Source organism: Triticum urartu, chromosome 1 (assembly GCF_003073215.2).
Source record: "Triticum urartu cultivar G1812 chromosome 1, Tu2.1, whole genome shotgun sequence".
Classification (NCBI taxonomy): domain Eukaryota; kingdom Viridiplantae; phylum Streptophyta; class Magnoliopsida; order Poales; family Poaceae; genus Triticum; species Triticum urartu.
Window position 1 is genome coordinate 146,762,191 of NC_053022.1, and position 72,089 is coordinate 146,834,279.

Genomic DNA, 72,089 nt, shown 5'->3' on the forward strand with positions numbered 1-72,089 from the left:
TAAATGCAGAAACCAATTTTTTTATATTATTCGTGACGCACACATTAGCACACACTGTGCATAGAGGCTGTAAGTGCATCTAGTGCCACCCCTAGTTGGTTTTGGAGTATTGACGACAAACCTGGTTGAGGGACTAATGTGTTTGTGAGAATTGCAGGATAATACAGGTAGAAGTCCCTCATTGATTCGGTTTTTCCTACCGGAGATGACCCCTAAAAATGTATGAAGACATTGAAGTCAAAGGTGGTATGTGAAGACATTCACATTGAAGACTATGACAAGACATCACATGAAGACTATGGAGCGCGAAGACTTAGTTGTTTCATCGTTCTTTTTCTTCTTTGTTGAGTCATAGGAACCACCGTACTATTAAGAGGGGTTCAAGTGAACCAGTCAGAATGACTGAAGTGATGCTTAACCAAAATCCTATGTCTTCGAGTGAAGACAATGAGAGCAAATCTTATCCAGAGCTGGATAAGTCAGCTTTGTTTGTAGCTCAAGTAAAGTTGTCATGTGTGTTTGAAATCTGACCGTTGGAACACGTGTCAGTTCCTTAGTGACCCAGGGTCATTTCGGACAAATCAGGTCGGGTTGCCTAGTGGCTATAAATAGCCCACCACCTACACCATAAATTGGTTGGCTGTTCAGAGTTACTGCATGGCTTTTGTCGTTTGAGAGCAACCCACCTCGAAGCCTATGAGAGAGAAATCCTTGCGAGGACAAAGCCCTAAACACCTAGAGCCAAAGAGTGTTAGGCATCACTTAAGTCTTCTTGTCCGTGTGATCTGAAGACTTATTACACTTGAGGACTGGGAATCCTCCAGCCGGTTAGGTATCACGTTCTGAGCATCCAAGAGTCATTGTGGATCGCCGGTGAACGAAGTCTGTGAAGGTTTGGAAGTCTACCTTGAAGACTTACCAGAGTAATTGGGCGAGGACTGGGTGTCCTTAGCTCAAGGGGAATAAGGCGAAGATGCGGTATTCTGAGTTGAATCTCAGCCTCCCTAACCAGACGTACGGTTGTCACAGCAACTGGAACTGGTCCAACAAATCATTTTCTTCAACGAGCCACTGGTTCTATCCTTTCCATCTCTTTATTTACTGTTAGTCCTTGTGAAGTCATTGCCTGTTTGCATTATCTTTTGTCTCCACTGAGTGACTGCTTGTTCTGATTGGCTTCATACTATCTTCCATCCTGATCTATACTGCCTAGCTGCTATTAGTCTTTGTGCCTTCATTTCATTGAATACTTGACTATGGCTTGCTTAGTGTAGTCTACCTTCCGCTGCATGGTAATAGGTTTATTTATACCGTTTGTCTTCGAAACTTCCATGTTTTGAAGACTTTCATAAAAATCGCCTATTCACCCCCCTCTAGTCGATCACTAGCACTTTCAATTGGTATCAGAGCAAGGTACTCCCTTGTTCTGTGTGATTCAGTTTATCCACCTGGAGTTTTAGCTATGTCGACTGCGGGGATAATCAAAGTCTCCGCTGCGTGTCCCGTCTTCGATGGAACTGAATATCCCTACTGGAAGAATAAGATGTGCATGCATCTTGAAGCCATTGACATCGACCTCTGGTATGTTGTCAAGAATGGCGTCCCCAAGGCTGGTGAAGGTGTCACCGCTGCTGATGTCAAGAAGTTCGTTCAACTAGACTCCACTGCCAAGAACATCATCTGTGGTCATCTGACCAAAGGGCAGTATGGCCGTGTGAGTGCTCTGGAAACATCTAAGCTAGTCTGGGACTGGCTCTCCAAGGTCAACGAAGGCGTCTCAACCCAGAGAGATCATAGATTCAGTGTCCTTCGCAACCTCTTCAACCGCTTCAAGAGAAACGATAATGAGAATGTTCAGCTCACGTTTGATCGACTCACTGAATCACAAATGAGCTTCAAGCTCGGTGCTACTGAGATCACCAAGCATGAAATCGTCAAGACACTCCTGAGATCACTTGACAGCTCGTTTGACACCCTAGCCCTGATGATTCAAGAACGCCCTGACTTCAAGACACTCGATCCGTCTGACATACTTGAAAGGCCCAACACACATGAGTTTCAGCTTTCTGAGAAAAGACACATCTACGGTCCCAACTATTGGCGAACTCGTGCTTTGAAGGCAAAAGCAGGTTCTTCATCTGAAGAAGAATCTGACTGCAGCTCTGATGATCCTGAAGACATTGGAAAGGAGCTTGCTATGCTTGTGAAGAAGTTCCAGAAATTCACCAAGAAGAAAGGCTTCAGAAAGTCCTCACGATCCAGCTCAAGGAATGATAAAGCTTCTGCTCATGACTACAAGAAGAGAACATGCCACAAGTGCAAGAAACCTGGTCACTACATCTCTGAGTGTCCGCAGTGGGACAATGAGAACAACAACAAGAAGAAGAGCAAGGAATATGATTCTAACGACAAGAAGAAGAAGAAATACTCAAAGTCTTCTTCCAAGTCTTCCTCAAAGTCTTCATCACACAAGAAGAGCTCATCTGGTAAGGCTCGTGTATTTGTTGGCAAGGAAATGGATTCAGAGGAGGAGTCTGCTTCTGAGGAGGCGGAGGTGGAGTCTGAGGAGGAGTCTGATTCTGGCGTTGTAAGTCTGGGTACAGCCTACGTTGCCAAGTCCATCTTCAACACTGAAGACAATGACTTCATCACCGATGTCGATGCTAATGACAAGGACAACTCCGCTCCCACCTACTGCTTCATGGCACGCGGTGCCAAGGTAAACTCACGCACTACTCACTATTAAACATCCAGTGAATATGACTCTGATTGTGGTTCCAAACCCAGCTACAAAACACTTGCTAAAATTGCAACTGAACAACAGAAAGCTATGGAACATATTCAAAAGCTGTTAGACAAAAGCAATGACCTGTTAGACGCTGAAATGACTCGATCTCAGTCCTTAATTGAAGACATAAAAAATCTTCATGTTAAGTATGAGGAACTTGAAAGTCGTCATGAAACGCTCTCAACAACTCATGACAAGCTTTCCTATGATTATCTTCAAAGGAAGCAAGATCTTGAGAAATTGAGGGCGGCTCATGAAGATCTTCAAAAGGAAAACGAGTCACTTTGCGCCAAACAGATCAGTTCCACCCAGGAAGGATTTGAACCACCATTTCTTAAATGCATTGAGCATGACAACGCTACTTCTGTTGCTGGATGTTCTACTGCTGCTACTATTGCAATATCTTCAACTGTTGATGTGGTAACTAACCCCTCTGCTGAGGATACCACTGCTATTGCTGATGAAAATGCTAGGTTGAAGACATTGCTTGAAACAGGGATGTACAAAAGTATCAAAGGGCATCAGACACTATGTGATGTCCTCAAAAGGCAGATCCCGAACCGAAACCCCAGGAAAGAGGGTGTTGGGTTCGAAAGGAAAATGAATGCTGATGGCTCTTACTGGAAACCTGAGCAGTACCCCAGAACCACATGGGTTGTTGCAAAGGAACCGTCAGTGGATCCATCCACCCTATCTGGCTTCACTTGTACTAATCCCATTTTCATTGATGAATCCTTTGATGCAAACTATAAACATTTTAAGAATCAGAATGGTGAAGTGTTTGCCAGGTATATTGGTCCTAACTGCGGGAATGGGCCACCTATGAAGAAAGTGTGGGTACCAAAAATGTGTCTGGAGAATCTTCCTGTGAATGTCGTCATGACACCACAAGTGAAGAAGACAAACCCCAGACCACATGCTTCATATGGTCCAAAGGCTTCATACAGACAGAGGACTCACCTGAGTTGCACTAACGCAAATGTTTTGCAGGGAAACATACTCAGGCCTATGAATATGAGCGTGCTTCATCAAACCGCCATGTTCATAAGGCCAAGAACTACTCTACTTATTCTTATGAGTAGTATTGTCCACCTGCAAGACTATTTGCTAGGGCTCCAAAGGCAAAGTTCTTAGATGCTGCACTTAGCCTCATTGCTTCGAATCCATCCTTGAAGATGTGGGTGGCTAAGAAAGCTTAACTCTTTTTGCAGGGAAGGGTCTCCAGCCGGAATCAAATGCGTCTGAAGCTATTGCTAGGGACCTTAAATATCTTGTAGGGCGCAAGATCAAATGCCCAAATGGTCTTATTATGTATTTTGTTCCTGAGTCGCTTGCTACTTGCCCTATCAGTCCTAACCTCGATCTAAGCTTTCATAATCCACTTGCTCGTCAAATGTTTATGCTTCACAATTCTCTTCATGAAGCCTATCCCCCTAACTGCACTGTATGGTATGACACCAGCTGCTTCAGAATGGATTATTGACAGTGGATGTACTAATCACATGACTGGCAAGCGAAGTCTTCTCATGGACTCAACCTTACGTCCATCTGACAAGAGTCACATCACATTTGCTGATACTGGTAAAAGCAAGGTATTGGGTCTAGGTAGAGTTGTAATCTCAAGGGATCAGCACATGGATAAAGTGATGCTTGTTGAATCCCTTGGTTTCAACTTAATGTCTGTCTCAATGCTTTGCCATTTGAATATGATTGTGATGTTTGGAAAATATCGTTGCCTTGTTCGAATGGAATCTGACAAGTCTCTAGTCTTTGAAGGGTATCGGAAAGATGATTTGTACATGGTAGATTTCTCAGCAGGACCACAGCTCGCCGTATGTCTTCTTGCAAAAGCTTCAGAATGCTGGCTCTGGCATCGGAGGCTAGGGCACGCTGGCATGAGGAACTTGCATACTCTTGCAAAGAAGAAGCACGTCATAGGCGTCGAGGGTGTCAAGTTCAAGAAGGATCACTTATGTGGTGCCTACGAAGCAGGAAAGATGACGAGGGTCAAGCATCCCTCGAAGACAATCATGACAACGACTCAACCCTTCGAACTGCTACACATGGACCTCTTCGGTCCCACTCACTACTCAACTCTTACTACTACTGCTTGTCTCTATGGCTTCGTCATTGTTGATGATTATTCAAGATATACATGGGTGCATATAATCCTCTACAAGACTGAAGTGCAGGATGTCTTCAGACGCTTCGCCAATCGAGCCATGAACAACTATGGCGTCAAGATCAAGCACATCAGAAGTGACAATGGCACTGAATACAAGAACACCGGCCTCTACACTTATCTTGATACTTTGGGCATCACTCATGAGTTCTCAGCTCCGTACACGCCACAGCAGAATGACATCGTGGAATGCAAGAACAAAACACTCATTGAGATGGCCCGGACGATGCTCGATGAATACAAGACTCCAAGAAAGTTCTGGCCTGAAGCCATTGATATTGCATGCCATGTTATCAACCGTGTTTATCTTCACAAGCTTCTGAACAAAACATCCTATGAGCTCCTCACTGGTAAGAAGCCAAATGTCAGTTACTTCAGAGTATTTGGTGCTAGGTGCTGGATCAAGGATCCACATCACACTTCAAAATTTGCACCGAAAGCACATGAAGGTTTTATGCTTGGTTACGGAAAGGATTCGCACTCCTACAGAGTCTTCAACCTCTTTCACTATAAAGTGGTTGAAACTGTGGATGTGCGGTTCGATGAGACTAACGGCTCGCAAAGAGAGCACCTGTCAAATGTGCTAGATGAAGTTCCATCCAGTGAATCCATCAAGCTTATGGGAACTGGAGAAATCATACCATCTAAAGCACAGCCTGAAGAGGAACTTATCATCTTTGCACTTGATCAACCTGAAGACAATGCTCAGCCTGAAGACAATCCTTCAAATGATGACAATGATCAGCAGGAGCAAAATCTTCGTCCTGTTCATCCTCGTGTTGCAAATGAAGTACAGATTGAGAAAATAATTGATAGCATCAATGCACCTGGTCCACTCACTCGTTCAAGGGCAACACAACTAGCAAATTTCTGTGGGCACTTTGCATTCGTCTCAATATCTGAACCCAAGAAAGTTGATGAAGCCTTCATGGAACCTGAATGGATTCAAGCTATGCAAGAAGAGATTCAACAGTTTGAGCTGAATAATGCATGGGAATTGGTCAAGCGTCCTAATCCTCGTAAACACAATATCATAGGCACTAAATGGATATATCGCAACAAGCAAGATGAGAATGGTCAAGTTGTCAGAAACAAGGCTCGTCTCGTTACTCAAGGATACACTCAAGTTGAAGGAATTGACTTCGATGAAACATTTGCTCCTGTGGCTAGGCTTGAAGCCATACGCATACTGCTAGCCTATGCAAATCATCATAACATCCTATTGTATCAAATGGATGTGAAGAGTGCTTTTCTCAATGGCAAGATTGAAGAAGAAGTGTATGTTGCACAACCGCCTGGCTTTGAAGATCCAAAACATCCTAACATGGTTTACAAGCTCAACAAGGCACTGTATGGCCTCAAACAAGCCCCTCGTGCTTGGTATGACACATTCAAGGACTTCTTGAAGACCAAAGGCTTCAAACTTGGTTCCCTGGATCCCACGCTCTTCACGAAGACATATGATGGTGAACTATTTGTGTGCCAAATATATGTGGATGACATTATCTTCGGCTGCACTAATCAGAAATACAGTGATGAGTTTGGATACATGATGAAAGAGCAATATCAGATGTCCATGATGGATGAGCTGAAGTTCTTCCTTGGTCTTCAAATACGACAGCAACACAACGACATCTTCATATCTCAAGAGAAATACCTCAAGGATTGCCTGAAGAAGTTTGGAATGCAAGACTGCAAAGGTTATACGACGCCAATGCCTACCAAGAGTCATCTAGATTCTGACGCCAATGGTAAAGAGTTTGATCAAAAGGTATACCGCTCAATGATTGGTTCCTTGATTTACTTATGTGCATCTACGCCAGATATCATGCTTAGTGTTTGCATGTGTGACCGATTCCAAGCAGCACCAAAAGAATCGCATCACTTAGCTGTGAAGCGAATTCTTTGATATTTGGCTCACACCCCAACACTAGGATTATGGTATCCAAAGGGCTCAGAGTTTGATCTAGTTGGATTCTCGGATGCTGATTATGCTGGACAAGGTGGATCGCAAGTCTACATCAGGCACGTGTCACTTTCTGGGATGATCACTTGTGTGTTGGTCTTCAAAGAAGCAGAACTGTGGAATACACTGCTGAATCTGAATACATTGCTGCTGGATCTTGCTGTGCTCAGCTTCTATGGATAAAGCAAACACTCAAAGACTATGGCATTTATCTCAAGCTAGTGCCACTTTACTGCGACAATGAAAGCGCCATCAAGATCGCCAACAACCCAGTTCAGCACTCGAAGACAAAGCACATTCAGATCCGTCATCACTTTCTCAGAGATCATGTCATGAAGGAAGATATTGATATCATTCACGTCAGCACTGAAGAGCAACTGGCAGATATCTTCACAAAGCCATTGGATGAGAAAAGGTTTTGCAAGTTGCGGTGTGAGCTAAATATCTTGGAATCCTAACATGTCCTGTGATCATGCACACATCCTAACACTTATGCATGTTGATGACTTAGATGTGCAAACACACGAAGTAACATATATCTTTAACAAATCAAGACTTACACTCTAAGTGTGAATACATTAACGTGGAATTTGACTTCGGAGCGCCACGATAATTGTGTGCCGTGTCTGGGTCTAATACTTCCTATACGGCGGGTAACGCCATGATGAGGACATCAATACCATTGTTACATCCACATCCCCTACTGTTACATATACTAGACCAATTACTAGAGCTCGCGCACGCCAATAAAATTACCAGGTACTTTCGTTTCTTGGTAAAGATTCTAATGTTCATGAGAATATGATGCTGCCTAAATTGGATACATTTGTTTTGCTTACAAATGAAGGGCCTAGCTTGGAGAAGGATGAACATTGGAGCAAGAACACACATGGAGTTGATGGCATGCGCAAGGGGATCAAGAATGGAGTTACAAGTGATGATTTCAGGACTTTGAAGCCACCATAATGAGTGCATGAAGCCTTGGACGAAATATACAAGATGCCACTTCATAATATTCGTCCATAGGCTATTCTAGGTGCTGCGTCACCTTATTATTGGGCCAGGCCCATGTAATTTCGAAATACTTAAGTATAGGCTATTTTTAGAGTCTGTATGTGTGGGGAAACAAGAGTTAGGGTTGGTTTCGGACCCCACCCTCAAGGGCCACGAAATTCCCCCCTCTTCCTCCATATATACAGCCCTTAGGGCGTCTTTTAGACTTTGGGTTTTGTTTAGATTAAAAGTTCGCCATAGCTGCAACTTTTCGTACTTCGTTTGTGTCCAACGACCAGACCAAGACGTCACAGAACCCCACCTTGATCAATAAAGCTTTCATCCTATATTCGCAATATCCAGATTGCAATCTCAGTTTCTTGCTTGTTATTCATTTGCTTGCAGGAAACAGACCCTCGTGGTCAGGTTGATCGTGCTCCGGCGTGGTCAATAACCCCTCGGAAGTTGGTTTAGCGATTGCTAAGGCGCGACGTCTCGCACGTTCGTAGTCGGATTGTCAAGGTCGACTCCCATAGAAAACGATAGCCACCATCTCATCGAAACATCGGGACACCTTAGCCTCTATCAAGTGGTATCAGATTTCCAGGTTGCTCGGTGAGATTTTACAGTTTTTCGTAGATTAGATCGAGTCTGTTCTTCATACCTACAGTCCACGAAAAAGCCACACAAAAAAATTAGGGTTAGTTCATCATATCCGAACCAATCTGAGCCTTTTGCATAATCTTTTTAGGGTTTTTGCTTTGTTGAATTTGCGGTTGCATCGTCGTGTCAAGTTGTTGGTCTTAGAGTCTAGTCTTTTAGGGTTTCGAGTTCTGGTCATAAGTTGTCACGCCGCCGCCGCACCATCATCATCACCCATCTACCACTTTTGCTTATCCGCCACCGCTCTGAATCCATATCCATATACCACCACCAATCTGTATCCATATACCACCACCAATCTCTATCCATATACCACCACCGCTACCATATACCACCACCGCTGCCATATACCACAACCATATATCCACCACCAATCCGAGTTCTTCTCATATTTGGTTTGTTTTTGAGATCAATCTAAATTCCGATTCGTGTTTCCTTGCCTGCGTAGGTCTCGGAAAAAAAGAGGAGCACAAAAAAAGGAGGGCAAAAAAAAGAGCGAATTTTTTTCCAGAGTGTTCTTTTCCCTTTGTTTACGTGCAGTGCCGTGATTTTGTTAGTGTTCTAGGCTCGCGTCTCTAGAACGGTCTAGCCTAGGACCAACACAGTACCGTCATTCAGCGTTTATTCAACTTTGCATCTCTGAATTGATTATTGCTGACCCTTTTTGCTACCATACTATAAGCCTTCCCAGATCCACATACATCTATGTCGTGCGTTTGACTCTCCCTGGCAATCGCTCTATCCAAGCTTTTGAGAGTCTTGACTACAACGGTTGCCGATCACCGCCTGCTACTGGGTAAGAACTGGTAAGAATTTGAGATTTGCTTGATGGATTTGTGACACCCGCCACCACCACTACTTGTTAGTAGTCTATAGGATCATATTCTTGTGTGTTTCTATTGCTGCTAACCATGCCAGGATCACAAGCCGACGAGACTAACTGGGAGAACTTGACGAACAAGGAGCTTCATGATAAGTTTCAGCAAATGATGAATGGACAGGTGCAAGATGTGCTAAACAGATTTGAAGAGGCCATGGAGAAGATAGATGGCATGGAGGAGACGTTTGAAACAAAGCTCGATAACAAGTTTGTTGAATTGCTTTCGCGTTTTCCACCACCACCACCGGCTGCTCCTACCGCACCTCTGCAACAACAGCAACAACACCGACTACCTCCACGTCGGGAAACAGCCCTCCGCCGAGCGAGCCGTGTCCCTCTTCAGCCGGGCCAAACTGCTGGTGCCGTTGTTGATACTTCTGTGGCTGCTACTGCTAATGTGGGGGAGGATGATTATGTGGGAGATTACGAGGATGAGGTTGATTAAAATCAGAACTACGTGCCACCACCAGCACAGCAACCACCAGGTCGTCCAGATGCAAATAATGGCAATGGTAGGGCTCACCCTCAGGTACGAGATCATGACCATCTCCCTAAACTAAAATTGAATATTCCACCATTTGAGGGTAGATATGTTCCTGATATATATCTTACTTGGGAGTTAGAAACTGAACAACGATTTACATGTTTACAATATCCCGAGGAGAGACGTGTTCCTGCTGCTGTTTGTGCATTCACTAGTTTTGCATGTGTTTGGTGGTCTGAGCATTGTAGATTATATCCTATTCCAGCTACTTGGGCTGCTTTGAAAACTGCTATGCGTATTCGTTGGGTTCCACCATATTATCAACGTGAATTACTTAAAAAATTGCAGCGATTAAGACAAGGAAAAAATTCTGTAGAAGAATATTATCAGGAATTGCAAACTGGCATGATTAGATGTGGTATTGTTGAGGAGAATGAAGCTATGCTTGCACGTTTTATGGGTGGATTAAATAGAGAGATTCAGACCATTCTAGAGTATAAGGAGTATACTAATATCACTCGTTTATTCCATCTTGCTTGTAAAGCTGAACGTGAAGTGCAGGATCGACAGGCATTGGCGCGTACTAACTTTTCTGCAGGTCGACCTTCATCCTGGACACCACGTGCATCATCTACTTCCACACGTTCTGCTACACCGGCACCTCGGTCGGCTGCCACCTCCAACCGTGATACAATAAAGCAGGCACAATCACCACTATCTGCCAAGAGCACACCTTCTGGGCCTACAAAGAGATCTTCTTCATCCATGGCATCAACAGGGCAAACACATGATATTATTTGTCGATGTTGCAAGGGTGGAGGTCATTATGCGAGAGAATGCCCATCTAAGCGTGAGATGATTGTTACTGAGGATGGTGGGTATGAGTTCGCTAGTGACTATGATGAGGAGACTTTGGCTCTTATTACACGTGACGAACACGGTGGAGACAGTTCTGATCATGAGACGCAATACATGGCTCCTGAAGATGCTGACAGGTATGAATATTTAGTTGCTCAACGTGTTTTGAGTGTGCAGGATACACAAGCTGAGCAAAATCAGAGGCATAATTTGTTCCATACCAAGGGAGTTGTGAAGGAATGTTCTGTTCACGTGATCATAGATGGAGGGAGTTGCAACAACTTGGCTAGCATGGAGATGGTGGAGAAGCTATCTCTCACCACAAGACCACATCCACATCCTTACTACATCCAATGGTTCAACAACAGTGGCAAGGTTAAGGTAACACGTATTGTTCGTGTGCATTTTAGTATCTCTACATATGCTGATTATGTTGATTGTGATGTGGTACCTATGCAAGCATGTTCCTTATTACTCTGTAGACCATGGCAATTTGATAAAAATTCTGTACACCATGGTAGAAACAATCAGTATACTCTTGTTCATAACGATAAAAATATTACTTTGCTTCCTATGACTCCTGATTCCATTTTGAAAGATGATATTAATAGAGCTAATAAAGCAAAACAGGAGACAAATAAGAGTGAACATCAGATTGTGGCAAAAGAATTTGAGCACCAAATGAAGCCTAATAATAAACCATCTACTGTTGTTTCTGAAATTAAATTGAAAAGTGCATGTTTACTTGCCACCAAATATGATATTGATGAGCTAGATTTTAGCAAATCTGTTTGCTATGCTTTTGTGTGCAAAGAGGCATTATTTTCATTCGAGGACGTGCCTTCCTCTTTGCCCCCTGCTATCACTAACATTTTGCAGGAGTTCACTGACGTCTTTCCACAAGACGTGCCACCGGGATTACCACCTATTCGAGGGATTGAGCATCAAATAGACTTAATTCCCGGTGCTTCGCTACCCAACCGTGCACCATACCGTACCAATCCAGAGGAGACGAAGGAGATTATGCATCAAGTACAGGAGCTACTCGACAAAGGTTATATACGCGAATCTCTTAGTCCTTGTGCTGTTCCTATTATACTAGTGCCTAAAAACGATGGTACGTCGCGTATGTGTGTTGATTGTAGAGGCATTAATAATATTACTATTCGTTATCGTCATCCTATTCCTAGGCTAGATGATATGCTTGATGAATTGAGTGGCTCTACAATATTCTCCAAAGTTGATTTGCGTAGTGGTTACCATCAAATTCGTATGAAATTGGGAGATGAATGGAAAACAGCATTTAAAACTATGTTTGGTTTATATGAGTGGTTAGTCGTGCCTTTTGGGTTAACTAATGCGCCTAGTACTTTTATGAGACTAATGAACGAAATTTTACGTGCTTTCATTGGACGATTTGTGGTAGTCTATTTTGATGATATACTGATTTATAGCAAATCTTTGGAAGAACATTTGGAACATTTACGTGCTGTTTTTATCGCTCTACGTGATGCACGTTTGTTTGGTAACCTTGGGAAGTGCACCTTTTGCACTAACCGAGTATCTTTTCTTGGCTATGTTGTTACTCCACAAGGAATTGAAGTTGATAAAGCCAAGATTGAAGCTATTGAGAGTTGGCCGCAGCCCAAAATGGTCACACAAGTGAGGAGTTTCCTTGCCCTCGCTGGTTTCTATAGGCGTTTTGTGAGAGATTTCAGCACCATTGCTGTACCTCTCAACGAGCTTACAAAGAAGGATGTGCCTTTTGTTTGGGGTACTGCACAGGAAGAAGCCTTCATGGTATTGAAAGATAAGTTGACACATTCTCCTTTACTCCAACTTCCTGATTTTAATAAGACTTTTGAGCTTGAATGTGATGCTAGTGGAATTGGATTAGGAGGTTTGTTATTACAAGATGGCAAACCTGTTGCATACTTTTCTGAAAAATTGAGTGGGCCTAGTCTGAACTATTCTACTTATGATAAAGAATTATATGCTCTTGTTCGGACTTTAGAAACATGGCAACATTATTTATGGCCCAAAGAATTTGTTATACATTCTGATCATGAATCTTTGAAAACACATTAAAAGTCAAGCAAAACTGAACCGTAGACATGCTAAATGGGTTCAATTCATTGAGACTTTCCCTTATGTCATTAAACACAAGAAGGGTAAAGAAAATGTTATTGCTGATGCATTGTCTCGTCGTTATACTATGCTTTCACAACTTGACTTTAAAATATTTGGTTTGGAGACCATCAAAGATCAATATGTGCATGATGCTGAATTTCAAGATGTATTGCAGAATTGTAAAGAAGGTAGAACATGGAACAAGTTCATTGTTAATAATGGATTTGTGTTTCGTTCTAACAAGCTATGCATTCCAGCTAGCTCCGTTCATCTTTTGTTGTTGTAGGAGGCGCATGGAGGAGGACTAATGGGACACTTTGGCGTGAAGAAGACGGAGGATGTACTTGCTACACATTTCTTTTGGCCAAAGATGAGACGGGATGTTGAGCGTTTTGTTGCTCGCTGCACTACATGTCAAAAAGCTAAGTCACGACTCAATCCTCATGGTTTATATATGCCTTTGCCTGTACCTAGTGTTCCTTGGGAGGATATATCTATAGACTTTGTTTTAGGTTTACCTCGAACAAAGAAGGGGAGGGACAGCATATTTGTTGTCATGGATAGATTCTCGAAAATGGCACACTTTATACCATGTCATAAAAGCGATGATGCTGTTAATGTTGCTGATTTGTTCTTTCGTGAAATTATTCTCTTGCATGGTGTGCCAAATACTATTGTTTCAGATCGTGATACTAAATTTCTTAGCCACTTTTGGAGATGTTTATGGGCTAAGTTGGGGACTAAACTACTTTTTAGTACTACTTGTCACCCCCAAACTGATGACAAACTGAAGTAGTCAATAGAACATTGTCTACTCTGCTTAGGGCTGTTTTGAAGAATAATAAGAAAATGTGGGAAGAATGCTTTCCTCATATTGAATTTGCTTATAATCGTTCATTGCATTCTACTACTAAGATGTGCCCTTTTGAAATTGTGTATGGTTTCCTACCTCGTGCACCTATTGATTTGTTGCCTCTTCCATCTTTGGAGAAGGTTAATTTTGATGCTAAAGAATGTTCTGAATTGATTTTACAAATGCATGAGTTAACTAAGGAAAACATTGAGCGTATGAACGCTAAATATAAACTTGCTGGAGATAAGGGTAGAAAACATGTTGTGTTTGCACCTGGAGATCTTGTTTGGTTACATTTGCGTAAAGATAGATTTCCTAATTTGCGCAAATCAAAGCTAATGCCACGTGCTGATGGTCCTTTTAAGGTGTTAGAGAAAATAAATGATAATGCATATAAACTTGAGCTACCTGCAGATTTTGGGGTTAGTCCCACTTTTAACATTGCAGATTTGAAGCCTTATTTGGGTGAGGAAGATGAGCTTCCGTCGAGGACGACTTCATTTCAAGAAGGGGAGGATGATGAGGACATCAATACCATTGTTACATCCACATCCCCTACTGTTACATATACTGGACCAATTACTAGAGCTTGCGCACGCCAATTAAATTACCAGGTACTTTCATTTCTTGGTAATGATTCTAATGTTCATGAGAATATGATGTTGCCTAAATTGGATACATTTGTTTTTCTTACAAATGAAGGGCCTAGCTTGGAGAAGGATGAACATTGGAGCAAGAACACGCATGGAGTTGATGGCATGCGCAAGGGGATCAAGAACGGAGTTACAAGTGATGATTTTAGGGCTTTGAAGCCACCATAAGGAGTGCATGAAGCCTTGGACGAAATATACAAGATGCCACTTCATAATATTCGTCCATAGGCTATTCTAGGTGCTGCGTCACCTTATTATTGGGCCAGGCCCATGTAATTTCGAAATACTTAAGTATAGGCTATTTTTAGAGTCCGTATGTGTGGGGAAACAAGAGTTAGGGTTGGTTTCGGACCCCACCCTCAAGGGCCACGAAATTCCCCCCTCTTCCTCCATATATACAGCCCTTAGGGCATCGTTTAGACTTTGAGTTTTGTTTAGATTAAAAGTTCGCCATTGCTGCAACTTCTCGTACTTCGTTTGTGTCCAACGACCAGACCAAGACGTCACAGAACCCCACCTTGATCAATAAAGCTTTCATCCTATATTCGCAATATCTAGATTGCAATCTTAGTTTCTTGCTTGTTCTTCGTTTGCTTGCAGGAAACAGACCCTCGTGGTCAGGTTGATCGTGCTCCGGCGTGGTCAATAACCCCTCGAAAGTTGGTTTAGCGATTGCTAAGGCGCGATGTCTCGCATGTTTGTAGTCGGATCGTCAAGGTCGACTCCCACAGAAACGATAGCCACCATCTCATCGAAACATCGGGACACCTTTGCCTCTATCACGCCACCACCAAACTTTTGTTTGGAATAATTTCTATTGGCGTTGCATTTGCAAAGTCTTCGCATTTCGTTTGTCTTCATTGTTAACATGGCTTCATGTTTATCTTCAATATACTGATTTGGTTTCTGTCCTCTACAGCATTCACTTATAGCTATGTCTTCTAGGTGAATCTTTTGAACTAAGTGAATGTGATCGGACCCTGACCTTTCTATGCTCCCATCTTAAGTCTATCTATCCAAATCATATGCATTCTATTGAAACTGTCGAATGTCTTCCCTACGTCCTTGTTAGCAGAAGATACAGAGACAAACATTAAATCAGTTTTAAATGCTCAATCCTTTTTACCTGAAACCCGGAGAAGCGGGAACGACCACCCGACAATCCAGGTGTGCGTGGGAACGTGGAACAACCTCCAATGTGTTGCATGATTGCCACGTGTCCTTCAGATGTGAACCGCCAGGGGCACCTGTGTAATAACACTGTGCCGTCCCTGTCCCCATAAATACACGCCTCACCCTAGTCATTATCTCTTCTTCCATTCTCGCACAAACCCTAGCGCCACCGCTAGCCCTCGACGACGCTGACGACGAAGCGCTTAGCTGCCGCGACCACACCGACGCCGTCATCACGCCGGCCGCGGACATCTTCTTCTCCGCCATCGCCGTAGGCGTCCTCCGTCGCCAAGTTAGGGCATGGAACATCGAACTGCTCGGCCTCCTCTCCCACTCCATCTAGCAGTTCCTCGTGTGGTAAATAAAACATCTTTTTATAGTCTTTTTGATCCGATAGATTCATCCTTTCCAACCAGAAGTGGTTTCTGTTGCTACAAAATTGGATCTATCCTGTTCTGAATCTCATAGCATGCCTAGTATGTTCACTTATGCTTCACAAAGTAGTTAGATTCTTCACTTGTACTTATTTGTGGGTTCGTACATATCTGGAACCAACTCACTACATATGAGTGAATGTCTTCGCACTATGAGGTCAATGTCTTCTAAACTGATTTATCTTCAAAATCTTCTAAGAATGCATATGACCTCTTCCCCTTCCCTCGCATCTCTAATGCTGTCACAGGTACATGTCCGTGGGAGAATCCCTTGGTTCTCATAGTCTGCATTCATTTGCAGAGTTCTTACAACGTCACATAAATTCTCCTGAAGCGAGTTCCTGTCTGACCAGTAGACGGAAGACTTCGACAGTGTTGAAGCCTTTCAGTCTAAACTTCATGACAACTCAAAAATCAGTCAGGAAGGGCGGTAGACAACGCCGTGGAAACACTACTAAGGACCTGCCACCGGATCTCTATGAGTTATACAAGTCAGATCCAGAAGAAACCTATGCAGAACGCAAGAACCGAATCCAATGGATTCGAAGACATTGGGCAGAGGAATGGTTCAAGTACATATTCTGAAGGAAATATGCCCTAGAGGCAATAATAAAGTTATTATTTATTTCCTTATATCATGATAAATGTTTATTATTCATGCTAGAATTGTATTAACCGGAAACATAATACTTGTGTGAATACATAGACAAACAAAGTGTCACTAGTATGCCTCTACTTGACTAGCTCATTAATCGAAGATGGTTCCTAGAGGCAATAATAAAGTAGTATTTATTTTATATTCATGATTAATTTTTATTCATGTAGAATTGTACTGGACTGGAAAATTAATATTGTGATACAATTTGCAAAAGTGTCTATGGATTGAATGCAGTGAGTATACGAGATGGTTTATTTTAGCTATAGCAATAGATGAGTATGTTTATTGATATTAATAATACGGGAATGGGATTGAGGCGAATGATGTGATTGCATGACCATCTCAATTAGTTGCAATCCGGATGTTAAGTATGTGATATCATTGTTCCTATGACTATGAGATTATGCAACTCCCGTTTGAGGAACACTTTGTGTGCCACCAAACGTCACAACGTAACTGGGTGATTATAAAGGTGCTCTACAGGTGTCTCCAAAGGTACTTGTTGGGTTGGCGTATTTCGAGATTAGGATTTGTCACTCCGATTGTCGGAGAGGTATCTCTGGGCCCACTCGGTAATGCACATCACTATAAGCCTTGCAAGCATTGCAACTAATGAGTTAGTTGGGATGATGTATTAGGAACGAGTAAAGAGACTTGCCGGTAACGAGATTGAACTAGGTATTGGATACCGACGATCGAATCTCGGGCAAGTAACATACCGATGACAAAGGGAACAACGTATGTTGTTATGCGGTCTGACCGATAAAGATCTTCGTAGAATATGTAGGAGCCAATATGGGCATCCAGGTCCCGCTATTGGTTATTGACCGGAGACGTGTCTCGGTCATGTCTACATTGTTCTCGAACCCGTAGGGTCCGCACGCTTAAGGTTTCGATGACAGTTATATTATGAGTTTATGATTTTTGATGTACCGAAGGTTCGGAGTCCCGGATGATCGGGGACATGACGAGGAGTCTCGAAATGGTCGAGACGTAAAGATCGATATATTGGACGACTATATTCGGACATGAAAGGTTCGGTGTTCGGAGTATTTCGGAGTACGGAGAAGTTTACGGAATTGCGGGCGAAGTATGGGGCCTTATTGGGCATGAAAGAGAGAGGGGTGACTAGGCAGGCCACGTGCCAAGGCCTAGTGAAGTTGGACTAGGGAGAGGTGCGCCCCTTTTTTGTTCTATTACTTAATGAAGGATTCTAGTTTAGACTAGGAAGGTTGGAATCTACTCGGTGGGAGGTAGGGATCCCCTAGGGTGCATAGAGAGGGGCCGGCTCTCTACTTTTATATACGGGGGCAGGGGGCACCTCTATAGACACAAGGTGATCGTGATATATCTTAGGTGTGCGGCTCACCAATAGTCCTCGATAATATTGTAGTGCTGGAGAAGCCCTGCGACGGTAGTACATCAAGATATCACCACGCCGTCGTGCTGACGGAACTCTTCGACACTTTGCTGGATCGGAGTCCGGGGATCGTCATCGAGCTGAACGTGTGCTAGAAACTCGGAGGTGCTGTAGTTTGGTGCTTTGATCGGTCGAGTCGTGAAGACGTACGACTACATCAACCGTTGTGCTAACGCTTCCGCTCGGTCTACAAGGGTACGTAGAACACTCTCCCCTCTCGTTGCTATGCATGACCATGATCTTGCGTGTGCGTAGGAAAATTTTTGAAATTACTACGTTCCCCAATCAGTGGCATCCGAGCCTAGGTTTTATGCGTTGATGTTATATGCACGAGTAGAACACAAGTGAGTTGTGGGCGATATAAGTCATACTGCTTACCAGCATGTCATACTTTGGTTCGGCGGTATTGTTGGATGAAGCGGCCCGGACCGACATTACGCGTACGCTTACGCGAGACCGGTTCTACCGACGTGCTTTGCACACAGGTGGCTGCGGGTGTCAGTTTCTCCAACTTTAGTTGAACCGAGTGTGGCTACGCCCGGTCCTTGCGAAGGTTAAAACAGCACCAACTTGACAAACTATCGTTGTGGTTTTGATGCGTAGGTAAGAACGGTTCTTGCTCAGCCCGTAGCAGCCACGTAAAACTTGCAACAACAAAGTAGAGGACGTCTAACTTGTTTTTGCAGGGCATGTTGTGATGTGATATGGTCAAGACGTGATGAGATATAAGTTGTTGTATAAGATGATCATGTTTTGTTGAAGTTATCGGCAACTGGCAGAAGCCTTATGGTTGTCTCTTTATTGCATAAGATGCAAGAGCCAAATAATTGCTTTACTTTATCGCTATGCGATAGCAATAGTTGCAAGAGCAATAGTTGGCGAGACGACCATGTGACGACACATTGATATAGATCAAGATGATGGAGATCATGGTGTCATGCCGGTGACGATGGAAATCATGACGATGCTTTGGAGATGGAGATCAAAGGCACAAGATGATGATGGCCATATCATGTCACATATTTTGATTGCATGTGATGTTTATCTTTTATGCATCTTATCTTGCTTTGATTGACGGTAGCATTATAAGATGATCTCTCACTAATTATCAAAGTGTTCTCCCTGAGTATGCACCGTTGCGAAAGTTCTTCGTGCTGAGACACCACGTGATGATCGGGTGTGATAGGCTCTACGTTCAAATACAACGGGTGCAAAACAGTTGCACACGCGGAATACTCAGGTTATACTTGACGAGCCAAGCATATACAGATATGGCCTCGGAACACGGAGACCGAAAGGTCGAGCGTGAATCATATAGTAGATATGATCAACATAGTGATGTTCACCAATGAAACTACTCCATCTCACGTGATGATCGGACATGGTTTAGTTGATTTGGATCACGTAATCACTTAGAGGATTAGAGGGATGTCTATCTAAGTGGGAGTTCTTAAGTAATATGATTAATTGAACTTAAATTTATCATGAACTTAGTCCTGGTAGTATTTTGCAAATTATGTTGTAGATCAATAGCTCGCGTTGTTGCTTCCCTGTGTTTATTTTGATATGTTCCTAGAGAAAATTGTGTTGAAAGATGTTAGTAGCAATGATGCGGATTGGATCCGTGATCTGAGGTTTATCCTCATTGCTGCACAGAAGAATTATGTCCTTGATGCACCGCTAGGTGACGGACCTATTGCAGGAGCAGATGCAGACGTTATGAACGTTTGGCTAGCTCAATATGATGACTACTTGATAGTTTAGTGCACCATGCTTAATGGCTTAGAATCGGGACTTCAAAGACGTTTTGAACGTCATGGACCATATGAGATGTTCCAGGAGTTGAAGTTAATATTTCAAGCAAATACCCGAGTTGAGAGATATGAAGTCTCCAACAAGTTCTATAGCTAAGATGGAGGGAGAGTAATAGCCATTGGCCCAGATGGTTCTGATACAACAATCACTTGAATCAAGTGTGAGATAATCTTCCAGATAAGATAGTGATTGACAGAATTATCTAGTTACCATCACCAAGTTAGTGAACTTTGTGAACTTGATATCAAGGGATAACGAAGATTCCCAAGCTTCTAATGGAAATTGACGAAGGTAGAAATCGAGAAAAACATCAAGTGTTGATGGACAAGACCACTAGTTTCAAGAAGGGAGGGAAGAAGGGGAACTTCAAGAAGAACAGCAAGCAAGTTGCTGCTCAAGTGAAGAAGCCCAAGTCTGGTCCTAAGCCTGAGACTAAGTGCTTCTACTGCAAAGGGACTGGTCACTGGAAGCGGAACTACCCCAAGTGATTGGCGGATAAGAAGGATGGCAAAGTGAACATAAGTATATTTGATATACATGTTATTGATGTGTACTTTACTAGTGTTTATAGCAACCCCTCAGTATTTGATACTAGTTCAGTTGCTAAGATTAGTAACTCGAAACGGGAGTTGCAGAATGAACAGAGACTAGTTAAGGGTGAAGTGACGATGTGTGTTGGAAGTGGTTCCAAGATTGATATGATCATCATCGCACACTCCCTATACTTTCGGGATTAGTGTTGAACCTAAATAAGTGTTATTTGGTGTTTGCGTTGAGCATGATATGATTTGATCATGTTTATTGCAATACGGTTATTCATTTAAGTAAGAGAATAAATTGTTGTTCTGTTTACATGAATAAAACCTTATATGGTTACACACCCAATGAAAATGGTTTGTTGGATCTCGATCGTAGTGATACACATATTCATAATATTGAAGCCAAAAGATGCAAAGTTAATAATGATAGTGCAACTTATTTGTGGCACTGCCGTTTAGGTCATATTGGTGTAAAGCGCATGAAGAAATGCTGATGGGCTTTTGGAATCACTTGATTATGAATCAGTTGATGCTTGCGAACCATGCCTCATGGGCAAGATGACTAAGACTCCGTTCTTCGGAACAATGGAGCGAGCAACAGATTTGTTGGAAATCATACATACTGATGTATGTGGTCCGATGAATATTGAGGCTCGCGACAGGTATCATTATTTTCTGTTCTTCACAGATAATTTGAGCAGATATGAGTATATCTACTTGATGAAACATAAGTCTGAAACATTTGAAAAGTTCAAAGAATTTCAGAGTGAAGTGGAAAATCATCGTAACAAGAAAATAAAGTTTCTACGATCTGATCGTAGAAGAGTATTTGAGTTACGAGTTTGGCCTTCAGTTAAAAACAATGTGAAATAGTTTCACTACTCACGCCACCTGGAACACCACAATGTAATGGTGTGTCCGAACGTCATCCGTACTTTATTAGATATGGTGCGATCTATGATGTCTTCTTACCGATCTACCACTATCATTTTGGGGTTATGCATTAGAGACAGCTGCATTCACGTTAAAGGGCACCATCTAAATCTGTTGAGACGACACCGTATGAACTATGGTTTGGCAAGAAACCAAAGTTGTCGTTTCTTAAAGTTTGGGGTTGCGATGCTTATATGAAAAAGTTTCATCCTGATAAGCTCAAACTCAAATCGGAGAAGTGCGTCTTCATAGGATACCCAAAAGAAAATGTTGGGTACACCTTCTATCACAGATCCGAAGGCAAGATATTCGTTGCTGAGAATGGATCCTTTCCAGAGAAGGAGTTTCTCTTGAAAGAAGTGAGTGGGAGGAAAGTAGAACTTGATAAGGTAATTGTACCTTCTCCCTTATTGGAAAGTAGTTCATCACAGAAATCTGTTCCTGTGACTACTACACCAATTAGTGAGGAAGCTAATGATGATGATCATGTAACTTCAGATCAAGTTACTACCGAATCTCATAGGTAAACCAGAGTGAGATCCGCACCAGAGTGGTACGGTAATCCTGTTCTGGAGGTCATGCTACTTGACCATGAACCTACGAACTATGAAGAAGCGATGGTGAGCCCAGATTCCGCAAAATGGCTTGAGGCCATGAAATCTGAGATGGGATCCATGTATGAGAACAAAGTATGGACTTTGGTTGACTTGCCCGATGATCGGCAAGCAATTGAGATAAATGGATCTTCAAGAGGAAGACGGACGCTGATAGTAGTGTTACTATCTACAAAGCTAGAATTGTCGCAAAAAGGTTTTCGACAAGTTCAAGGTGTTGACTACGATGGAGTTTCTCACTCGTATCTATGCTTAAGTCTGTCCGAATCATGTTAGCAATTGCCGCATTTTATGAAATCTGGCAAATGGATAAACAAAACTGCATTCCTTAATGGATTTATTAAAGAAGAGTTGTATATGATGCAACCAGAAGGTTTTGTCAATCCTAAAGGTGCTAACAAAATATGCAAGCTCCAGCGATCCATCTATGGACTGGTGCAAGCATCTCGGAGTTGGAATATACGCTTTGATAAGTTGATAAAAGCATATAGTTTTATACAGACTTGCGGTGAAGCCTGTATTTACAAGAAAGTGAGTGGGAGCACTAACATTTCTGATAAGTATATGTGAATGACATATTGTTGATCGGAAATAATGTAGAATTATTCTGCAAAGCATAAAGGAGTGTTTGAAAGGAGTTTTTCAAAGAAAGACCTCGGTGAAGCTGCTTACATATTGAGCATCAAGATCTATAGAGATAGATCAAGATGCTTGATAAGTTTTTCAATGAGTACATACCTTGACAAGATTTTGAAGTAGTTCAAAATGGAACAGTCAAAGAAAGAGTTCTTGCCTGTGTTGCAAGGTGTGAAATTGAGTAAGACTCAAAGCCCGACCACGACAGAAGATAGAAATAGAATGAAAGTCATTCCCTATGCCTCAGCCATAGGTTCTATAAAGTATGCCATGCTGTGTACCAGATCTATTGTATACCCTACACTGTGTTAAGCAAGGGAGTACAATAGTGATCTAAGAGTAGATCACTGGACAGCGGTCAAAATTATCCTTAGTGAAATAAGGAAATATTTCTCAATTATGGAGGTGACAAAAAGGTTCGTCGTAAAAAGTTACGTCGATGCAAGTTTTGACACAGATCTGGATGACTCTAAGTCTCGATCTAGATACATATTGAAAGTGGGAGCAATTAGCTAGAGTAGCTCCGTGCAGAGCATTGTAGACATAGAATTCGCAAAATACTTACGGATCTGTATGTGACAGACCCGTTGACTAAAATTATCTCACAAGCAAAACATGATCACACCTTAGTACTCTTTGGGTGTTAATCACATAAATGATGTGAACTGATTAGATTGACTCTAGTAAACCCTTTTTCTGAATGTGACAGACCCGTTGACTAAAATTATCTCACAAGCAAAACATGATCACACCTTAGTACTCTTTGGGTGTGTAGGATCGAAAGTATGTCTAGAGGGGGAGTGATTAGACTACTTGACCAAATAAAAACTTAACCTTTTCCCAATTTTAGTTCTTGGCAGATGTTAGCTAATTTAGGACAAGTCAAGCAATCATCACATGATTCAAGCAAGCATGCAAAGAGTATATAGGCAGCGGATAGTAAAGCATGCAACTTGCAAGAATGTAAAGGGAAGGATTTGGAGAATTCAAATGCTATTGGAGACACGGATGTTTTTCCCGTGGTTCGGATAGGTGGTGCTATCCTACATCCACGTTGATGGAGACTTCAACCCACGAAGGGTAACGGTTGCGTGAGTCCACACAGGGCTCCACCCAAGGGCAACGGTTGCGCGAGTCCACACAGGGATCCACCCACGAAGGGTCCACGAAGAAGAAACCACCCACAAAGGGTCCACGAAGAAGCAACCTTGTCTATCCCACCATGGCCAACGCCCACACAGGACTTGCCTCACTAGCGGTAGATCTTCACGAAGTAGGCGATCTCCTTGCCCATAAAAACTCCTTGGTTCAACTCCACAATCTTGTTGGAGGCTCCCAAGTGACACCTAGCCAATCTAGGAGACACCACTCTCCAAGAAGTAAAAAATGGTGTGTAGGTAATGAACTCCTTGCTCTTGTGCTTCAAATGATAGTCTCCCCAACACTCACTCTCATAGGATTTGGATTTGGTGGAAAGAAGATTTGAGTGGAAAGCAACTTGGGAAGGCTAGAGATCAAGATTCATATGGTAGGAATGGAGTGTCTTGGTCTCAACACATGAGTAGGTGGTTCTCTCTCAGAACATAAGAGTTGGAATGATGTGTGTGTTAGTGATTTTCGGTGGGACTGACATGCAACTCAGTAGGACCGATATGGTTAGGGTTTGGGCATAACGTAATCTCGGTGAGACCGATTACACAAACTCGGTGAGACCGAATTTGGTAATTAGCTAACCAGAGAGTTGGTCAGGCAAACTCGGTGGGACCGATTTGCTCTTTCGGTGGGACCGAGTGGAACTCGGTGAGACCGAAAAGTTACAAAGGGGAAATACTGAGTTTACATTGCAATCTCGGTGGGACCGATTCGCTCTTTCGGTGAGACCGAAAAGTTACGAAAGGGAAACAGAGAGTTTGCAACCCCATCTCGGTGAGACCGAGATCCCTATCGGTAGGACCGAATTGCTAGGGTTTGGCAGTGGCTAATGACAAGTGAAACTCCGTGGCGCCGGATAGGAAGAATCGGTAGGACCGAGTTTGGCTTAGGGTTTAGGTCATATGTGGATATGGGAAAGTAGTTGAGGGTTTTGGAGCATATCACTAAGCACATGAAGCAAGAGGCTCATTAAGCAACACCTCATCCCTCCTTAATAGTATTGGCTTTTCCTAAAGACTCAATGTGATCTTGGATCACTAAAATATAAAATGAAGAGTCTTGAGCTTTTGAGCTTGAGCCAATCCTTTGTCCTTAGCATTTTGAGGGTTCCACTTTCACATCCATGCCATGCCAATCATTGAGCTTTCCTGAAATAATCATCTTGGAATAGCATTAGCTCAATGAGCTATATGTTGTTATGAATTACCAAAACCACCTAGGGATAGTTGCACTTTCAATCTCCCCCTTTTTGGTAATTGATGACAACATATAGATCAAAGCTTCGACAAAAGATAATAATCATGAAATATATCGTCGCTTTGAGAAGTATGTGATAAGTAAGAGCTCCCCCTAAATTTGTGAATATTTAAAATTTGCTTTGGACTGCAAATGCACAAAGAGTTAGAGTCATGGGTTACTCTTCCATCTCACATACATCTTGGTGGAGCGCTCAGAATGATAAGAATGAAATACATGCACTCATCACCAAGAATAATGAATGATCACACAAGTTAGATAGGATAATAGCATTAAGCAAGCATTAAGTGTAGCTTATGATCAAACACATGATCATCAATGTCTCACAAATAATGACGTAGTATCAAGCACTCAAAAGCACACAAAAGTTCGAAAAACCACCAAATAAAGCAAGAGAGAAAAGCAACACTCTCTCTCTCGAAGCCTATATGATCTATACATCTTCTCCCCCTTTGGCAACAAGTTACCAAAAAGTTCCTAGAAAATGCATAGCACTAGATCGACGCTCAGGCTTGATCTTCAGGTGGTGGTGGAGTCCAGATCACTCCAAGGACGAAGGCTTCGGTAGATGCTGAAGTAGTCGCTAGAGTTGGAGCTGAAGTAGATGCTGGAGCTGAGGCTGTAGCTGGTGCTGAAGTGGTGGCTCTTGTGTCAGCAACTGGCACGGCAGATGACCTCGGGCCTCTTGGCACTCTGGAAAAGGCATGAGTAGTGGTCCTGCCTCTCCTCTCCTGCATGTCCTCCTGGAGCTGCTCCACTGCAGACTGAACTTCCGTTACCTTGACATCCAAGTCATAGAACTTCTGTTCCATGATTCTCTCTAGGCTCTGCTGATTCTGAGTGAGGGTGGCCAAACTTTGCTCAGTCCTCAGCGTGGATGCAATCAAGTAACCAAGCTGCTCTTGTTTGGTCTTCAAGAAGTATTCAGATGCCTCCTCTTGAGTAGGCATCTTGGCAGCTTTCTCCTTCCTCGCCTTCTCCTTCTTTGCAAATGCTTGGGCAGATGATGGCTCGTTCTCAGTCATGACCACTTGGTTATCCTCAAAATCTGGACGGATGGGCAAATGTTCCTTATCCAATAGATATATGCCCGTGCCCATCTTGGAGTTGATGAGCTCCTAAATCTGAGGGGCATATCCGCAACTCCTCTTCTGATCTGCTGCAGTCCTCTTGATCGTTTCCACTATGAGGCTCATCACCTTGAACTTCTGAGGCACATCAAACACATGTAGCAAGTTGATAGCATGGCCTCTGATCATCTTGTGATCTCCAGACTTGGGCAGTAAGGTGTGCCTTAGTATCCAATTGATCATCGGGAGTCCTGACAGAAGGTAATGCACAGAGCCAAACTTGAAGGTGTCAAGAGCTTCATTGGGAATTTTCCTTGTACATATTGGACATGGAGTTGTGGTCCATCTTCTTCTTGGCATAGATATCCAAGTCTTCATCTTGCTCCTCTAGGGCATTAATGATCTGTGCCCACTCAGCAACTGTGGATTGGTACCTTGTACCCTCAGACATCCATGTGATCCTCCCATCTGGATAAAAGTGAGCTGTGGAGTAGAACTGCATGATGAGTTCCTCGTTCCACTTTGTGAGCTTCTGCCCAACAAAGTCAGCCACTCCACAAGCTATGAAGCTGTCTTGCACTCCAGGATAGTGCTCCTCATTGTCCTTGATGTATGTCCAATCAACCCAACGCATATCATAGATAATGGGCTTCTTATCTAGCAGCACAGTCTCATAGAAATCCTGCTGCTCCTTGGTGTGAAACCTGTAGTCCACGGCAGTCCTTCTCCTTGAAGCATATGGGTCTGCTTCTCTCCATTTCCTCAGCCCTGAATCTCTCCTGAGCTTCATGTCCTCAGCCACAGGATGAGCATCGTTGTGGTCTGGGGTCTTGGGCTTTAGCTTTCTCAGGACATTTTCCTCTTCTTCTTCAGCAACAGTCTCAGGCACTGGGGCCTTGTTCTTCTCAGCTGCAGGGATGCTTCTTGTGTTCCTCTTGGGCTTTGGCTTTGGAGCTGACTTGGCCTTGGAAGCAGCTCCCCCTGATTTTATGGCATCTCCCATAAGCTTGGGTGCCTTGGGCGCTGGTGCAGCTGCCTCTTCTTCTTCTTCCTCTTCCATGATGGAAGCTTTGCCAAGCACCCTAGCCACAGTCTTCTTCACCCTTTCCTTTCTTTTCTTGCCCTCAGCTGCAACTGGCTCTTGGGGAGTGGGCTTCTCAGTTGAGGCTCTTGCCTTTGACATGGGCTGCCTGCCTGCTGGCCTTTTGATTTTCAGGCCTGGCTTAGTGCCTTGAGCTGGCTCAACTCTCTTGGAAGTGGCCTCTTCCTCTGCCACATAGTCCTCATCTTCAGAATCTGAAGTCCTCTTCTTCCTTTGTCTCGTGGTAGCCTTTGGCAAGTTACTAGGAGTGCTCCTGCTGCCTTCATCAGATGAACTGGAGGGACTAGTGCCCTCACTCATCACCACTTGTTGTTCTGACAGATTCTGGCTATCACTCTGGTCTGACATGCTGCAAACTGACTACTGACCCTGTGAATAGATTATAGATGAGATAGAATGGATGAGCATCACAAAATGCAGAGATTTTTGCAAAAAGAATGATCCAAAAACTTAGTTTTAGTTTCCCACTGAAATCATCTCGGATCTACCGATTTTCAAACTCGGTGATACCGAAGCAGTTTTGGAACCTAAACTAGTGAACTTGGTAGGACTGAGTCACAGTTCGGTGGCACCGAGACTGCTAGGGTTTCACTGAGTTCAAAAATCGGTCACACCGATAAGTAATTCTCGGTCAGACCGAGTCTCACTTGTGCAATGGCATAGGCCAAATCGGTGGGACCGAGTTTTTCAACTCGGTGGGTCCGAGATAGTTTCGGCGGAAACCTAAACCTAGAATTTTCGAATCAAACCTAATCTATGAGCGTTTTGACTGGATAGAAGTTTATCAAACGTGGCTAGAAACAAATGATCACAACGTGCTAGGAATCAGATTGAGGAATAGCACAAAGATCAAGTCCATACCCTAGTTCGGCGGGGACTTGCTACGGCGGCAACGGCGGGGCAGAATTCCCGTTGACGGCGATGGAGACCAGTGACTGGAGGCGGCTGGCGGCGAGAAGACCATGAGGGCAGAGCAGGTTATCGCGCGGGCGAAGGGGTTCGGAGAAATTTCCAAATTTTTCCTGTGACTATATATAGCCCGACCCTGTCGGTGTCACCGAGTGGAACGACTCGGTGGCACCGAGATTCATAACTGCGTGCAGTTACTAAAACTCGGTGTGACCGAAATGTTCAAATCGGTTGCACCGAGATCGAAAACCTAGATCAACTTAATGATCTCGGTAGGACCGAAAGTAGAGTATCGGTCAGACCGAGAATCATAAAGAGGTTTTGGAAGTTTAAGTCTATGACGAATCGGGGACTCCGAGCGCTCCTCACACAGAGTGGTTTGAATCTGACTTGATCAAATTTTGTGATGCAGCATGAATAGAGTTTGAGACGAGAAAAGCATAGATAGCTAGAGGAGGTTCTTAGGCATTCTTGTCCATCCACTTGGCAAAAAGAAATAAAGCCGAACAATCAAAAAAACAAGTGGATGTCCTCGAATGAGTAAAATATGCAATCAGCATTGCTCACACAATAAGATGGCAAATGAAATATGTGACAAGGCATGCACAACCAATTCTAGCATCTATCAAGCAATTTGCGATGACTAGGTCATCTATATATGAGTATATTGACTTAGGAGTCAAGTGAGATCACTTGATCATAGGTCATACTCATCGTTTAAGCTCAAGTGGGGTTACCACTTTTACATAAAGCATTGTTGTGTTCACATCTTTAGAGTTGCTTTAGCTCAAGTCTTAGAGTAAAGCTCCCCCTAGATGTGATATCCCCCCTAAGAGGGATGAACTAACCTTGGGTTTTGTCGATGATGACTTCATGTAGATATTGAAGATGTGGATGCTCAATGTTGATGTAGATCTCTTGGGGCTATCCATTTGAGTGAATTGCACTTTCAATACCTACATGGGTTAGTCCCACAAGGAACAAACAAGGATATCCATAGACATAGAGTGATGCACACAAAAGATGATGTCCATGAAAACTTTAGGTTACCTTGTCCCTTGTCTTACCAACAAGAGGGTTTGTGAACTCCTTGAACTAGTGCAAGATGTGGAAGTTGATTGCACTTGTTCTTGCCAAAATGATAAGAATGAAGTATGTTGGCGGAGTCACCCTCAAGAACTCTCTAGTTCTTCTTCTTTTGGATCCACATCATCTTGATGGGAATCCTTGGAGTTGTAGTCGTACTTGATGAAGTGGAACTTGAAGTAGTCTTGGGAATCCACTTGACTAAGGTCTTAGGAGCTTCTTCAAATGCATCAATTTCCTCTTGAAGCTTGTCCTTGCCTTTTTGCTTGTAGTCTTGTGGTGGAAGATCATCTTGAGCTTGTGTCCCCTTGAAAGAAGTATACTTCTCTTGTTGAGAGACAAACTTTGTCTTGGGGTATTGATCTTCTTCCCACTCAACTCCATTGGCATTGAACTTTCGCTCAAAACCAACACCTTGATTCTTCCGGTGCATTCCTTGCTTACGCACAATTTCCTCGAATTGCTTACTCCCGGCAAGGCTTTTGTACACTCCTTTCTCTATAATTCCCTTCAATAAACTATTTTCTTGCTCAAGTGTAACTTGGCTAAGAGAATCATTAGTGGAATCAAGAGAGCTACTAGAAGCAACAATATTGGATTTAACATGATCATTGTTACTGCTAGAGGAAGAATCTTTCTTGTTACTAGACTTGACTTGAGGCATGTAAGTGGATAAGAGTAAACGCTTGGCAATGTAAGAAGAACTTTTCTTGCGTAGATCATCATTGATTGCCTTTAAGAACTCATGCTCTTGCTCAAGATTGAGATTTTCAAAGCGTAATTTCTCATGAGCTCTTAAAAGTTCTCGATGATCTTCGAAGATAGTGTCATGAGCTAACTTAAGAGTTTTTAGTTCTTTAGTTAGAGCCTCAATCTTCTCCTTATCATTGTCATTCGTTTTATCTTGATTAGCATGTTTAATTGATATTTCATCATAGTATTCATCACTAGAGTTGTCACCAAGCAAATCATCACCTAACAAGTCATCTTCATCACTATTGAAATCAACATACTCGGGGTGTGTTACCTTAGGACCTTTGGCCATGAAGCATCTTCCAATTCCTTCATTTGGTGAATCAAATATGTCGTAGGAGTTGGTTGACACAAGTGCTAGACCGGCAACACCTTCATCTTGAGTATCTTCGGAGTCAGAGTGATAACTTCTCTCTGAGTGGCTGTCGGAGTCGGAGCCGGATACCCATTCACCAACATGAGCTTGATGTCTTCATTTTGTGTAGCTCCTTGATGATTTTTCCTTCCTTTCGAATCCTTGCTTCTCCGTGAGTATCTTTGTTCATAACGATCATCTCTACTCCTTCTCTCTCTTGGTGGTGATCCTTTGCTTTTTCTTTTTGGAGAATCTTCTCTTCTCTTGTAGGGAGCCGTACACTCATTGGAATAGTGTCCGGGTCTTCCACAATTGTAACAGTTTCGCTCTCGACTAGAAGATCTTTTGTCATTGTAGGACCTTGACTTGGAGCTTCTATCTTTGCTTCTACTCTTGTAAAACTTGTTGAAGTTCTTCACCATTAAGCTCAATTCTTCATTGAAGTCTTGTTTCTCACTTGATGATGTAGGGGCTTCACATGAGGCTTTATAGGCACCACTTGATTTGTTGTGAAGTTCCTCTTTATCCTTAAGTGACATCTCATGAGCAACAATTCTTCCAATCACCTCCGTTGGCTTGAGATCTTTGTAATTTGGCATCATTTGGATCAATGTGCACACGGTATCATATTTTCCATCCAAGGCTCTTAGAATCTTCTTGATGATGAATTTATCGGTCATCTCTTCACTTCCTAAGCCGGCAATATCATTTGTGATGAGAGCAAGCCTAGAGTACATTTCAGCGACACCTTCACCATCCTTCATCTTGAACTTGTCAAGTTGGCTTTGGAGCACATCCAACTTGGATTCCTTGACGGAGTCGGTACCTTCGTGCATATCAATCAAAGTGTCCCAAATTTCCTTTGCATTCTCAAGGCGGCTGATTTTGTTGAATTCTTCGGGGCACAATCCGTTGAAGAGAATATCACAAGCTTGAGCACTGTATTGCAACATCTTCAACTCATCCGCGGTAGCTTCACGGTTTGGTTCTCTCCCATCAAAGAAGTCACCTTGCAAACCAACACACACAATAGCCCAAACGGTGGGGTTATGTCCAAGAATATGCATTTTCATTTTATGCTTCCAACTAGCAAAATTAGTACCATCAAAGTAAGGACCTCTACGGTGATAATTTCCCTCGCTAGATGCCATACTCTCCTACGTTGTGAAACCAAGGCTATGACCACCAAAAGCTATGGAGATCAAGAAAATGGAGACCAAAGCTCTGATACCACTTGTAGGATCGAAAGTATGTCTAGAGGGGGGTGATTAGACTACTTGACCAAATAAAAACTTAACCTTTTCCCAATTTTAGTTCTTGGCAGATTTTAGCTAATTTAGGACAAGTCAAGCAATCATCACATGATTCAAGCAAGCATGCAAAGTGTATATAGGCAGCGGAAAGTAAAGCATGCAACTTGCAAGAATGTAAAGGGAAGGGTTTGGAGAATTCAAACGCTATTGGAGACACGGATGTTTTTCCCGTGGTTCGGATAGGTGGTGCTATCCTACATCCACGTTGATGGAGACTTCAACCCACGAAGGGTAACGGTTGCGCGATTCCACACAGGGCTCCACCCAAGGGCAACGGTTGCGCGAGTCCACACAGGGCTCCACAGACGAAGGGTCCATGAAGAAGCAACCACCCACAAAGGGTCCACGAAGAAGCAACCTGGTCTATCCCACCATGGCCAACGCCCACACAGGACTTGCCTCACTAGCGGTAGATCTTCACGAAGTAGGCGATCTCCTTGCCCTTACAAACTCCTTGGTTCAACTCCACAATCTTGTCGGAGGCTCCCAAGTGACACCTAGCCAATCTAGGAGACACCACTCTCCAAGAAGTAAAAAATGGTGTGTAGGTAATGAACTCCTTGCTCTTGTGCTTCAAATGATAGTCTCCCCAACACTCACTCTCATAGGATTTGGATTTGGTGGAAAGAAGATTTGAGTGGAAAGCAACTTGGGAAGGCTAGAGATCAAGATTCATATGGTAGGAATGGAGTGTCTTGGTCTCAACACATGAGTAGGTGGTTCTCTCTCAGAACATAAGAGTTGGAATGATGTGTGTGTTATGATAGCTCTCTCATCGAATGAGAAGGAGGTGGAGGGGTATATATAGCCTCCACACAAAATCCAACCGTTACACAGTTTTCCAATCTCGGTGGGACCGAATCAATAAACTCGGTCGGACCGAAAATGTAAACCTAGTGACCGTTAGTGATTTTCGGTGGGACTGACATGCAACTCGGTAGGACCGACATGGTTAGGGTTTGGGCATAACATAATCTCGGTGAGACCGATTACACAAACTCGGTGAGACCAAATTTGGTAATTAGCTAACCAGAGAGTTGGTCAGGCAAACTCGGTGGGACCGATTTGCTCTTTCGGTGGGACCGAGTGGAACTCGGTGAGACAGAAAAGTTACAAAGGGGAAATACTGAGTTTACATTGCAATCTCGGTGGGACCGATTCGCTCTTTCGGTGAGACCGAAAAGTTACGAAAGGGAAACAGAGAGTTTGCAACCCCATCTCGGTGAGACCGAGATCCCTATCGGTAGGACCGAATTGATAGGGTTTGGCAGTGGCTAATGACAAGTGAAACTCGGTGGCGCCGGATAGGAAGAATCGGTAGGACCGAGTTTGGCTTAGGGTTTAGGTCATATGTGGATATGGGAAAGTAGTTGACGGTTTTGGAGCATATCACTAAGCACATGAAGCAAGAGGCTCATTAAGCAACACCTCATCCCTCCTTAATAGTATTGGCTTTTCCTAAAGACTCAATGTGATCTTGGATCACTAAAATATAAAATGAAGAGTCTTGAGCTTTTGAGCTTGAGCCAATCCTTTGTCCTTAGCATTTTGAGGGTTCCACTTTCACATCCATGCCATGCCAATCATTGAGCTTTCCTGAAATAATCATCTTGGAATAGCATTAGCTCAATGAGCTATATGTTGTTATGAATTACCAAAACCACCTAGGGATAGTTGCACTTTCAGGGTGTTAATCACATAGCGATGTGAACTAGATTACTGACTCTAGTAAACCCTTTGGGAGTTGATCACATATCGATGTGAACTATGGGTGTTAATCACATGGTGATGTGAACTATTGCTGTTAAATCACATGGCGATGTGAACTAGATTATTGACTCTAGTGCAAGTGGGAGACTGAAAGAAATATGCCCTAGAGGCAATAATAAAGTTATTATTTATTTCCTTATATCATGATAAATGTTTATTATTCATGCTAGAATTGTATTAACCGGAAACATAATACTTGTGTGAATACAATGACAAACAAAGTGTCACTAGTATGCCTCTACTTGACTAGCTCGTTAATCGAAGATGGTTATGTTTCCTAACCATAAACAAAAGAGTTGTTATTTGATTAACGGAATCACATCATTAGGAGAATGATGTGATTGACATGACCCATTCCATTAGCTTAGCACCCGATCGTTTAGTATGTTGCTATTGCTTTCTTCATGACTTATACATGTTCCTATGACTATGAGATTATGCAACTCCCGTTTGCCGGAGGAACACTTTGTGTGCTACCAAACGTCACAACGTAAATGGGTGATTATAAAGGTGCTCTACAGGTGTCTCCAAAGGTACATGTTGGGTTGGCGTATTTCGAGATTAGGATTTGTCACTCCGATTGTCGGAGAGGTATCTCTGGGCCCTCTCGGTAATGCACATCACATAAGCCTTGCAAGCATTGCAACTAATGAGTTAGTTGTGAGATGATGTATTACGGAACGAGTAAAGAGACTTGCCGGTAACGAGATTAAACTAGGTATGGGATACCGACGATCGAATCTCGGGCAAGTAACATACCGATGACAAAGGGAACAACGTATGTTGTTATGCGGTTGACCGATAAAGATATTCGTAGAATATGTGGGAGCCAATATGAGCATCCAGGTTCCGCTATTGGTTATTGACCGGAGACGTGTCTCGGTCATGTCTATATTGTTCTCGAACCCGTAGGGTCCGCACGCTTAAGGTTTCGATGACAGTTATATTATGAGTTTATGAGTTTTGATGTACCGAAGGAGTTCAGAGTCCCGGATGAGATCGGGGACATGACGAGGAGTCTCTAAATGGTCGAGACGTAAAAATCGATATATTGGATGACTATATTCGGACATCGGAAAGGTTCCGAGTGATTCGAGTATTTTTGGGAGTACCGGAGAGTTACGGGAATTCGCCGGGAGTAGTATTGGGCATTATTGGGCCATACGGGAAAGAGAGAGGGGCTGCCTAGGGCAGGCCGCGCGCCCCCCAAGGCCTAGTCCGAATTGGACTAGGGGGAGAGGCTGCGCCCCTTCCTTGTTTCCTACTCCTACTACATGGAAGGACTCCTAGTTGGACTAGGAAAGGGGAATCCTACTCCCGGTGGGAGTAGGACTCCCCTAGGCGCGCCATAGAGAGGGCCGGCCCTCCCCTCCTCCACTCCTTTATATACGGGGGCAGGGGGCACCCCATAGACACACAAGTTGATCCACGTGATCATATTCTTAGCCGTGTGCGGCGCCCCCTGCCACCATAGTCCTCGATAATATTGTAGCGGTGCTTAGGCGAAGCCCTGCGACAGTAGTACATCAAGATCGTCACCACGCCGTCGTGCTAACGGAACTCTTCCCCAACACTTTGCTGGATCGGAGTCCGGGGATCGTCATCGAGCTGAACGTGTGCTAGAACTCGGAGGTGTCGTAGTTTTGGTGCTTGATTGGTCGGGCCGTGAAGACGTACGACTACATCAACCACGTTGTGCTAACGCTTCCGCTGTCGGTCTACAAGGGTACGTAGATCACACTCTCCCCTCTCGTTGCTATGCATCACCATGATCTTGCGTGTGCGTAGGAAATTTTTTGAAATTACTACGTTCCCCAACAGATTCATCACCAAGGAGTATGCTGAGAAGAATGCCTTAAAGGGCCCCTGGGGAGATATAATATACAAAGGTCTTCAGCCCAAGTCGAAGTCCGAAGCTATTGCTCAAGGCTTCTACCCCTGCATGATTCGTGGACCTCATCCTGCTAATGCCGACCCATCCTCTTTGTTATGGTGTCGTGAAGATAATCTGTTCAAGCGCAACTATCAGGCTGCAAAGAACTCGGCCAAGGAAAACAAAAAGTCTTTGGGATTAGACTTCAACCCAGGCCCCTCTGCACCATGAGCTGACGGCACACGCGAAGCTGAACCCAATCTTATTGGGCCCTTCTACAACTTAGAAGGTCTCATCACTCACACTCAGGTTCAAGGGGCAGCCGTGGACCACTCTGCAGATGACACTGATTCTGATGAAGCACCTGCACCACCGAAGCTCGTGAAGCCAAAGAAACCAAAGGCTTCAAAGCCCTCTTCTGCCCAAAGGTCTCGCGGGCGAAGCCTCTAGCCACTGCACCTCCTGAAGTCAGTGTGCAGTCTAAAGATCTCTCATGCATCTTCAAGTCTGACAAGTTGAAAAAGCCCATGCAACCCACTAGTCAAGCACTGACTCCTGCTGCTGTTTTGAGAAATGAGAATGACGCCATTAATCTGTCCAACGACGGCGATCTTGGCGATGACGCTCTAGAGCAATTGATAAAGAGCAAGCAAGTGGCGGAAATCTTCAATGATCTTCCTCTCTTTGATGTGGAGATCCGGTACAAGTTTATTGATGAGTGGTTTGACAGCGTAGAAGTCAGTTTTGATGATCTTCAGCTTCCAATTGGCCTCAGTGTCTCCTTCCACGGAGCCATTGCTCCTGAGCTGGCTCTTGCTCAGAAAATTGTTGAGCTGAAGCATAAGATCGATTATGAAAAGGCTCAGTTCAAGAAGCACATGGCCAAGCTCAATGTTGAAGACATTCAGAACTTCAAGGTCATGATGCATGAGCTCATGGAGGCATTCCACAAGAAACGAGAAGAAGCAAAAGGTTCTCGTGACCGCATGAAGAATCTTCTACCAAATGTGTTCAAGGCTACAATGAAGCTGAAAAGCGCAAGGCTTTGGGGCGACCAGGCATCGACCCCAGAATGGCTGCCAAGAAGAAGAAGAAGCTAGCTGTGGCTGAACCAGAAGCATCAAGGTAGGAAGAACCTCGCATTGTCTTCCCAGCCAGTATGAAAGGCTCGAAGCCTAAGGTCCCCACAGTGGCTTCAGAATTCAAGAAAACTAGAGCAGCTGAAGCCGAAGCCAGAAAGCGCAAGACCAAAGCCACCACTGATGATGCTCCCCCAACCAAGAAAAGAAAAACAAAGAAGAGAGACCGGGATGCTTCCACAAAGCCTCTTGTTTTCGAGCCAATTTCTGTTGCTCGCCCTTCCTCAGCACATCGAGAACGTCGTTTGGTAGTTCATGAGCCTGCTTTCACAGAGGCTCCTGAAGCTGAAGAGAATCCAGCTGTTGACCCCACCACAGCTGAAGACATTGGTCCTCACGACAATGTTTAAGATGATGAAGTCCTTCCTCAGATCGAGCACAATTTGGTATCATCGCCTGTTCTCACAAACAGCATTGGTCGTCCATTGACGCCCATTGCTCAGGATGACTCATGGGCTGATCACCCTCAAGAATCCCCTCGTGCTGAAGAAACACCAGTCACTCCCCCACCACAGGTCAACACTCCGATGATTGACAGTGAAGACTTTGAGGCCCAACCAACTCCATCTCCACAGGCGTCGCCATCATTTCGCAGGCTTCGCAAAGGACCTAGGCCACATGTCACATTGTCAAGTGTTCCCAAAGGAGAAGAGCGCCAATCCGTCTCACGTGAAGTCTTTTCTGAAGCCTCTCCTACTATGAACATTCCTGAATCTAAAGCCAAAGCGGCTGAAGGTATTTCGGCTGCATCAGCCTATGAAGAAGAAGAACCATGTGATGAAGAAAGAGTTGCTACACCCCCGTCCAACCCTGAAGTTGTTCTCAAGGAGAACATGTCTGACCCTCCAGCTCCTGAGTGGAGGTTACCAACACTGAGGCGGCCAGCAACATCAACACTGAAGCCAATGATGTTGTCATGGCTGAAGCTAATGTGGCGCCTGAAGCTAATGTGGTGCCAGATGACGCTGCACCTGAAGCCAATGCAGCACCAGAAGCAAATCCGCTGCCTGAAGCCAATGCCTCTGCTCCTGTACCTCCTCCAAAGCCACACACCATCGAGCAAGCATATGATCGTGGACAGCTTGTTACCGTCCGCTGGTCAATCCTGGTTCCTCCGCCTGCTCCCGGACCTTAGTTTGCCTATCATGTGGAGCACAAGCCTCAGGTCCAGAAGCCAAAGCCAAGGCTACCATGGTTTCCAGGTACTGCAACTTCACCAGGATCATTTAATCTGAATGGATTCAAGGCACACAACACATTCTTCAACAGTGCCAAGAACCCCTACACAAGGCCAAGAATCTCTTCGGACCGATTCTGGAGTTATCAGTAGCGAAGCTGTTATTCATGCGTCTTGTACAATCAGGGACGCATCTTCCCTCAAATGCATCTTGACTGTGAAACCATTGCTGGACTGCCATGCCTTGAAGAAGCCCTTGACTGCTTCCGTGATGCGGGTCTGCTTAATTCTGTGACTGCAAAGGAACACTGGAATGAAGAACTTCTGCTTCAATTCTATGCTACCCTCCACATTCGTGGATACAACAGGGATCCGAAGACTTGGATCCTTGAGTGGATGACAGGAGATGTTCATCATGAAGCTAAAGCTTAAGACATCATTGAGTTCACAGCCCTGCCCACTCCTGGTGAATACTAGGAACCAGGTTGTCAACAACACCAGAATGCTTTGGAGAGCATTTTCTAGAAGCCAGAACCCAACATGAGTCAAATGCTGAGCATGATGAAGCCTTTGCCACGCGACACTGAATACCCAACCGAATTATTTGTTGAAGACCTAGAGTATCTGCCCCGCACCATTTATCATATCATCAAAAAGACTCTTAGGGCCTGTCAAAGGACATTCATCTACAGCGAAGCTTGAAGGAGCAATGAAGACTTTGGTTTTCTATATCTTCAATGGCATAAGCTTCAATGCTCAAGACTTCTTCATTAGGCAGTTGGCTGCATCTGGCTCCAACATTTTTGGTCTGAAGTTCTACGCTCCGTGGGTAATGCGCCTTATCAAGCTTCACTCTGCCTTCAACTATCAGCCGTCTGCACGCAATCATCTTGTATTCTTGCCAGAGGTTGATCTGTCTATTGAAGCTATTTACCCAGAGCCTGCTAAGGATCCAATCTATCTTCACAACATTGATCGTCAAAGCTTCACCTAGCCCATTGAAGGAGTTCAGGCAGTCTCTCGTGTTTATCCCTTGGCTAGTAACACACGTGCCCCTCGCGCCCAAACTGACGCCACTGGAAGCACCATTGGCCAAAGGCCTCGGAAGCGATCTCGTGTCCTCAATGACCTAGAGCTTCTCGTCGCGCTACATCAGAAACATGATAAGCGTCAGATGTAAAGCCTCTTGGTGGACGTAAATCGCATTCGCAATCTTGCCACCAAGAATGCCTTTGTTACACATGAAACCTGTCGAAGGTCCTGGAAGAGTTTGACTTTGCTCACTGCTGAAGAAGATCTTCAAGACGATGGCTTCACAGAAAGATTCAAGTTTGACTCCACACCTCCAAGGAATGCTCACTTGCGTCGGACTCCCTCCCTTGAAGACTCTGACTATTCTTGCTCAGCTACCACGGTAAATGCCAGAGTTATCGATGATCAAGATGATGCCACTTCACCACCTCCACCTTTAGCGCGTCTCGACACTGCACCAAGTTCTTCTGCACCACCAGACCTCCACGACGACCCTGCTGCTTCGCCTGCTACCTTTTGCTACTTTTGCCAAGTGCTTACAACTCTCGCTTTTGAAACATTTGGTTCGTTTTGAGTTGTAACACTTAAACTTGATGGTCGTCTGCTACCTTTTTCGACACTATGTGATGCGATGATAAATTCCGCATGTGCGACGATAAATTCCGCACGAAGTCGTTTTGCAGACGTCCATTTTTCATTATGCATGTCATTATCTTCATTATATCATTTCATGCATGATGAATTGTCTTCATAAGTAGAAGAGGAGCTCCGCAAGTACAACCTGCCATGTGCATTTGCATTCAAAAGCAAAATACTTACATGCACATGTTCAGGGGGAGCCTTTCTGCTACTTATGAAGACAATACTTAAAACCTTTACAATTTCACATATTTCTATCCCCGTTGAAAACTTCAACCAGTTTGTCATCAATCACCAAAAAGGGGGAGATTGTAAGTGCATCTAGTGCCACCCCTAGTTGGTTTTGGAGTATTGATGATGAGGACATCAATACCATTGTTACACCCACTTCCCCTACTGTTACATATACTGGACCAATTACTAGAGCTCGCGCACGCCAATTAAATTACCAGGTACTTTCGTTTCTTGGTAATGATTCTAATGTTCATGAGATTATGATGCTGCCTAAATTGGATACATTTGTTTTGCTTTTCAAATGAAGGGCCTAGCTTGGAGAAGGATGAACATTGGAGCAAGAACACGCATGAAGTTGATGGCATGCGCAAGGGGATCAAGAATGGAGTTACAAGTGATGATTTCAGGACTTTGAAGCCGCCATAAGGAGTGCATGAAGCCATGGACGAAATATACAAGATGCCACTTCATAATATTCGTCCATAGGCTATTCTAGGTGCTGCGTCACCATATTAATGGGCCAGGCCCATGTAATTTCAAAATACTTAAGTATAGGCTATTTTTAGAGTCCGTATGTGTGGGGAAACAAGAGTTAGGGTTGGTTTCGGACCCCACCCTCAAGGGCCACGAAATTCCCCTCTCTTCCTCCATATATACAGCCCATAGGGCGTCGTTTAGACTTTGGGGTTTTGTTTAGATTAAAAGTTCGCCATAGCTGCAACTTCGCGTACTTCGTTTGTGTCCAACGACCAGACCAAGACGTCACAGAACCCCACCTTGATCAATAAAGCTTTCATCTTATATTCGTAATATCCAGATTGCAATCTCAGTTTCTTGCTTGTTCTTCGTTTGCTCACAGGAAACATGCCCTCGTGGTCAGGTTGATCGTGCTCCGGCGTGGTCAATAACCCCTCGGAAGTTGGTTTAGCGATTGCTAAGGCGCGACGTCTCGCACGTTCGTAGTCGGATCGTCAAGGTCGACTCCCACAGAAAACGATAGCCACCATCTCATCGAAACATCGGGACACCTTTGCCTCTATCAAGTGGTATCAGATTTCCAGGTTGCTCGGTGAGATTTTACAGTTTTTCGTAGATTAGATCGAGTCTGTTCTTCATACCTACAGTCCACGAAAAAGCCACACAAAAAAAATTAGGGTAAGTTCATCATATCTGAACCAATCTGAGCCTTTGCATAATCTTTTTAGGGTTTTTGCTTTGTTGAATTTGCGGTTGCATCGTCGTGTCAAGTTGCTGGTCTTAGAGTCTAGTCTTTTAGAGTTTCGAGTTCTGGTCATAAGTTGTCACGCCGCCGCCGCACCATCATCATCGCCCATCTACCACTTTTGCTTATCCGCCACCGCTCTGAATCCTTATCCATATACCACTACCAATCCGTATCCATATACCACCACCAATCTGTATCCATATACCACCACCGCTACCATATACCACCACCGCTGCCATATACCACAACCATATATCCACCACCAATCCGAGTTCTTCTCATATTAGGTTTGTTCTTGAGATCAATCTCAATTCCGATTCGTGTTTCCTTGCCTGCGTAGGTCTCGAAAAAAAAAATTTCACGGGCAAAAATATTTTTTCCCTATCCTATTTTTAGGCTTTTCTGAGTCTTTTGAGCCACGTGCCATCATAGTGATTTTTTGTCGCACTTTTTCGTCGTCGCTGCCCTGATTTCCGAAAATAAAAATTTCGTGCCCATCCTATCATTTTGACGAGGGCAGAGTTTTGAGACACTCGCCATTATAGTAATTTTTCGCAAAAAAAAGAGGAGTGCAAAAAAAAGAGGAGCGCAAAAAAAAGCGAAAAAAAAAGTTCCAGAGTGTGCTTTTCCCTTATTTACGTGCAGCGCCGTGATTTTGTTAGTGTTCTAGGCTCGCGTCTCTAGCACGGTCTAGCCTAGGACCAGCACAGTACCGTCGTTGAGCGTTTATTCAACTTTGCATCTCTGAATTGATTATTGCTGACCCTTTTTGCTACCATACTATAAGCCTTCCCAGCTCCACATACCTCTACGTCGTGCGTTTGACTCTCCCTGGCAGTCGCTCTATCCAAGCTTTTGAGAGTTTTGACTACAACGGTTGCCGATCACCGCCTGCTGCTGGGTAAGAACTGGTAAGAATTTGAGATTTGCTTGACGGATTTGTGACACCCGCCACCACCACCTCTTGTTAGTATTCTGTAGGATCATATTCTTGTGTGTTTTCTATTGTTGCTAACCATGGCAGGATCACAAGCCGACGAGACTGACTGGGAGAACATGACGAATCAGGAGTTGCATGATAAATTTCAGCAAATGATGAATGGACAGGTGCAAGATGTGCTAAACAGATTTGAAGAGGCCATGGAGAAGATAGATGACATGGAGAAGACGTTCGAAACAAAGCTCGATGACAGGTTTAATGAATTGCTCGCGCGTCTTCCACCACCACCACCGGCTGCACCTAACGCACCTCTACAACAACAACAAGGACGACTACCTACACATCGTGAAACAGCCCTCCGCCGAGCGAGCCGTCTCCCTCTTGCACCTGGCCAAACTGTTGGTGTTGCTGTTGCTACTTCTGTGGCTCCTGCTGCTGATGCGGAGGAGGATGATTTTGCTGGCGATTACGAGGATGAGGTTGATCAAAATCAGAACTACGTGCCACCACCAGCACAGCAACCATCAGGTCGTCCACATGCAAATAATGGCAATGGTAGGGCTCACCCTCAGGTACGAGATCATGACCATCTCCCTAAACTAAAATTGAATATTCCACCACTTGAGGGTAGATATGTTCCTGATATATATCTTACTTGGGAGTTAGAAACTGAACAACGATTTACATGTTTACAATATCCCGAGGAGAGACGTGTTCCTGCTGCTGTTTGTGCATTCACTAGTTTTGCATGTGTTTGGTGGTCTGAGCATTGTAGATTATATCCCATTCCTGCTACTTGGGCTGCTTTGAAAACTGCTACGCGTACTCGTTGGGTTCCACCATATTATCAACGTGAAATACTTCAAAGATTGTAGCGCTTAAGACAGGGAAAAAATTCTGTAGAAGAATATTATCAGGAATTACAAACTGGCATGATTAGATGTGGTATTGTTGAGGAGAATGAAGCTATGCTTGCACGTTTTATGGGTGGATTAAATAGAGAGATTCAGACGATTCTAGAGTATAAGGAGTATACTAATATCACTCGTTTATTCCATCTTGCTTGTAAAGCTGAACGTGAAGTGCAGGATCGACAGGCATTGGCGCGGACTAACTTTTCTGCAGGTCGACCTTCTTCATGGACACCACGTGCATCATCTACTTCCACACGTTCTGCTACACCGGCGCCTCCGTCGGCTGCCACCTCCAACCGTGATACAATAAAGCAGGCACAATCACCACTATCTGCCAAGAGCACACCGTCTGGGCCTGCAAAGAGCTCTGCTTCATCCATGGCATCAACAGGGCAAACACATGATATTATTTGTCGACGTTGCAAGGGTGGAGGTCATTATGCGCGAGAATGGCCATCTAAGCGTGTGATGATTGTTACTGAGGATGGTGGGTATGAGTCCGCTAGTGACTATGATGAGGAGACTTTGGCTCTTATTACACGTGACGAACACGGTGGAGACGATTCTGATCATGAGACGCAATACATGGCTCCTGAAGATGCTGACAGGTATGAATGTTTAGTTGTTCAACGTGTTTTGAGTGTGCAGGTTACAGAAGCTGAGCAAAATCAGAGGCATAATTTGTTCCATACAAAGGGAGTTGTGAAGGAACGTTCTGTTCGCGTGATCATAGATGGAGGGAGTTGCAACAACTTGGCTAGCATCAAGATGGTGGAGAAGCTATCTCTCACCACAAGACCACATCCACATCCTTACTACATCCAATGGTTCAACAACAGCGGCAAGGTTAAGGTAACACGTACTGTTCGTGTGCATTTTAGTATCTCTACATATGCTGATTATGTTGATTGTGATGTGGTACCGATGCAAGCATGTTCCTTATTACTTGGTAGACCATGGCAATTTGATAAAAATTCTATTCACCATGGTAGAAACAATCAGTATACTCTTGTTCATAAGGATAAAAATATTACTTTGCTTCCTATGACTCCTGATTCCATTTTGAAAGATGATATTAATAGAGCTAATAAAGCAAAACAGGAGAAAACTAAGAGTGAAAATCAGATTGTGGCAAAAGAATTTGAGCAACAAATGCAGCCTAATAATAATAAACAATCTAGTGTTGCTTCTGAAATTAAATTGAAAAGTGCATGTTTACTTGCCACCAAATCTGATATTGATGATCTAGATTTTAGCAAATCTGTTTGCTATGCTTTTGTGTGCAAAGAGGCATTATTTTCATTCGAGGACGTGCCTTCCTCTTTGCCTCCTGCTGTCACTAACATTTTGCAGGAGTTCGCCGACGTCTTTCCACAAGACGTGCCACCGGGATTACCACCTATTCGCGGGATTGAGCATCAAATTGACTTAATTCCCGGTGCTCATTACCCAACCGTGCACCATACCGTACCAATCCAGAGGAGACGAAGGAGATTATGCGTCAAGTACAAGAACTGCTCGACAAAGGTTATATACGCGAATCCCTTAGTCCTTGTGCTGTTCCTATCATTTTAGTGCCGAAAAAGGATGGTACGTCGCGTATGTGCGTTGATTGTAGAGGCATTAATAATATTACTATTCGTTATCGTCATCCTATTCCTAGGCTAGATGATATGCTTGATGAATTGAGTGGCTCTACAATATTCTCCAAAGTTGATTTGCGTAGTGGTTACCATCAAATTCGTATGAAATTGGGAGATGAATGGAAAACAGCATTTAAAACTAAGTTTGGATTATATGAGTGGTTAGTCATGCCTTTTGGGTTAACTAATGCACCTAGTACTTTCATGAGGTTAATGAACGAAGTTTTACGTGCTTTCATTGGACGATTTGTGGTAGTTTACTTTGATGACATATTGATTTATAGCAAATCTTTGGAGGAACATTTGGAACATTTACGTGTTGTTTTTATAGCTCTACGTGATGCATGTTTATTTTGTAACCTTGGGAAGTGCACCTTTTGCACCGACCGAGTACCTTTTCTTGGCTATGTTGTTACTCCACAGGGAATTGAAGTTGATAAAGCCAAGATTGAAGCTATTGAGAGTTGGCCGCAGCCCAAAACGGTCACACAAGTGAGGAGTTTCCTTGGCCTCACTGGGTTCTATCTGCGTTTTGTGAGAGATTTCAGCACCATTGCTGCACCTCTCAACGAGCTTACAAAGAAGGATGTACCTTTTGTTTGGGGTACCGCACAGGAAGAAGCCTTCACGGTATTGAAAGATAAGTTGACACATGCTCCCTTACTCCAACTTCCTGATTTTAATAAGACTTTTGAGCTTGAATGTGATGCTAGTGGAATTGGATTAGGAGGTGTGTTATTACAAGATGGCAAACCTGTTGCATACTTTTCTGAAAAATTGAGTGGGCCTAGTCTGAACTATTCTACTTATGATAAAGAATTATATGCTCTTGTTCGGACCTTAGAAACATGGCAACATTATTTATGGCCCAAGGAATTTGTTATACATTCTGATCATGAATCTTTGAAACACATTAAAAGTCAAGCAAAACTGAACCGTAGACATGCTAAATGGGTTGAATTCATTGAGACTTTCCCTTATGTGATTAAACACAAGAAGGGTAAAGAAAATGTTATTGCTGATGCCTTGTCTCGTCGTTATACTATGCTTTCACAACTTGACTTTAAAATATTTGGTTTGGAGACCATCAAGGATCAATATGTTAATGATGCTGAATTTAAAGATGTATTGCAGAATTGTAAGGAAGGGAGAACTTGGAACAAGTTCGTTCTTAACGATGGATTTGTGTTTCGTGCTAACAAGCTATGCATTCCAGCTAGCTCCGTTCGTCTTTTGTTGTTGCAGGAGGCGCATGGAGGAGGATTAATGGGACACTTTGGCGTCAAGAAGACGGAGGATATACTTGCTACACATTTCTTTTGGCCAAAGATGAGACGGGATGTTGAGCGTTTTGTTGCTCGCTGCACTACATGTCAAAGAGCTAAGTCACGACTCAATCCTCATGGTTTATATATGCCTTTGCCTGTACCTAGTGTTCCTTGGGAGGATATATCTATGGACTTTGTTTTAGGTTTACCTAGAACAAAGAAGGGGAGGGATAGCATATTTGTTGTCGTGGATAGGTTCTCGAAAATGGCACACTTTATACCATGTCATAAAAGCGATGATGCTGTTAATGTTGCTGATTTGTTCTTTCGTGAAATTATTCGCTTACATGGTGTGCCAAATACTATTGTTTCAGATCGTGATACTAAATTTCTTAGCCACTTTTGGAGATGTTTATGGGCTAAGTTGGGGACTAAGCTGCTTTTTAGTACTACTTGTCACCCCCAAACTGATGGACAAACTGAAGTAGTCAATAGAACATTGTCTACTATGCTTAGGGCTGTTTTGAAGAATAACAAGAAAATGTGGGAAGAATGCTTGCCTCATATTGAATTTGCTTATAATCGTTCATTGCATTCTACTACTAAGATGTGCCCTTTTGAAATTGTGTATGGTTTCCTACCTCGTGCACCTATTGATTTGTTGCCTCTTCCATCTTCGGAGAAGGTTAATTTTGATGCTAAAGAACGTTCTGAATTGATTTTAAAAATGCATGAGTTAACTAAGGAAAACATTGAGCGTATGAATGCTAAATATAAACTTGCTGGAGATAAGGGTAGAAAACATGTTGTGTTTGCACCTGGAGATCTTGTTTGGTTACATTTGCGTAAAGATAGATTTCCTAATCTGCGCAAATCAAAGCTAATGCCACGTGCTGATGGTCCTTTTAAGGTTTTAGAGAAAATAAATGATAATGCATATAAACTTGAGCTACCTGCAGATTTTGGGGTTAGTCCCACTTTTAATATTGCAGATTTGAAGCCTTATTTGGGTGAGGAAGATGAGCTTCCGTCGAGGACGACTTCATTTCAAGAAGGGGAGGATGATGAGGACATCAATACCATTGTTACACCCACAGCCCCTACTGTTACATATACTGGACCAATTACTAGAGCTCGCGCACGCCAATTAAATTACCAGGTACTTTCGTTTCTTGGTAATGATTCTAATGTTCATTGAGATTATGATGCTGCCTAAATTGGATACATTTGTTTTGCTTTCAAATGAAGGGCCTAGCTTGGAGAAGGATGAACATTGGAGCAAGAACACGCATGAAGTTGATGGCATGCGCAAGGGGATCAAGAATGGAGTTACAAGTGATGATTTCAGGACTTTGAAGCCGCCATAAGGAGTGCATGAAGCCATGGACGAAATATACAAGATGCCACTTCATAATATTCGTCCATAGGCTATTCTAGGTGCTGCGTCACCTTATTAATGGGCCAGGCCCATGTAATTTCGAAATACTTAAGTATAGGCTATTTTTAGAGTCCGTATGTGTGGGGAAACAAGAGTTAGGGTTGGTTTCGGACCCCACCCTCAAGGGCCACGAAATTCCCCTCTCTTCCTCCATATATACAGCCCTTAGGGCGTCGTTTAGACTTTGGGGTTTTGTTTAGATTAAAAGTTCGCCATAGCTGCAAGTTCTCGTACTTCGTTTGTGTCCAACGACCAGACCAAGACGTCACAGAACCCCACCTTGATCAATAAAGCTTTCATCTTATATTCGCAATATCCAGATTGCAATCTCAGTTTCTTGCTTGTTCTTCGTTTGCTCGCAGGAAACAGGCCCTCGTGGTCAGGTTGATCGTGCTCCGGCGTGGTCAATAACCCCTCGGAAGTTGGTTTAGCGATTGCTAAGGCGCGACGTCTCGCACGTTCGTAGTCGGATCGTCAAGGTCGACTCCCACAGAAAACGATAGCCACCATCTCATCGAAACATCGGGACACCTTTGCCTCTATCAATTGACGACAAACCTGGTTGAGGGACTAATGTGTTTGTGAGAATTGCAGGATAACACAGGTAGAAGTCCCTCATTGATTCGGTTTTTCCTACCGGAGATGACCCCTAAAAATGTATGTAGATATTGAAGTCAAAGGTGGTATGTGAAGACATTCACATTGAAGACTATGACAAGAGAAGACATCGCGTGAAGACTATGGAGCGCGAAGACTTAGTTGTTTCGTCGTTCTTTTTCTTCTTTGTTGAGTCATAGGAACCACCGTACTGTTAAGTGGGGTCCAAGTGAACCAGTCAGAATGACTGAAGTGATGCTTAACCAAAATCCTATGTCTTCGAGCGATGACAATGAGAGCATGGATAAGTCAGCTTTGCTTGTAGCTCAAGTAAAGTTGTCGTGTGTGTTTGAAATCTGACCGTTGGAACACGTGTCAGTTCCTTAGTGACCCAGGGTCATTTCGGACAAATCAGGTCGGGTTGCCTAGTTGCTATAAATAGCCCACCCCTACACCATAAATTGGTTGGCTGCTCAGAGTTAGTGCACGGCTTTTGTCATTTGAGAGCAACCCACCTCGAAGCCTTTGAGAGAGAAATCCTTGCGAGGACAAATCCCTAAACACCCCGAGCCAAAGAGTGTTAGGCATCACTTAAGTCTTCTTGTCTGTGTGATCTGAAGACTTATTACACTTGAGGATTGTGAATCCTCCAGCCGGTTAGGCGTCGCGTTCTGAGCATCCAAGAGTCATTGTGGATCGCCGGTGAACGAAGTCTGTGAAGGTTTGGAAGTCTACCTTGAAGACTTACCAAAGTAATTGGGCGAGGACTGGGTGTCCTTAGCTCAAGGGGAATAAGGTGAAGACGCGGTCTTATGAGTTGAATCTCAGCCTCCCTAACCAGACGTACGGTTGTCACAACAATTGGAACTGGTCCAAAAAATCATTGTCTTCAACGAGCCACCGGTTCTATCCTTTCCATCTCTTTATTTACAGTTAGTCCTTGTGAAGTCATTGCCTATTTGCATTATCTTTTGTCTTCATTGAGTGACTGCTTGTTCTGATTGGCTTCATACTATCTTCCATCCTGATCTATACTGCCTAGCTGCTATTGGTCTTTGTGCCTTCATTTCATTGAATACTTGACATTGGCTTGCTTAGTGTAGTCTACCTTCCGCTGCATGATAATAGGTTTATTTCTATCGTTTGTCTTCGAAAATTCCATGTTTTGAAGACTTTCATAAAAATCTCCTATTCACCCCCCATCTAGTCGATCACTAGCACTTTCAGAGGCAAGTAGCATGTACGCGTGTAGACACTCATGCTGACCTGTCAAACATGTAGTGCATGCACATCACCCTCTCAATCAAAGTCCTGCTCATGGTGCAACGCAAACAGCGAGCCCGTCACCTGCGCGCCCCAATGGTGCCTGACATTACTGTTTAGACGTTTGCTGGTGGCCTCCGCAAACACCAAGCATGTATTCACCTGGCTCAACACCAACGGTCATACTCGTGCTTGGGCGCTGAGCTGCTCGACATTAGCCATGGCTCTACACATGACACGACAATGTGACTCGGTGCCTTGCTCATGTATATCATCCATCACAACGACAATCTATAAAACATCCTAGCAAGAGAGGGTACTATGGTACCTATATATGTATCACAAGCGACCGATCATAGCGCCACTGCACACGAGTGTGTGTTTGATAGATTCGTCCATTATTCCTAAGTTATGCATGGTTGTGTGGTGTCTAATAGTGGTCGTCGAAGGGTAGCTGGCGACAAGAGCGGTTGCATGGATGCCTGGTTGTTAATACATGCCGCATATGCTTCAAAGGCTCGTCATCCAGGAGTTCACATTTTACCACCACGCCAGCGTCTGACCGCCCTGGCCTACCGAAACCCCTTCCATCGCTACCGTGCGCTTTCCGCCTGAAACGGTCACCGTCTATCCAGAATGTCAATGCTGCATTCATGGGACTTAACTGCAGGTGCAGTTGGTGTGTCATTGACATGCGGGCCAGATGCCTGTTGGGCCCACATGTCAGTTACCCAACTGCACCTATAGTTAAGTCACTTAAGCAGCGTCCACATTCACGCCCGACACGACCTCTCACTGGTTCCGGCCTTGCAGCAATGCGACGACCGAGAGAGCGCCACCCGCGCAGCATCCCGATGCAAGCGACTGCTCCGCGTTAATGACACCACGGCCATCCTTCTGTCCTCCGCCCACATTAATGACACGGGACTGCCGACGAACATATTCCGTCGCCAGCGGTCCATCCGTCTACCGTGGCTCATTGCCATTCACCCACTATATTAACTTGAGCCCTGTTTGACATGAGAAAAATCTAATAAAGCACTCCATGAGATGGGAAGAGAAGGAGTATGGATTTCTCTCATGCATCGCGGAAAAAGAAAAATGCGGGCGTGCCAGTGTACCATAGTACACAAAGAAAAGTGATACGGGAAATATGTATTTCATTTATCTCTTTCGATGGACAAAATTACAAGATCCCATAAAAAATGGTTGCGCTTCCTGGCCTACTAGCGCGGCCTGTCTGACTATGGCGATGTGTGGTCTCCTGGTTTCCGGGGCCTCAAAAAGCTCCCGGTTAATTACTCCCGCGGGTTGCTTCGCGAGATACCTCCGATTAAGTCGTGTGGTCGTCTTCTTCGTCATGGCTTCGCATTCTCCGTGCATGATGTTGATAGTGTTTGTGTGGTGTGGGCGGCGGCAAAGCCCGTGTCCTCGTCGGTACACGTGCCGCTCAAAACATGGATTTGTGCTGTCCACGTTAGCCCTCGCCGTCGCGCCTCGTCGGTCTTGACAACGTTGATGTAGTCGGTGTTGAAGTTGCATGGGTCCCGCTCTGCTCGGACTTCTTGACGATGTAGCGGTTTCGTTGGGAGACGCAAGGGGTTCGCCTTGCGAGAGTATTCTTATGGAGACTGGCATCAGTGTAAAACCAACGCTCACTCATATCGGCAATGCCGGTGTGGTTGGCACCACATCTCGGCTGGACGCCGTATTTACGGCAGTCCGTCAAGACAAAGGACGCCGCCTCACGGGGCCATCAAAACTTAGTGTTGGTGAAGTCACGATGCCTCCTTTCCATCACGCCTCGTCTTCATGGGCTTTGTGTCGCAAATAGCACCATGTAGTGGTAAGGGTTGGTGAAGCCACGTCATTGTGTAGCGACATCTCCTTCGCATCGTGGGCTTCGTGTTACGAGCAGCACCGTGGGCATGTGTCATCTTCATGGCTACGAGCAGTGGGCTCCATCGAGGTAGACATTGATGGTGATGTCCCGCGAGCTTCATGCCTTCGTCCTATGCGGCACCATCTTGATGATGTTGATGATGGACGTCAATGCTAACGAGCTCCATGTCTTCGTCACCCTTCGCGGCACACGGCAGCATCCTTGCGAGCTCCATGCCTCCGGTCTAGCTTGATGATGTTGACTTTGGCGTCATCTTGGTGAACTCCGTGGCGCCATGCCCGCGGAACACAGTGAAATCCTCCGAGCTCCGCGCCTCTGTCCTCCATGGCACCGCCTTGATGAAGAAGACGGCGGGCGTCGTCCTAGCGAGCTCCATCTCGCCATCCTCCGCGGCACGCGACGGCATCCTCCGAGCTCCACGCCTCCGTCCCTCATGGCGCCGGCTTGATGAAGAAGACGACATGCGTCATCCTAGCGAGCTCCGTGTCGCCATCCTCGCGGGACGCGACGGCATCCCCATGAGCTCCATGCCTCCCTCTTCGACGGCGCCGTCTTCAAGAAGAAAATGACGGGCGTTGTCTAGGCAACCTCTGTGTCGCCATCCTCCACGGCACCACCTTGACGAAGTGAATGTAGGCGGTGTCCCTCGAGCTCCATGGCGCTATCCTTCGCGGAACGGAGGCAAGCTCCATGCAAGCTCCATGCCACGATCCTCCGCGGCCCCGGGTTGATGATGTTGTTGATGGGCCTGGCGGTGTCAATGTAGTCTCCTGTTCCGGCGGTGGCATCCACCGCCTCCATTGCATTTGGTAGGACAAGAGCACCGCATCGTCCCTGGCCACCTCCGCTGGGTTCATCGGCCGCCACCTCCATTGCACTGGTACGAGAAGAGCTCCTCATCGTCACTGGCCATCTCCGCTGGGTTCGTCGTCTGCCACCTCCATTGCACCTGGTACGAGAAGAACATCGCGTCGTCCACGGGCATCTCTGCCCGGCGCATCGTACACTATACCTGGTACATGAAAAAAATACATACGTACCATAGCGAGAAAAGGGCATGCTAGCTCATAAAACCAGGATGCATGGCTCCATGGTTGTCACCGCCAGTGTATCCGCCGAGAGACTGCGAAGGCGCCACCGCGCTCCTCCTTGGCGCACGCGTCATGGCCATGGAGGCGTCCTCCATGGGAACGTCTCTCTCCATCTGATGCATGGCATGCACACCACCGCCGCCGCAGGCGCTTCCGTTACGGGACGCTTGAGTTCTGTCCTTGGGCTCCTCTCCGGCTCTCCCCTCCTCTCCGTGTTTGTATTTCTGGCCCTGGTAAATTAAGAACGTAAAAGAAGAAGAAAAAGAAACAAGGGCATGCATTGTACTGTCTTTGAACATGCATGGGCAACTAAAGAGCCACAAAACGACCGTGAGCGTTGCTGTCGCCGGCCGGCGCATCTTCATGCCTGGACGGGGTGTAGTTGCCGCCGCGTACATGCCGCCGCCGTGGGCGCGCCTCTCCTGGCTGGCTTCCGTCTGCTCTCGTATGCCCGAGCTTTATAGATAGGGGAGGAGCCGGGGCGGCTGCATGGTCGGTGCAAACTTTCCTTGCAATCACAACGGACCAACCCTTTCCATCAATAATCTTTCCTTCCAACTTAAGTTCTTCTTTCCGATGTGCTGCTTTATTGCCTTGTATGCGTGCACAAATAAAGGCAAGTAATCTGATTCATACCTTGCACATACCTTGACACAATGATCCTCGAGATCGGTCTCATGTGTTTCCACAAAACCGATGACTTTGCTGTCTGGTAGCTTGCCGAATATATGTACACGTACGGATCCAAAAAGTTCCTTGCCAAAACATGATCCCGTTCATGTCTGTCCCATGTGTCTGTTCAAATCAAATGGCAAGACAAGGATACATATGCGTGATTAGCTAAATACATTGGGTATTCGTGTATGTATATGTGCGCTTGCCGGCCGGCCGCAAATACTCGAGTACATATTTGTACATTCCCGCAAAAAAGAGTACATATTTGTACCAGCTCTAGGTACGTGCATGCGTTGGGCTGATTTTAATTAGCCGGCCATTAGCCCATTAACAATTACATTGGGCTAGGAGTAGTTCATAAGCCCACAAATGCAATATAGGCGCCATGCACATGTAATACAAGCACGTACACAGAGGCACCTCTTGCTCCGTGTGTACAACTAGATATTATTGGTTCAAATCACCATTTAGACAACTTTTATTTTAAAATTGTCCCCTCTCCTTATTTTTGTATTATTTGTAGTGCAAAAATCTCATCGAACAAATGCCCACTCACCGAGTCAGGTTCAAGTGCGGAGCAAATCGAGCTTCACTTGGTGAAAATTTATTCTTCGCTTGGCGCATGATTCATATGCAGCCTAAAGAACGGGTTCAAAGCTGACCTCTTCGTGACACCATGAGCATGGTTTCGTAGATGATTGGTTAGTAACAAAAATAGTGTAGGCATGTCCATCCACACTTGTATTATGTAGGGAGCTCGTTGGATCGCATAACACGCATGATGCTCGTCAATAAAGCAGACCTATTTCGTCTTCATTCCAGGGCGAAACATCGTGCCTTGTCCTGAATTTTTTTAACCAAACTCGTCGCGACCGTCTAGCTGCTATGGTGTCAGCCGACTCGATTGGAGGGTTTCACAGATTCACGCTGGCCGCACTAGCGCGTTGCACTGCTCCCGTGATCTCTTTGTGTTGATGTAGGCGAGGCATCGGTAGACCGTCGACAGCTCCCCTTGATTGAGCGAACCGTCACACCGTCCATGGTGTGACAATTCTGGTGGTGCGCCAGGATGCCATCGGCCTTACGTATAATTGAGGGGTTGATATTGCCCCCATGGTTCATTGTTGTTGGAGACGGGGTTGCAGAGACGAATCGGCTCGACCTTCGTGAGTGCAGGTGTTGCCTTCTGGCGCCCATCGTGCATGTCGGTGTAGACGATTGGTTGTCGGGCTGTCATCGGTGTTGTTAGGGACGCATGGGTATTGTTGCACCCAAACACCGAGGACGTAGTTCGTTGTAATGGTTGTCGTCTGAATGCCGTCGATGATGATAGGGAGTGTCTCTCCATGGCTGCAAAGATGTTGGAGGAGCACAACAAGAAACACCAAAAAACAGGCGGAAGAAAGAGAAAGAAAAAAAGTTGCATTTTTTTAAATGTTGGCTTTCCCGTTATACACCAGCTTCTAGGCGTGATATCCGAGAAGGCTACCGAAGGAACTTGTCATTGCGAACCATCAAAAGACCTTGACGATTGCAACTCAACAACTTAAATAAGCTTCGGTTTATGTGTGTCGTGTATGAAGATGCCGTGTTTCGGGATGCTTCCGAGAGGCAACAGAAATTCATACTCTAGCCCATCATCATACTGAGGGCCCCCATAGCTCAACATGCCCCCTGCACACGCCTCATGAACGCAGAGACTTGGGTGTGGTAAGTTCAGGGTAAATGGTTTTGAGACAACAACTTGGTGATTTTTCTTCGTGCATATTGAGGGGTGGTGAACAGCTACCTCCCACCTTCCTTCTAGTGGACCCCTTTCTGCTTGGGACCACTTGATTGCTTCTTGTACTGTTGAGATTTTTCTTGAATTTTCTTCTTGGACTTTGGGAATTTTATTTTGATTGCTCACGTGGATGATTGATTGGCCGCGAACTTCATGGACTTGCTTTGACATTCGGCTAAACTTCTTGAGGACTCTTCTTCCAGGATTCCTAGGGACCCACCTTGAGAACTTGGAAGGCAACTGTTCACCTCTATGGACTAGGAAAAACCCTCTAGCACATTATCTGGGGCTTCTGGTGGCGCACCCCAGGGTTGCCATGTGACTACGTACCAAACCAACTTGTGTTGGGTTAGGCAGCCCTCCATGATCTTTTCCTATAGTCTTCCCTGGAGTGCAAGCCTCTGTGAACACGAGGCATGCCGGGAAACATGAAGAGCGTGGGTCTCAATACTCAGAAGTGCCCAAGTAATCATCTCCGCTGCCTCCGAAAGCATACACCTGGTACGTGTCGTGCATTGTGGGTGTAGGAGCCGCTCCACCTGCAACTTGACACATTGTGCCGCCCTCCAACAAGTCCTAGGGTAGCTGAAACTTCTATCAACAACATAGTGTGATAGGGGAAAGCCATTTTTCTGTTGGACTTAGTCCATAAGAATTGGGGAAAACTAGATATATCCATGAAATGCTAAGGAGAATGCATCATGGATCCGAAAGCCCACAGAAAAAGTTTCCCCAATAAAAAAACCGAAAGGCAACAAAAGAGGCAAAAATTTAAGAAAAATATTTTTAAGGAACCTTCCGTTTATTGGGGGCATAGGTCAGACTCTCTGGGAATCAACGAGCTGGTATGCTCCCCCACCGTAGACTTGCTCGATGACGTATGTCCTTCCCACTTTGGCTCAAACTTGCCCTTCGTCCTGTGCGTCATGATGATGGGCTGCTTGAGCCCGAGGACCAACTTGCCTTTATAGAAGACGTGTTCCTTGACGAGCTTGTCGTAAGCTCTCACCATATTCTAGCGGTAAAGCTTGAGGTTCTGTAGGGCATGAAGTTGTCCCTATTGAAGGGCATTGAGCTCCTGGAACCGCAGTTGTACTTGTTCGTCCTGGGTTATCTCATCTTGGACAGCCACCCTCAAAGAGGGTATTTGGACCTCAAGTGGTAGGACCGCCTCACTCCTGTAAACGAGATAAAATGGAGTCGCTTGGGGTATGGACCGTGACGCGGTACGCCCATAAAGACTCGAAGAGACGGTCATGCTAGTCTCTCCTATTCCTTCTCACTGTTTTCTTGAGTATCTTGCTGAGTGTCTTGTTGAAAACTTCGATTGCGCCGTTAGCTTGGTGTAGATGGTGGGGATGTGGTGATGAAGTTAAGGGGAGAGCGGTACGCCCATCGCTCCGACTATGCTTAGTCGTATCCCTCCGTCTTGTCATTGGCTAATGATAAAGTGGGTGGCCTTTGCCTCGTTGGTGCTCGGCCTAGTGGTGTCCGCCTTGTTGGTGTCGGACTGGATGACTTGTCTTCGCCTTGTCGGTGCTTAGCAAGATATGGATTGCTTCATCAGAAAAAGACATGTTAGTGGTGTACAGCTTCGCCTCGCCGGTGCTTGGGCGATGTTGTGGTCGTGCGTCATGTGGATGTTGGGGTAGATGTTGACGATGTTTCCGCCTCAACAAGTGGCAACACAGGGTTAGCATGAAACCATGCAAGGTGGCCTTGGACGGGCTTCTTGTCAGCAGAAGTGTAGAGATTGATCTCCGCCTCAGTGGTGGCATAGAAGGCGCTCCTACCTTGGGTGTGCTCCGTGTTGGTGTAGATGTCGCCCGCCATTAGGTGAGCTCTATGTCGACGATGGGGTCAATGTCATTCCTGCCTCAGGAAAGCTCCTTTTCTAATGGCATAGATGGCGCCCTTCCTCGGACAAGCTCCCTATCTGCAACAGTATGGCTGGTGCTCCGCCTCAGCGGCGGTGTAAATGACACCCCACCTGGGGTGAGCTTGTGCCGGTGACGATGTAAGTAGCGTCCCAATTTAGCACATTCAGCAGCGTAGATTGCATGACACCTTGGGCGTGCTTCGAATCAACGTCAGTGTAGACCGATCCCTACCCGGGCCAAGCTCCTCCTAGACAGTAGTGTCGACCAAGCCCCTCTTCAGGCAAGCTCCACGTCGATGGCGGTGTAGATGGTGCCTCAACATTGATGGGATACGTGTCAATGCCGGCTGTAGGTGTCCTGCCTTGGGTGACCTCAATGTTGTGGGTGGTTGACAATGCTCCGCCTCGGATGAGCTTCGAGATGGTGTAGAAGATGCCCACCATTAGGCGAGCTCTGTGCCGACTATGATGCAAAAAGTACACCGACCTCGGGCAGGATCCAAGGACATGTAGATAGCCCCTGACTTTACGCGAGCTCAATGTTGACGGTGGTGTAGAAGGTGCTCCAGCTTAGCTTGCTCCGCATTGGTAGCGGTGTAGATGGTTCCCCATCTTTAGCCAAATCTGTGTCGATAGAGGTGAAAAAGGAGCCCTGCCTAACCAAGCTCCGTGTCGACAGAGGTGGAGGAAACCCGTCTTGGGGGCAGTCCGTGCTGTCAAAGGTGTAGTCGGCGCCCCGCCTTGGGGCCACTTAATGTCGACGATAGTGTGGATGGTACCCCGCCTTGGATGAGTGATGTGTCACCTCTGGCAAGCTTCAGTTGGTGGATGCATTGAAGACCCTTCACCTGGTGAGGATGGGACGGCGCATGGTGTCTAGTGGACGATGCAGCCCTGTATGCCATCACCTTGAGTTGTGGCCAAGCTCCCCACCAAGGACAGGATGCATGTCGTGGTGGAAGTGCTTGTCGTAGATGGTCCTATGCTCACCGTTTTTGAGTGGGTTTAGGGTTCTACCACTGTCTTGACGTCTTACCATCGTTTACAATGTGGGCGCATGTTAGGATGGCCCCTGCTCTAAGTGGTGAGTTGGTGAAGACTGTCGTTGATGCGTTCATGTTGAGGACGATAACTTTGGGATTCGCGCCTCATCCTACCTACACCCTGCGCCTCATGTTGAGTACTCGACGCTCCTTGATCATGGAACCGCCTTTGGATATGGTTCATGTGTTCCTAGAGATGGCAAAGATCCACACCTTGAATCGTCGCAACCTGGTGTCGTGTCTCACAACACAGAAAGGTGAACCTACTTCCGTTGGAGAATGATCGCCATCAACCATCGAGTTGTGGAGACATGGCGCCCATGCACCTCTTCGAGTATTGTTGAGGTTGAGGGAGACTGTAGGGGCCTTGCAATACTTGACCCTCAGTGCGCCATGCTGTTGGTGCTCCGCATGCGTAGTCTCGACAGAGGTGTGGAGGGACATCGCACTTGCCCGCCTATTGGTGGCCGTAGCGCGGACGGGTTGAGATGCCTCCACATCTCCGTTCCTGTACGCCCTTGTTGACTCCTTCAATAGGGCGAGGCTTGAGCATAAGCTCACAACGCTCATTTTTCGCCTTGGGTGTCACTCGCCTTTGCACCTTCGTGGTCTGGATAGTTTGAAACTACGCAGATTCCGGGACTTGGTGCACGTAGACCATGGCGCCGAGCTTGATGATGGTCGTTGAGGGAGTCCTGGATTAGGGGGTCTCTGGACAGCCGGACTATATCCTTTGGCCGGACTGTTGGACTATGAAGATACAAGATTGAAGACCTCGTCCCATGTCCGGATGGGACTCTACTTGGCGTGGAAGGCAAGCTAGGCAATATGGATATGTATATCTCCTCCTTTGTAACCGACCTTGTGTAACCCTAGCCCCCTCCGATGTCTATATAAACCGGAGGGTTTTAGTCCGTAGGACAACATACAATCAGACCATAGGCTAGCTTCTAGGGTTTAGCCTCTCCGATCTCGTGGTAGATCAACTCTTGTACTACTCATATTATAAAGAATAATCAAGCAGGACATAGGGTTTTACCTCCATTAAGAGGGCCCAAACCTGGGTAAAACATCATGTTCCCAGCCTCTTGTTACCATCCGCCTTAGACGCATAGTTGGGGACCCCCTACTCGAGATCCACCGGTTTTGACACCGACATTGGTGCTCTCGTTGAGAGTTCCTCTGTGTTGTCCATGTTAGGCTTGATGGCTCCTTCGATCATCGATAGCGATGCAGTCTAGGGTGAGACTTTTCTCCCCAGACAGATCTTTGTATTCAGCGGCTTCGCACTGCGGGCCAACTCGCTTGGCCATCTGGAGCAGATAGAGAGTTACGCCCCTGGCCATCAGGTCATGTTTGGAAGCTTAAACTACATGACTGATATCCGCGGACACTTGATCATCGACGGATTCGAGCCCCTGCCTAGTGCGCCACACGGCCATGATGAGCATGATCTAGCTCTGCCATCGGACAGTGTCCAGGAGGTCGTGCCTGCAACCGCTCCGACCCTCAATTCGGAGCCAGCTGCGCCTTCCATGGGCGGGTGGATAGACCCCGCCACGGAGGCCGCACTCTCATCGGCGATCGAGCCAAGTATCGACCTTACCCTTCATGAGAGCCGTGACGCCAAACTACCGGATTCCTCCCCGGCCACGGACTCCCAACCGCCTGCGCCCGTGCCTATTGAATCTGATTGGGCGCCGATCATGGAGTTTACCTCCGCGGATATCATCCAGCACTCGCCCTTCGGCGAAATACTGAACTCATTAAGGTCTCTCTCCTTGTCAGGAGAGTCCTGGCCGAACTATGTCCGGCAGCATTGGGATGCGGATGACGAAGAAATTCGCCGCCCACCCACCACCCACTTAGTAGCCACTGTCGACGACTTAACCGACATGCTCGACTTTGACTCCGAAGACATCGACGGCATCGACGACAATGCGGGAGGCGAAGAGGAACCAATGCCCACCGGGCACTGGACAACCACCTCATCATATGATATATACATGGTGGACACACCCAAAGAAGGCAATGGCGATGAGAGAGCAGAGGATGACCCCACCAAAAAGCAACCCAAGCACCGGCGTCAACGGCGCCGCTCTAAGTCTCGCCAAAGCAAAAGCGGTGACCCCGGCGCAGGAGATAATAGCACTCCCGATAGTGCCGAAGACGACAACAATCCCCTCCAGGAAGATTTAGGGCAGGAGGATGGAGAAGCCGGCCCTCCAGAGAGAGCGGCAGATGGAGAGGCGGAGGATGATAATTACATGCCTCCCTCCGAAGACAAGGCAAGCCTTGACGATGATGAATTCGTCGTGCCTGAGGATCCCGTCGAACAAGAGCGCTTCAAGCGCCGGCTTATAGCCACGGCAAATAGCCATAAGAAAAAGCAACAACAGCTTCAAGCCGATCAAGATTTGCTAGCTGACAGATGGAATGAAGTCCTTGCGGCCGAGGAATATAAACTCGAACGCCCCTCCAAGAGTTACCCAAAGTGTAGGTTGCTACCCCGACTGGAGGAGGAAGCACTCAGAACTACATCTCCAGCATATGATGCGGCTGACCGGCCACCTCGTGGCCGCGACAGAGAGGCATTTCAGCCAAAAACCCAGCCCGCACCCCGACGCCACTCAAATAAAAATGACAAGATATGGGGAAACATGCTAGATCTGCGAGACATATTGGAGGACAACGCAAAACATGCAAGATCGACCTACGGATCACGAGGGCACGCCAATGCAAAACGATAACTGTCACGCCAGATACAGTAAAAGTAAATCCGACCGGGCCGAACACAGCGGGCAAGACTCATTTGAGCTACGTCGCGATATAGCCCAGTACAGAGGCGCCGCACACCCCCTATGCTTCAGATACGAAGTAATGGATCACCAAATCCCAGAGGGTTTCAAACACGTAAATATCGAATCATATGACGGCACAACAGATCCTGTGGTATGGATCGAGGATTTCCTCCTGCACATCCACATGACCAGCGGTGATGATCTACATGCCATCAAATACCTCCCACTCAAGCTCAAAGGACCGGCTCGGCATTGGCTCAACAGCTTGCCAGTAGAGTCCATTGGCTGTTGGGAAGAACTGGAAGCCGCATTCCTCGACAACTTCCAGGGCACTTATGTGCGACCGCCGGATGCCGATGACTTGAGCCACATAATTCAGCAGCCAGAGGAGTCGGCCAGGCAATTCTGGACACGGTTCCTAACAAAGAAGAATCAAATCGTCGACTGTCCGGATGCAAAAGCCCTAGCAGCTTTTAAGCATAACATCCGCGATGAGTGGCTCGCCCGGCACCTTGGCCAAGAAAAGCCGAAATCTATGGCAGCCCCCACGACACTCATGACCCGCTTTGTGCGGGAGAAGACAGCTGGCTGGCTCGCAGCAATAACATATCAAAGAACCATGGTACTTCGGATACCAAGGATGGCAATGGCAGGTCACGTTGCAACAAACATAAGCGCCGCATTAACAGCGACAATACCGAGGATACGACAGTCAATGCTGGATTCAAAGGCTCTAAACCCGGTCAGCGGAAAAGCCATTCAAAAGAAGCACTCCGGCCCCGTCTAGTGTGGACCGTATACTCGACCGCTCGTGTCAAATACACGGCACCCCTGACAAGCCAGCCAACCACACCAATAGGGATTGTTGGGTGTTCAAGCAGGCTGGCAAGTTAAATGTTGAAAACAAAGATAAGGGATCGCATAGCGATGACGAGGAGGAGCCCCGGCAGCCGAACACCGGAGGACAGAAGAAGTTTCCCCCACAAGTGCGGACGGTGAACATGATATACGCAACCCACATCCCCAAGAGGGAGCGGAAGCATGCACTAAGGGATATATATGCATTGGAGCCAGTCACCCCAAAGTTCAACCCATGGTCCTCTTGTCCGATCACCTTCGATCGCAGGGACCACCCCACTAGTATCCGTCATGGCGGATTCACCGCACTGGTCCTAGACCCAATCATTGACGGATTTCACCTCACTCGAGTCCTTATGGATGGCGGCAGCAGCCTGAACCTGCTTTACCAGGACACAGTGCGCAAAATGGGTATAGACCCCTCAAGGATCAAACCCACAAAAACGACCTTCAAAGGCGCATACAAGGTGTAGAGGCCCATTGCACAGGCTCAGTCACACTGGAAGTGGTCTTCGGATCCCAGATAACTTCCGAAGAGAATAGTTAATCTTTGATATAGTCCCGTTCCGCAGTGGCTATCATGCACTGCTCGGGCGAACCGCATTTGCGAGATTCAATGCGGTACCGCATTATGCATACCTCAAGCTCAAGATGCCAGGACCTCGGGGGGTCATCACAGTTAATGGAAACACAGAGTGCTCTCTCCGCACGGAGGAGCACACTGCGGCCCTCGCAGTAGAAGCGCAAAGCAGCCTCTTAAGGCAATCCACTAGTTCGGCGATTAAGGACCCGGACACCTTCAAGCGCGCCCGGAGTAATTGGCAACAAGACCGCCTGGCACGTTTCGAGCTCGCATAGCAATGCGGCCCCCACCCCGGTCCCAGCCAAACGGCAAAATCCGTGCCACGCGTACATAATTACGCATTAAAAATATCATGGGCACAGGTGGGGAGGGGGGAACGACTACGGCATGCCCCAAGACGCGGCTCAACCGCACTAGGGGCTTCCCACTCTATTATTTTTCTCTTTCAGGACTTTAATCTCTAGAAATCATGTCCAGCAGTATGATTGCCGGACACATGATGCAGCAACCAAGGAGGCATAAAGCTACGTCGCACCGCGGAACTCCCAGGTGGATTACGATAACGAGTGAAATACTTGCTTTAATACCATTCCTCAGCTTGCCCTTGGAAGGGACATGTCAAATAGTCCTACTTTTTGCTTATTGCACTACTTGTATCATTCAGCTTTAACGCACCTTTTTGAATAAACAATGCATAGTACTAAGACTATTATTGCATTCTTCCTTTATACATATATATATATATATGTTCATTCATGACATCCAGCACCCGTACACTCTGGTACGGCCAATACGCCAGGGGCTTAAGCATACCCCATAATATGGCGTGAGAAGTCCGAACACTTTCGACAGTGCGGCACCCTGAACTTATAGCACTATATGCATCAGCTCCGAATCATGTCTTGGGTCAATAGTTGGGTTTGCCCGGCTCCCATGTTTTGGTACCTTACGTTCCGCTATATCGGCTAAGGTAGCACTAGGAGAACTACTGCGATTGTGCCCTGGTTCAGCTGGGCTAAGCACCTCAATAGAGAAAGCTAAAACTGACTGTCATGATAAGGCAAGAGACTGGTCGCTGTTCGAGAGGTTTCGAGTCCCTAAAGACTTATGCCGCTTAGAGCGAGGAGTCGTCTTTGTCCATCTTAAGGCGTGTATAGCGCCCCGAATTCGGCCTTCCGAATACTAGGGGCTTCGCCAAAATTTAAAATTATAGAATTCTATGGCTAAGTGAGAGTGATAAAGCATTATAGTCTGATTGCCTTGTTCGTTGTGTTGAGCACCTCCCTCGAAGGACCCAAAAATGGGAACAAGAGTGCTCAGGTTTATCCCGAACACCCCAGCACTCGTGGCATGGGGGCAGAAGCCGACGACTAGCCATCTCTCAGATTTGATAAACAGCGGAACAAAAGGTAATATTTTAAATTCAAACAAGCGTTGCATAGCGCATATGAACAAGTTTTCATACCACAGGATCACACGAGCAAGTTCATTCAAATATTACATCTTTCGCACACTCGTCTGCTACAAGATGGGCACCCCTCAGGACACCCTCATAATACATCTCGGGGTGGCGATGCTCCTTGCCCTGCGGCGGCCCCTCCTTCACCAGCTTCTTGGCATCAATCTTGGCCCAGTGCACCTTCGCGCGGGCGAAAGCTCGGCGTGCACCCTCGATGCAGACGGACCGCTTGATGACTTCCAGCCGTGGCTGGCATCCACAAGCCGCCTCACCAGGCCGAAGTAGCTGTTGGGAAGGGCGTCGCCAGGCCACATCTGGACTATAAAGCCATTCATGGCCTGTTCGGCCGCCTTGTGCAGCTCGACCAGTTGCTTCAGCTGGTCGCTCATAGGCATCGGGTGTTCGGTCCCAGTATACTGAGACCAGAACAGCTTCTCCTCGAGCTTCCCTTCTCGGCCTGGTAAAACTTTGCGGCATCCGACACACTGCGGGGCAAATCTGCGAATGCTCCTGGAGAGCTCCGGACTCGAGTAAGTAACAAGTAATTTACTTTCACATGCTTGCTTTGCATATTGAATGCCTTACCCGCCGCTATCTTCCTCATCGCCTCAATCTCCTGGAGGGCCTTGTGGGCTTCAGCCTTGGCATTCTTTGCGCTCTCAAGGGCCGCAGCAAGCTCAGACTCTCGCGTCTTCGAGTCAAGCTCCAACGCCTCGTGCTTCGTCATGAGAGCTTGGAGCTCTTGCTGCACCTCGCCCACCCGTGCCTCTTGCTTTCCCCGCTCGGTGCGCTCCTGGGCCGCTTTGTTTTCGGCCTCGGACAGCGCTTGCTTCAGGGTTGCCACTTTGGTCGTGACCCCTGGCCAATTCATGATGATCCTATCATTTTGCAATCGCATCTTTTATATATATATATAGACTAGGTATTACTTACCTTTGTTCTCCTTGAGTTGCCTCTTAGCAAGGCCGAGCTCTTTCTCGGACCCCTCGAGGTCCTGCTTCAGTGCGGTGACCTCCGCGGTGAGTGCGGCAAAGGTCAGCAGCAAAGCCTGCATACGCGTATAGACATACTTATGTTAGACTCCTGCAGATATTATTTGATCCTCTATTCGGCTTTTCTTTGTGAACACCAAACAGAGCATCAGGGGCTACTGCCTATGCAGTAATATTTTTCCTATATTTTAAATACTTACCTCAAAGCCTGTTAGAAGGCTGGCACAGGCTTCAGTCAGTCCGCTCTTGGCGGACTGAACCTTCTTGATCACCGCACTCATAATAGTGTGGTGCTCTTCGTCAATGGAAGCGCCGCGAAGCGCTCCCAGCAGGTTGTCTGGTGCCTCTGAATGGACAGAGGTCACCGGCACGGGTGTCTTACCCCTTCTGGAAGGGGGCCGCCTGCCCGAGTCCAGAACCACTAGAGGTTCCGGCACGGTGTTCGGCTGAGAGCCGAGCTTGGAGCCCCTGGGAGCCTTGCTCCCTTTGCTCCTGGAGTCCGTAAGGTCGCCTTGAGGCGCCTCCGGGACTGTCTCCCCCCGGCTCGATGCCCCTTGAGACAACACCTCGGCATTGTCCGTAGGGCAAGGGGAGGAGGCGGTCAGAAGTGGATCGCTATACATATCCGATGAATCCAAGGAGCCGTCCGACGAGTATACGTCGATACGGGCTTGGGGCGGTCCGCATAATCATATTCGGCATTAGGAGAAGCAATGCGACAAAGGAATGCTATGAGTTACTCTGGTATCGGAATACTTATGACTTCGCCAGGGGCTTGGCCCTGAGCAACCACTCGTCTTCGCCTTCAGCGGCGGTGGTGGAGCAGTCCAGAAGGAGAGTCCTTCCTTTCTTGGACCCTTCGGCCTCCCCGGTTGTGGCGGCCTTCCTTTTCTTGTCTCCCCCGGCTGGAGGGGGAGCATCTTCATCTTCCTTCTCCTCATCTTCATGGGAGGAGTGCGTCGCGGAGTTATCGGACGATGAGTCCGATACCATCTGGTGCCGGGAACTCTTTCAGGTTCCCTTGGCCTTCTTCTTGGTCTTCTCCGGCACCTTATAAGGAGCCGGAGTCAGCATCTCCGTCAGGGGAGCGCCCGCAGTGTCTTTAGGCAGAGGGGCCGGACAGTCGATCTGCTCCGATGCCTCCACCCAGTCCTGTTAAAGGCATGAGAGCTCAGACCCCGCACAGGGTTAAGCTATGGGAAATAAATATCCTGCCAAATGTACAGAACATACCGGATTCGCAGGGCGCTTCGCGCTTAGCCTGCGGTCCTCGGTGAGAGAGGGAGGGACCTCGGCTCCCTTGAACAGCACCCTCCAGACATCTTTGTGCGTCGTGTCGAAGAGCTCTCTTAGAGTCTGGTGCTAGGCCGGGTCGAACTCCCATAAGTTGAAATCCCGTTGCTGACACGGGAGGATCCGGCGGAAGAGCATGACTTGGACTATGTTGACAAGCTTAAGTTTCTTGTTTGTCATGTTACAGATACATTTCTGGAGTCCGTCCAGCTCCACCGATGAACCCCAGGATGGGCCCTTCTCCTTCCAGGAAGTGAGCCGCGTGGGGATTCCGGATCGAAACACGGGGGCTGCCGCCCAGTTGGTGTCGCGCGGCTCGGTGATGTAGAACCACCCCGACTGCCACCCCTTTATGGTATCCACGAAGGAGCCCTCGAGCCATGTAACGTTGGGCATCTTGCCCACCATGGCTCCGCCGCATTTCGCCTGTTGGCCACCCACCACCTTCGGCTTGATATTGAAGGTCTTCAGCCACAGGCCGAAGTGGGGCCGGAAGCGGAGGAAGGCCTCGCACACGACGATGAATGCCGAGATGTTGAGGATGAAGTTCGGGGCCAGATCATGAATGTCCAGCCCATAGTAGAACATGAGGCCGCGGACAAATGGATGGAGGGGAAACCCTAGTCCGCGGACGAAGTGGTGGAGGAGGACCACCCTCTCATGGGGTTCTGGGGTAGGGATGACCTGTCCCACGGCTAGCAGCCGGTGCGCGATATCCGCGGCAAAGTATCCGGCTCCGCATAACTTTTTGATGTGCCCCTCCGTGACGGAGGAGGCCATCCACTTGCCTCCCGCTCCGGACATGTTTGGAGAGAGTTGCAGAGCAGGATGCGGACTTGGGCGCTGGAGCTCGAGTGCGCGAGAATGGATGAGCAAATGGAAGAAGGCGGTGGGTAGAAAATGGTGAGATCTTATCCCTTTATAAGGGAGGACTAAACTATGCGCCTCCACTAGCCTGGTAAAACTCGCTTGCCCACCAAGCGCCCTAATTGATGGCGCGGTTGGGTTACCCACGTCCGTATTGATGAGAATCTCGTAATAAGGGGAACACGATCTCTGCTTTGACAAGACGTGTCAAGAAACCGCCTCGCGTTATGTGCGGGGCTGGTTAAAGAAAAATGGTTCAAATAATTACCGGGCCGTGGCGTGATGTCATGCCGCCAAAACGTGTCAGCAGATTAGGTTTGTGGAAATATTATTCTCTCCACGGTGGTATGGGGAACTTATTTTGCAGGGTCGGACACTATCCTTGTATTCAAACTCTTCTGTGGTGTATTCGGAGGAGGAACCTGCCTTGCAATGCTGAAGACAACACTGCGCGTTGGACTCATCGTCATTGAAGCCTGGTTCAGGGGCTACTGAGGGAGTCCTGGATTAGGGGGTCTCCGGACAGCCGAACTATATCCTTTGGCCGGACTGTTGGACTATGAAGATACAAGAGTGAAGACTTCGTCCCGTGTCCGGATGGGACTCTACTTGGCGTGGAAGGCAAGCTCGGCAATACGGATATGTATATCTACTCCTTTGTAACCGACCTTGTGTAACCCTAGCCCCCTCTGGTGTCTATATAAACCGGAGGGTTTTAGTCCGTAGGACAATAGACAATCGGACCATAGGCTAGCTTCTAGGGTTTAGCCTCTCCGATCTCGTGGTAGATCAACTCTTGTACTACTCATATTATAAAGAATAATCAAGTAGGACGTAGGGTTTTACCTCCATTAAGAGGGCCCGAACCTGGGTAAAACATCGTGTCCCCAGCCTCCTGTTACCATCCGCCTTAGACGCATAGTTCGGGACCCCCTACCCGAGATCTGCCGGTTTTGACACCGACAGTCGTCAACAGTACTGATCCAAATTGGATCACCACCTGCTCCGAGTTGCTGCCACGGGAGACTGCACCATCTTGAAAGTGACCTTGATCATTGGATCCCCTTGCCAATTCTTTGTCATGCACCATACTATACATATTGGGAGACGGGCGAAGACGATTCCGATGACCAGAACGAAGCAAAGATGGGAGGAGAACCATGTCCCACCGGGCATGCCAATTTGTTTGACACGAGAAAAATCTAATAAAGCACTCCGTGAGATGGGAAGAGAAGGAGTATGGATTTCTCTCATGCACCGGGGAAAAAGAAAAATGCGGGCGTGCTAGTGTACCGTAGTACACAAAGAAAAGTGATACGGGAAATATGTATTTCATTTATCTCTTTGCATGAACAAAATTACAAGATCCCATAGACAATGGTTGCGCTTCGTGGCCTACTAGCGCAGCATGTCTAACTATGGCGATGTGCGGTCTCCTGGTTCCCGGGGCCTCCAAAAGCTCTCGGTTAATTACCCCCGCGGGTTGCTTTGCACGATACCTCCGATTAAGCCGTGTGGTCATCTTCTTCTTCTTGGCTTCGCATTCTCCATGTATTATGTTTATGGTGTGTGTGTGGTGTGGGCGGTGGCAAAGCCCGTGTCCTCGTTGGTACATGTGCCGCTCAAAACATGGATTTGTGCTCTCCACGTTCACCCTCGCCGTTGCGCCTCGTCGGTCTTGACAGCGTTGGTGTAGTCGGTGTTGAAGTTGCATGGGTCCTGCTCTGCTCGTACTTCTTGACGATGTAGCGGTTTCGTCGGGATACGCAAGGGGTTCGCCTCGCGAGAGTATTCTTATGGAGACCGGCATCGGTGTAAAACCAACGCTCACCCATATCGGCAATGCCGGTGTGGTTGGCACCTCACCTTGGCTGGACGCCGTGTTTACGGCAGTCCGTCAAGACAAAGGACGCCGCCTCACGGGGCCATCGAAACTTAGTGTTGGTGAAGTCACGGTGCCTCCTCGCCATCACGCCTCGTCTTCATGGGCTTCGTGTCGCAAATAGCACCATGTAGTGGTAAGGGTTGGTGAAGCCACGTCATTGTGTAGCGCCATCTTCTTTGCATCACGGGCTCCGTGTTACGAGCAGCACCGTGGGCATGTGTCATCTTCATGGCTATGAGCCGCGGGCTCCATCGAGGTAGACATTGATGGTGATGTCCTGCGAGCTTCATGCCTTCGTCCTTTGGGGCACCATCTTGATGATGTTGATGATGGACGTCAATCCTGATGAGCTCCATGTCTTCGTCGTCCTTCGCGGCACATGGCAGCATCCTTGCGAGCTCAATGCCTCTGGTCCAGCTTGATGATGTTGACGTTGGTGTCGTATTGGGGAACTCCGTGGCGCCATGCCCGCGGAACACGGTGACATCCTCCGAGCTCCGCGCCTCCATCCTCCATGGCACAGCCTTGATGAAGAAGAAGACGAGCATCGTCCTAGCGAGCTCCGGCTCACCATCCTCCGCGGCACGCGGCGGCATCCTCCGAGCTCCACGCCTCCGTCGTTCATGGCGCCGGCTTGATGAAGAAGACATGCGTCATCCTAGCGAGCTCCATGTCGCCATCCTCGCGGCACGCGACGGCATCCCCGTGAGCTCCATGCCTCCCTCTTCGAAGGCGCCGTCTTCAAGAAGAAAATGACGGGCATCATCTAGGCGACCTCTGTGTCGCCATCCTCCACGGCACCACCATGACGAAGTGAATGTAGGCGGTGTCCCTCGAGCTCCATGGCGCCATCCTTCTTGGAACGGAGGCAACCTCCATGCGAGCTCCATGCCGCGATCCTCCGCGGCACCGGATTGGTGATGTTGATGGGCCTGGCGGTGTCAATGTAGTCTCCTGTTCTGGTGGTGGCATCCACCGCCTCCATTGCATCTGGTAGGAGAAGAGCGCCACATCATCCTTGGTCACCTCTGCTAGGTTCATCGGCCACCACCTCCGTTGCATTGGTACGAGAAGAGCTCTGCATCGTCACTGGCCATGTCCGCTGGGTTCGTCATCTGCCACCTCCATTGCACCTAGTACAAGAAGACCATCACGTCGTCCACGGGCATCTCCGCCCGGCGCATCGTACACTTTACCTGGTACACGATAAAATACATACATACCATAGCGAGAAAAGGGCATGCTAGCTCATAAAACCATGATGCATGGCTCCATGGTTGTCGCCGCCAGTGTATCCGCCGAGAGACTGCGAAGGTGCCACCGCGCTCCTCCTTGGAGCACGCGTCATGGCCATGGACGCGTCCTCCACGGGCACGTCTCCCTCCATCTGATGCATGGCTTGTGCACCGCCGCCGCCGCAGGTGCGTCCGTTACCGCACGCTTGAGTTATGTCCTCGGGCTCCTCTCCCCTCCTCTCCGTGTTTGTATTTCTGGCCCTGGTAAATTAAGAATGGAAAAGAAGAAGAAAAATAAGCAAGGGCATGCATTGTACTGTCCTTGAACATGCATGAGCAACTAAAGAGCCACGCAACGACCGTGAGCGTTGCCGTCACCGGCCGGCGCATCTTCATGCTTGGACGGGGTGTAGTTGCCGCCGCCACATACGCCGGTCTTCTCACATGTGTACTGCTATGTATCGAGCGCCGCCGCGTACATGCCGCCGCCGTGGGCGCGCCTCTCCCGGCTGGCTTCCGTCCGCTCTCGTATGCCCGAGCTTTATAGATAGGGGAGGAGCCGGGGCGGCTGCATGGTCGGTGCAAACTTTCCTTGCAATCACAACGGACCAACCCTTTCCATCAATAATCTTTCCTTCCAACTTAAGTTCTTCTTTCCGATGTGCTGCTTTATTGCCTTGTATGCCTGCACAAATAAAGGCAAATAATCTGATTCATACCTTGCACATACCTTGACACAATGATCCTCGAGATCGGTCTCATGTGTTTCCACAAAACCGATGACTTTGCTGTCTGGTAGCTTGCCAAATATATGTACACGCACGGATCCAAAAACTTCCTTGCCAAAACTTGATCCCGTTCATGCCTGTCCCATGTGTCTGTTCAAATCAAATGGCAAGGCAAGGATACATAATATATGCGTGATTAGCTAAATACATTGGGTATTCGTGTATGTATATGTGCGCTTGCCGGCCGGCCGCAAATACTCCAGTACATATTTGTACATTCCCGCAAAAAAAGAGTACATATTTGTACCAGCTCTAGGTACGTGCATGCGTTGGGCTGATTTTAATTAGCCGACCATTAGCCCATTAACAATTACATTGGGCTAGGAGTAGTTCATAAGTCCACACATGCAATATAGGCGCCATGCACATGTAATATAAGCGCGTACACAGAGGCACCTCTTGCTCCGTGTGTACAACTAAATATTATTGGTTCAAATCACCATTTAGACAACTTTTATTTTAAAATTGTCCCCTCTCCTTATTTTTGTATTATTTGTAGTGCAAAACTATCATCAAACAAGCCCCAGCTCCCAGCCATAGGAAAAACCCCACACTCATTCTCCTCCGGTCCCTTCCTTCTGTCGGCACCACTCCAACCATGGCCTCCTCGCGCTCCAAAGCTCTTTTGAACGTACTGTCGCAGGAGCAGACGAAGGACATCGGCGGCTCCGCTCCGGGCGCGCTCCAAAGCTCTTGGACATCTTGTCGCAGGAGCAGACGAAGGAGATCGCCGGCTCCCTCCCGGCCGCCCTCCGCTGCCACGACCATGAAGCCTGCGCGCGTGCGCATGTGCAACCAACAACGAGGAAGAGTAGTACACGGTAGGTCGCCGCCAATCTAGTCCCAGGAAGGCCACCACTCCTCCACTCAGTCAATGCCAAGCTTGGTGGGGTAAACATCGGCGGCAGATTAGCCGCTTGATGGCGACATGGAGGCGGAAATCATCAGAACCTTGTGCTTCGGAGGAGGAGGTTATCGAGGCGGAGCTGGACAAAGCCAAGGCGGATGAGGAGGAGGCAAATGCATTGGCCGGCGTTCTCGGGGCTCATGGCCGGACATTGCGATCGGGCACCAACGATCATTCAGATTAGGTTTACAGTAGGTTTTAGTACGGTTTGTGCGAACTATGTAATTAATTTCATCCACTTTATAGGAAAAGTTTTCGAAATGTAATGAATTTCATCCGGTTAATTTGAAATTTGCTTTGTTTGCACGAATTTCATCCGTTTAGTTCATATAGTTGTCGAAAGGTATGCAGGCAGCATTGGATGGCATACTCTGGCATCACTGTCCTCGGACAGATGCCGGTGTAAATTTGTGGGCCAGAGCTAGAGATGCCCTAACTATCATGCGATAATTGCTAACAGTGCTCCACTATTTCGCACGGAACAGTTATCCCTTGATCAAAATCAGATCTGCCGTGTTTCGCACTCCTCCCACGTAAGAGTGTAGACTCTTGCTTACATAAAAATGGAGCAAGTGGATGGCACTGTAGCACATCATATCACTCATACTAGCCCGCCTAACATGCGGGAAAGCCCCGCCCTCTTCATTTTGTTCTGGATTTCTATCGATCGATCGCACAAAAATGTTATGCTTTGCAAGTCCAAAAGGAAAAGGTGGCACACTTACAACTCGTACGTGTCACGTTCGCGTCGCACCCCCGACAGTCCGGCTCACACACCGCTCACTAGAGGGGACACGCTTGTCTTGCATTTTCACTGACATGTGGGACTGTAATTAAATAAATTGTCGATAGCCGAAATCTAATCACTCAGTAGGCGTTGGCTGAGAAGAGAGAGACAGGGGAGGGAGAAGAGATCTCCCGCCCGCCGCGCATGGACTCCAAGAAATACATGGTGATAATGTGAGGTGGGCCATGCGAGAGTCCGGACCGCTTTCAAGCCCGCTTCTGACCGCCCTGGCCCACTAGAAAACCCCTCCCCCTCCTGCATGCGTTCCCCCGTCAGACGCCAACTACCCGCATTCATAGCAAGTAGTACTAGTAAAATACCGGGCTATAAGCCCGCTTATGTGGAGGAGAGTGAGGCATTGACAAACTCAAGGAGTGGGCTCTACAAGAGCCCATCTCTACACGTGCTCCTAGGTATAAAAAATCTAATTCTAAACAAA